Source organism: Haliotis rufescens, unplaced genomic scaffold (genome assembly GCF_023055435.1).
Source record: "Haliotis rufescens isolate VD_foot unplaced genomic scaffold, xgHalRufe1.0.p SCAF_7, whole genome shotgun sequence".
NCBI lineage: Eukaryota > Metazoa > Mollusca > Gastropoda > Lepetellida > Haliotidae > Haliotis > Haliotis rufescens.
The window spans coordinates 21085519-21153261 of record NW_025964361.1 but is presented as its reverse complement, the minus strand read 5'-3'; the positions used below and the strand labels follow the sequence as shown (position 1 = coordinate 21153261).

The 67743-nt window shown below is 41.1% G+C and overlaps 3 protein-coding genes and 2 long non-coding RNA genes across 7 annotated transcripts in view; 4 read left to right on the top strand and 1 right to left on the bottom strand.

Moving 5' to 3' along the window:
* Positions 1-17389: 17389 nt before the first annotated feature.
* LOC124139829 (sushi, von Willebrand factor type A, EGF and pentraxin domain-containing protein 1-like) lies at positions 17390-40781 on the bottom strand. Of its 3 annotated transcripts, XM_048387884.1 has the most exons (17): positions 40749-40776; positions 37776-37851; positions 37556-37671; positions 35601-35793; positions 34636-34764; positions 29627-29753; positions 28869-28993; positions 27724-27894; positions 25116-25289; positions 24308-24478; positions 23692-23925; positions 23075-23269; positions 21133-21427; positions 20693-20779; positions 19852-20066; positions 19607-19759; positions 17390-19118 (listed from the first exon to the last, which is right to left on the bottom strand). In XM_048387884.1, the coding sequence occupies exons 3-17, from the start codon at positions 37628-37630 to the stop codon at positions 18841-18843; spliced, it is 2622 nt and encodes an 873-aa protein (XP_048243841.1). In that variant the 5' UTR covers positions 37631-37671; positions 37776-37851; positions 40749-40776; the 3' UTR covers positions 17390-18840. The 3 variants fall into 3 exon arrangements, with proteins under 3 accessions (XP_048243841.1, XP_048243839.1, XP_048243840.1); XM_048387882.1 differs by lacking the exon at positions 37776-37851 and having other exon boundaries at positions 40749-40781; XM_048387883.1 differs by lacking the exons at positions 37776-37851; positions 40749-40776 and having other exon boundaries at positions 37556-37766.
* A 4431-nt stretch (positions 40782-45212) lies between these two features.
* On the top strand, positions 45213-53603 carry LOC124139827 (cathepsin Z-like). Its single transcript, XM_046507196.2, has 7 exons — positions 45213-45395; positions 46128-46243; positions 46974-47198; positions 50946-51096; positions 51554-51629; positions 52246-52335; positions 53301-53603. Exons 1-7 carry the CDS (start codon positions 45277-45279, stop codon positions 53427-53429), a joined length of 906 nt encoding a protein of 301 aa, XP_046363152.1. The 5' UTR covers positions 45213-45276; the 3' UTR covers positions 53430-53603.
* Positions 53604-54310: 707 nt separating this feature from the next.
* Positions 54311-56534, top strand: LOC125376060. Its single transcript, XR_007218936.1, has 4 exons — positions 54311-54609; positions 55601-55723; positions 56086-56259; positions 56472-56534. It is a non-coding gene; the product is annotated as an uncharacterized LOC125376060 (long non-coding RNA).
* Positions 56535-56817: 283 nt separating this feature from the next.
* LOC125376251 lies at positions 56818-59238 on the top strand. Its single transcript, XR_007219113.1, has 3 exons — positions 56818-56902; positions 57733-57924; positions 58334-59238. It is a non-coding gene; the product is annotated as an uncharacterized LOC125376251 (long non-coding RNA).
* Positions 59239-61660: 2422 nt separating this feature from the next.
* LOC125376032 (cell wall protein IFF6-like) overlaps positions 61661-67743 on the top strand; it is a 12721-nt gene continuing 6638 nt past the window's right edge. Inside the window, exons 1-5 of the mRNA XM_048387290.1 lie at positions 61661-63004; positions 63942-64084; positions 64278-64440; positions 64544-64602; positions 65668-65821. Coding sequence (XP_048243247.1) covers positions 62887-63004; positions 63942-64084; positions 64278-64440; positions 64544-64602; positions 65668-65821 — 637 coding nt within the window. The 5' untranslated portion in view covers positions 61661-62886. The remainder of the gene's footprint in view (positions 63005-63941; positions 64085-64277; positions 64441-64543; positions 64603-65667; positions 65822-67743) is intronic.

The following is a 67743-nucleotide window of genomic DNA, read 5'->3' as shown; positions in this document are numbered from 1 at the left end:
CCTGTTTGACACTATGGGTTCCAGGACCACTAACACTCTAAGCTGTAAAAGTTTGGTCCTAACCGCCCCAACATCTACAAGTTTGTAAGCTTGTAGACATCATTAAGAAGTAATTAACAGTCCCATGCTGAGACCTTTCTCAAAATTCAGGCCGGTGCCAGGCTGCCAACAAAGAGAAGAAAATATCGCAACCCGACACAAGTGTGCTCAGTCAAACAATGAACTGACGACCGGCAGAAAACAACTCCAGTTGAGTATGCCGATGCTGTATCTAAGCCGTGTTGGCCTGAAAATTTAAACATGCTAATTAAATCCATAATCGTATAATTATTTTTAATAGAAACCGTATCTTAATTTGTTCTGGCACTGTATCATATCGTGTATTTCATCTGTATATGTGTAATGTGTATATGTATAAATGACTACACTTATACCGCATATTCTGCAACAGACTATAATTAATCACCTTATTATTGTCTCTCCATTTACCATGGCTGACTGCACTAATACCCTTTTAACAGTGGACACCGATATCAGTATACATGTAGGCTTTTTGTTCAAAAAGGAATATGCAGGAAATTATATGTAACAATTAACTGTGTACTAATTACATGTTTGAATGTTATCAGTTTTTAAGTTTTTGTGGAAATCATTCGATCAAGTAAAAATGACTGCGTGACAAGACGAATCAACTATTTATACCCGATAAAAGAAACTGCCTTATTTTAGGAACAGTGCTATAACAGGACATTTGAAATTTCTAACAAGCAGATACATTAGAGACAGTGACTAGACTACAGGAACGTAATCCGTATCAATCAAAGGTGTAAAAAAACTGAAAATCATATCTGTCGGAGACCTACCAAATCACCAAGTTTTATCATTACTATATTTATTACAATGCAAATACTTTAGTGATACTTTTTTCAGAGGAGAGGGCATATACACAAGTATATTGCATCCGTGTGTGAATGCAGGTTGTACTTGGCATCTCAGTTCTCAGTTTCATACCGGTTGTATAACTGAATTTGTATATGGAACCATGCGTACAGCATGACAATTACTTGCTATTCGTCAGTTTACAACACACATAACACGGTCAAACAATTGTGGGCACTGCTTTTGCAAGTTATTTAGTACAATAATGTTTTATTAAAATCTGTTTCAATTTGTTTTCACCATTTTCCCTATTGACAGTCGTTGTTACGTGCGTCACTAGGTAATTAGTACGGCATTGACCTTGTTGATTGTTACTATACTTTGAGGATTTCTGTGGCCAGTGGCGGACGTAATTCAAACACCGCATCAAATATATTTGTGTACCGATTACATAACTCTTATTGACAGGGTGGGGTGGTAGTTCACCGGACGACACTGTGTATATTGGGCGGCTCCTTTGATATCTTCTCCAAACATACGTTTATTGAATGACCCCATTAAACGACGATACACATCTCGATGAATATATCAAGGCACTAATTCATCTTCCATAAACATTTTTTTGTCTTTGTGCTTAAAGTATACACATATCAACGAACATTTGTAAAACATGTATCCACAAAAAAATAAACATTTCCAGGCTAGGTATTTGCCCACAGCAACACCTGCATAACTGTTTATTCACGCGTGGTGTGGTAGATCGTAATTGACCGAGAGCAGGTATTGTAGAATCACCTGTAAATAAGGCCGACATTGTAATTAGATACAACGTACTAATGAGAATTATCACAAGAAGGCTGTTGTTTTTTCTGAACTTCTGAACTGTTACCATTTTCATACCAAAAGTGACAATGCAGTTAAAAGTTGCTTTAGTGTCACAATATTCACTCACGTTTTCCCCAATCGCATTGAAACATAATTCCTACTGGTCAGTTCGACATCGCTTGTAATTAAATAATTATTTCGAGATTTCGTTAGAATGTAAGATATTCAGCCAAACGTTATGCAATAAAAGACGAATAGTTTCTTTTCATAAAAATACGCGCACGCGTACCTGTATATTGCATACCTAGTGTTACGTAATTGCCCAGTGTGATGTATCAACGGGACATAAAATGGGAAATGAAATAGAAACTAACTAAAATTTAATGTTGTGGAAAATAACTCCAATGAATTGGAGTACACGCACATGAATTCGTATGATAAACTGTCAAAACGTTTTGAGAGGTAAGGCCGGGTTCATTACAGATCGCTACAATATGTAAAACAGGTGAAATTTGTAGAACTTCTATAAAGGAAACATCCAACCAAATGCCCTTTTAAATAGTAATGTAATGATATAATATAAAGTATATTTCACTTGATACAATATACTTTGCACACATTTAGTTGATGCTTTAAAGGGACTGACGAAAACATGGTCGAAATATTTTAATAACGCCGTAAAATAGTTGAAACATGTATCATGCTTGTAGACACACCTTTATGTATTTGCGAAACTGAAACTGTTGAGCAAAGGAAAATATTCCCGCCCATGGGCCAAACTTTCTCGTCCAGAGCGAAATATTTCAATAACGCCGTAAAATAGTTGAATTAAGTAAATATTTGTTAAATTATGTGACATGAAACTTCTAAGAACACCTTTATGTATATGCGACACTAAAACACAAGTTTTGAGCAAAGGGAAATATTCTCGCCCATGGGCTTGCCCCTGGGCAAAACCTTTTCTCGCCCATGGGCGAAATATTTCAATAACTCTATAAAATAGTTGAATTAAGTAAAATTGAGTTACATTTTGTGCCTTGAAAATGGTAAGAACACCTGCTTTAAATAAAGGAAAATATTCTCGCCCATGGGCAAAACCCTTTTCTCGCCCATGGGAGAAATATTTAAATATCGCTATAAAATCGTTGAATTAAGTTAAAATGAGTTAAATTTTGTGTCATGATACTTGAATAAATACATTTAATGTATTTGCGTTACAAAAACATGAGTGGGCGACATAGTCTAAATATTGAGGTTTTGAACAATTATTTTTTCATTTTTTCTTCCTTGGTATGTTCCCATGAAAACAGCATGTTTAATTTTATAAATACCTTTAACCGAGACTGGGCAAAGACCGAAGAGTTTCTGGACTTTTTGGTTTCCAGAATTAAAATGGGACGTGTTGGCTCCAATTATAGGCAGATGACATGAAAAAAGAGACATCCTAAATCTTTCAAGCCATTGATTCTCATCAAATGTTTTCAAAACATGATAGTTCCATCAACTCTGCTTTTTTCTCACATACAGATTAATCTTTCTCGTAGAAAAGATGAACATATTGCCAAACTTTGCCTTCTCCATCTCCGAGAAATCGTCCAAACTTCTCCATTGTCTTTGACAATATATGATATTGGCCAATGGAACAGACAGGATCATATTTGCTGGCGAGTTGGCGATCAGATTTAATGGGGTCTAATACACCATAGAATCTAACAGTTGACAACAACAACACAAAAAAGGAACAAAATTATCAAGAAATGAAATATAGATACACTTAGGTATACACATAGCAAGAAAGAAAACAGTCCAAATTAGCGGGCTCGTGATGTGATTTTAAAGCAAAGGTAATTAATCTCTCATGTTTGCTCAGTTTTCAGTTGAGATTGATAGGAAATTTAATTTATGATAAAATGACAACTATTTCTTTTCGATGCTTGGGTAAAACCAATTTTATAGTTGTGAAATCTGGGGTTTTGAAAACTGTAAACAAATTGAATCTGTTCACGTTATTATTTTACGTAAATAACTTCCCATTTAGCTTATTTGGCAAAGAACAAAAGTTATCAGGAATCCTATATCAAATGTTATATGAATTCTGTTCAAACAATAGCTGTCATGAAAGGGTCAAATGTTTAGAGCGTAAAAATATGATAAAGAATGAACCGTACAATTGGTTTCTTTTGTTTATGGAAAGGGTTCTGCAATTAAGCCTTATATCTTCACAGAAAATATACATGCCTGGCGAAAACATGTTGTTTTGACAAGAAACATATTTAATAATTTTTTACAACAAAATATATACTGAACCGCAAAAGAAATGTCACCCCAAGTAACATTGCATGAAAAGTTGTCATTTAAATATCTGGGTAATTTTGTCAAAGTTTCTGCAATTTAACATTCCCTTGTCCGGAAAAATGTAATTCGATGATAAAAAGGCAGATGACAATAAAACCGATCGCCAAACGCATCACGGCAACGGCCATGGTAACCCGATGCACGTGAGTTTCGTGCAAATTGAAATCCACATGCGTTCTCCCATTTCTTGCCCTATAAAAATCCACCCAAATCGGATAACATTCATTCGTTATTGAATTGCTACCACATGACAAGATTAACAAGAAATCAGCGACACCAAGCCCTTGGACGAATCCAAGCTGGGCAAACCGCCCGGCAAGTTGCCAATGCATTTCAAGTCCACGTAAGGACCATATACAGGCTCCAGCAACGGTACCAGAATACCAACGCTACAGATGACCGACCACGTAGTGGAAGACCAAGGATCACAACCCGACGTCAGGATTGTCATATTGTGCGACAGCATCTTCAAGATCGCTTTGTTACTGCTGCGGAAACTGCTCGACAGACCATGGGGACACACCAGCGACACATTAGTGCGGACGCCGTGCGTCGACGATTGACGAGCAGACACCTCCACTGTCACAGGCCACACCGAGGACCCATTCTGACACCACGTCATCGCCGGGACCGTCTTCAGTGGGCAACACAGCACCAGTACTGGCGCCTACAGCGGTGGAGAAGAGTCCTCTTCTCAGACGAGAGCCGTTACTGTATCTCAACAGCAGATGGCAGAGAGAGAGAGAGTCTGGCGACGCCGTGGAGAACGTTATTCGGATGCTTGTGTTGTTGAGAGAGACTCATGGGGTGGTACGAGCATCATGGTGTTGGGTGGAATTGGTTTTGCACAGAGGGCCGGCCCTGTGTTCTTCCAGAACATCGGTCCAGGGAGAGGCAATGGTGTCACAGCAACTCGGTACATTGATCAAATCTTGAGACCACACGCCATACCTCATTTGGCACGTCGCCGCAACCACGAGTTTCAGCATGATAACGCCCGTGCCCACACTGCTCACACTGCGAGAGCATCAGACCCATACAGTGGCCTGCCCTCAGTCCCGATTTAAATCCCATTGAGCACCAGGATACGAGATTCAAAGACGGCTAAAGGACGTCCGACCAAGGCCGACAACTGCAGCTGAACTGCGTCAGGCGTTCCTCAGAGTGTGGGCTCAAATGCCTTTGGCCTTCATCAACAGCCTGATCCATTCCATGTATCGACGTTTGCACGGCAGTCATCAATGCACATGGCGGACACACGAGATACTGTCTTGTGATGGCATTTTCTCAGAGTCTAGTGTGTGTTTCACGTTAAGAACACTTGACACTTTAATTTCAACCTTGATGATCAGTTTTGCCAAGTTTCATCTTTTAATGTGTCTCAAAGTATGTTTACAGTGTTTGGACAAATAAGATTTCTCAACTATCTATCCATGGTGACCTTTCTTTTGCGGTTCAGTATATATTTTTATTTAGAACCACTCGACTGAAACTTTATCCTAATGACAATGGCGACAAAAAGATGTAAGTTTGTAAATATTTTAACTCGATTAACACGCTTCGCAAGACGAGGATTGGTTACGCCATTCTTTCTATGTGCTAAATCGCTCATTAAGTGTGGATGATACACGCCCAGTTTTCAAAGAAGAAGTTCCAAGTTACTGACAATATGTTTCATTTATGCTTATATATAAGACCAGCCTTACTCTTCGCGTGCCACGACCAAGTGTCTCTCTGACTTTAACTCCTTTCCGGAGGATAAATTCTTCACTCTATAATAAGACGCGTTTCAGCTGTTGGATGTTGATTTTGTAATTATCTAACATTGCAAACCATATTCTCCGTTTCAGAGAATGGCATTTGGATTACCTAAAACTCACAATGTTTCAACAACCCCGCTCAATCAGGAGACAAACACTCGACAAGGAAATGGCAACAATAAACAGACCAAACGGGAAAAGAAAAATGTAGATGGAAGAACTGATACAAGTAAGCTTGAAAAACTGGACATGTCAACAGCCAAAAGAAAACAAAGAAACCAGCAACTCATAAATATTAAAAATCGAAAACGGTTGTCGGAAGCGAAAAGGCAGCAGTTGGCTAAAAGGGGGGTGCAGAGGAACGTAATGCACGTGAAAGCGAAACGACCAGTGGGACGTCCCACCCAAGGGCTGACGGAAAATCACGCAAAGCCGCAATACATGACTAGAGGTAACATTATAAGGGGGTTTTGACTTACGACTTGCAAAACTAATCATTTTAATTACTACTCTGCGAAGTACCTTCACCCGCAAACAATGTGCCGAAACATTGTGAGTGTGTGCAGTGAGGCGTTTTACTCATGTCGTAACTGCTTTCGGGCGTCCAGAGCGACCCTAATACAGTTACTAAATGTATTGCCGTCTCTGTTCCTCGTGGTCAGTTACGCCATGACATTGCCACTCGCCTTGTCCGCCGCATCTCGGCTCCGTCAAGGAGTGATTGGTCTAACGACACTTACTCCAAGTTGTCTCTATCAGCATTCACACACGCATAATAAAGAAACGCAACACCAGTTTTATACTCTGTCACATAGTTTTACTTACTCTCAGCTCATCTATCAATACAGGACAGGATCAGACCGGCCAGACTCGTCACTAAATGGGGAAAACTTAGAACGATCGAGATTCGAGTCGATCGATTGCAAACCGCGCCCTCCTCTCCTTATGTTGAAGGTATAATTTTATAGTGTTCGGGCCTGGCCTGTCCTTGTCATGTGTCACAATACCTCATCTTGATTCGTTAAAAGTTAGATCTGACCATGAACTCATGTGTGTCGTAATCGGAAAAATACAGAAGCCTACGTGCCAGATTGCTCATCTCTCTATTGATTTTGTGACACGCATCCGGAAGCTCCAAATGAAATATACCTTGAAACTCTATTTGTTTCATTAACTAATAGACGATAGCCAGGAACCAATCCAATGATAATTATGAAATGTCCAGAATACACTTGTGATAAATGTGAAATGTCTTTTATCTATTTATTCTTTTCAAACTAAAAGTTCCGTCACAAACTATATCTAATGCAATATCTAATGTAATATAACGGTTACCATTTTCTAATGTTTTTTAGATGCATTTTTAACCTTTTAACACTCTGTAGTACAGTATTTCAGCAACTCTTATAATATCATGTCGTGTGCGCTTGATGTGGGTTGAGTCCGAAGTGTTGCAGGTCTCAGATCTTAACCAAAGTGGTGGAAACCTCTGAAAACTGTAATTGTGAAAACAAACGAGAGAAACTATCATCAGGGGTATTCTAGGATTCAAACCAATCAAAGTTTTCTGGTACGCCCATGGTACGCCAGTCTGCACAACGAATTGCGACAGGACCCCGTGCTACCCGCTGTTTACTAAGCTTTGACAACCTTATATCAGGGCCCCCGTACTCTCCGCTGTTATATTTAGCTTGACAACCTTACATCAAGGTCCCCGTACACCCCGTGGTATATTTAGCTTGACAACCTTATATCAAGGCCGCCGTACTCCCCGCTGTTATATTTAGCTTGACAACCTGAAATCAAGGCCCCCGTACTCCCCGCTGTTTATTTAGCTTGACAACTTTATTTCAGGGTCCCCGTACTCCCCGCTGTAAATTTAGCTTAACAACATTATATCAGGGACCCCGTACTCCCCGCTTTTTGTTTAGCTTGGGAACCTTATATCAGGGCCCTCGTACTCCCCGCTGTTTATTTAGCTTGACAACCTTATATCAGGGCCCCGTACTCCCCGCTGTTTTTTTAGCTTGACAACCTTATATCAGGGCCTCCGTACTCCCCGCTGTTTATTTAGCTTGACAACCTTATATCAGGGCCACCGTACTCCCCGCTGTTCATTTAGCTTGACAACCTTATATCAGGGCCCCCGTACTCCCCGCTGTTTATTTAGCTTGACAACCTTATATCAGGGTCCCCGTACTCCCCGCTGTAAGTTTAGCTTAACAACCTTATATCAGGGCCCCCGTACTCCCCGCTTTTTGTTTAGCTTGGCAACCTTATATCAGGGCCCCCGTACTCCCCGTTGTTTATTTAGCTTGACAACCTTATATCAGGGTCCCCGTACTCCCCGCTGTTTATTTAGCTTAACAACCATATATCAGGGCCCCCGTACTCCCCACTGTTTATTTAACTTGGCAACCTAAAATCAGGGCCCCTTACTCCCCGCTGTTTATTTAGCTTGGCAACCTTATACCAGGGCCCCCGTACTCCCCGCTGTTTATTTAGCTTGGCAACCTTATATCAGGGCCCCCGTACTCCCCGCTGTTTATTTAGCTTGACAACCTTATATAAGGGCCCCCGTACTCCCCGCTGTTTATTTAGCTTGACAACCTTATATCAGGGCCCCCGTACTCCCTGCTGTTTATTTAGCTTGACAACCTTATATCAAGGCCCCCGTACACCCCGTGGTATATTTAGCTTGACAACCTTATATCAAGGCCGCCGTTCTCCCCGCTGTTATATTTAGCTTGACAACCTGACATCAAGGCCCCCGTACTCCCCGCTGTTTATTTAGCTTGACAACCTTATATCAGGGCCCCCGTACTCCCCGCTGTTTATTTAGCTTGACAACCTTATATCAGGGCCCCCGTACTGCCACTGGTATATTTAGCTTGACAACCTTATATCAGGGCCCCTGTACTGCCACTGGTATATTTAGCTTGACAACCTTATATCAGGGTAACCTAAGATGAAATACGTTGCCCTGAAACAAAGAATGAAAACAAGCCGGAGCCGCACACATTTATTATTGGACATTTCAGATTTCCTGGTCTCGTGAAACTCGATTTCGACTTTTAAAGTCACGAAAACGTGACCAAGTTAAATGCTTCAAACTACACATATTATCAACTGTTGATATTTATTAAGCTGCTTAGCGTGTCTGCTGTGACTGAACATAGCATGTTTCTTCTCTTTAAAGAATTGAAAAATCATTCATCTACATGACTGTGTATTTCAGTTACCACAATACACACGAAGTCACGTGTTACCAGAAAGAAATACTGATTGCATCTTTCCCTTCCACATATAGAACGGTGTCTTGGCAACGAAGGGCATCGGGCCGGATATAAATTCGACGCACCACTACGTCTGTGTTTACTATATGAGCCTTCCCACAAGTCATGGTTCCAGTGCAGAAGATTCTGTAAATCCACAGGGGGTGACCTCGCCCATTTGGAACAACTATTAATTTCAAAGTGGCTGTCGAAAAATGGTATTCAAGCAAGCAGAACCCACATTGTTATTAATCTTGTTTAGAAAACTGTAATGTAAAAAGTTGTATCGGTTTTTTTTGTCATGAGTGTTGTCATTTCACTTTCCTTGTGACAAAGGGGCGGTGTGGTAGCCTAGTGGGTAGAGCGTTTGCTTGTAACGCCGAAGGACCGGGTATATACTGTATTACCTTCAAGGGTACAATGTGTGAAGCCAATTTCTGCTGTCCCCCGCCGTCATATTGCTGGAATAGTAATATTGCTAACAGCGGCGTAAACAGAACTCACTCACTTTGTGACAAATATAATAGATCTAATTCTTTTGATGTTTCACATCATAAAACCAAGACAGCCTTGTTCTAGTGATCACGTTTCTATCAGGCCTCGATATGGGGAATTAACTATTGAGAGTTTGCCTTGAAACAAGAGAGAAAAGTGTTTCTTGGATCTATTCAAGTGAATGTGCCCCAGACTAATAATCCAAGAAGTTATATATCCCACAGTTCTCTGTTTAACGTTAACCATTTCTCTGATGTTGTGGGTTTGACACAATGGTATCTGCCCAGTGCCGATAGGGTTTACAACGCGCAGTTGGGGGTAAGGAACGAGTCTCAGTAGGGTCAAATGAGTGTGTTAAACATCATGTCTGTTGCCAAGGGAATAGGGTAAACATTTAAATCTTGTCCATGGTATTCTGGACAGGTGAAGAGGCTGGTAAGATGGTAATTTCAGTAAATTGCCGAACAAAATTGATTTTAATCACACTTTGGAAGACCGTTAAACATGCGCTTTTTGGGAAGGGAATATTTACCGATGCTTGACCAAAAGAGGAAAGGTCGTTTCGACATACACATGTACTTATCGATGCTTGACCAAGAGAAGAAAGGGCGTGTCGTCATACACATGTACTTATCGATGCTTGACCAAGAGAAGAAAGGTCGTGTCGTCATACACATGTACTTATCGATGCTTGACCAAGAGAAGAAAGGTCGTGTCGTCATACACATGTACTTATCGATGCTTGACCAAGAGAAGAAAGGTCGTGTCGTCATACACATGTACTTATCGATGCTTGACCAAGAGAAGAATGGTCGTGTCGACATAGCTGCACCATGCGTTATCTAGTAATACGCAATTTAATGTTCGCATGTATGCGCTTGCTAACTAGTGTCGTAGTAAACGAGCTATACTCTGCCTAGCTACCTGCAGATATAATGATTTTACTTTGTTAAAGATAGTTTGTGAAACATATAAAAAGGTATGAAGAAATATATGCAGTGTAACATCAGTCGCTGGTGAGAGGACATTAATGAATGTTACAAGATTAAGGTATTCATTTCGTTATCAATTTGTTGTTTCTTTTCTTCAGTGCCTGCTGTGAGTCTCTTTCGGTCTCTTTCAGCAAATGGAATATGGATTGGCGTCAATTCCAACATGCGCTCATGTTCGTTTGTTGGCGAGGGTGGACTGCATATGGTTTTTACAAATCCGTGTGGAGAGCCTAAGAAATGTCTCTGTCAGAAAAGATGAAAAAGAAAACAACAGCTATTTCCTCAAGGAAATTGCTTCAGATCATACGTTTCATCATATCAGTGAAACAAAATAAACACATCCTTGCACCTAAGCATAAGAAACACAATTAATGGTTAGTGTGCATTGTGAATGACAAACCGTTCAAAAATGCCAATTACGGCTCTCGAAAGTGTTCTTTTGAAGGGGAATTCGAGTTATTAGCTGATTTTAAGTGACAATGTAAATGTTTTCGGGAGAGATTCCCCTTCTGTTTGTGGATGCAGTTGTTCTCGAAAGGTGGCGTGTTACCAGATTTAATTTACAATTGTATCCAGTGCCATAGACAAATAAACGAATTTATCGAAACTATGTGTGCTTTCTTGTTAAAGATATATTGTCACCCCTTGCATTACAAAACAATTACATGTACGGTATCACACATGCATACGTAGAATATTAGTGGAAACTATACACATGGACATCGGTTAAGGCCCTCCATAATGTTGTCAACGCGCATGTTGATGGGGAATTAGCTCTTGGGGAAATAAAGGAGAAAATCGACATCACTGTCCCGGAACGCTTTATGCACAACATGTAAACAATAAGCAACAATTGCACAATGAGCGGAATACCTGCTCTGACAACACAAACACAGCGATTAGCGGCCCTAACAGCTCCAGCTCACCTCAGGACGTTTCCTACGAGCGGCACATCCTGCTCGAGGTCGTCGCTACCCCATGCTTGGAATACCAAGCTTGACTAACACCGTAGTAAGAGTGTAATGGTAGCACATATATAGTAATTAACAACAATGGAAATACAATGACGTTGCTCTGGACATGGGACTTCTGGGGGTGACGAACCGACACAACTCAGGGGGTGAACAATTAAGGCAATAAATGTCATACTATAAATAACAGTAATTAACGGGAAGTGATAAAGTAGCCCAGGTTGGCTGTCAGTCAATATACAATGAAATGTTGGTGAGGATTAACAACGGGGATTAGCGCCTAAAACGTAATGACAATTAAGTTATGGAGACATGGCTACAGGGTAATTTGCCCCTGGAGTCAAATGTACTTCAGACAATGGTAGTCATAAATCAGTCGCTATGACAATGTTTTTAATGATTAATGAAACAAGTGCGGAAATGAAATTAAAATAAAATGAGCCCGGATAAACCAAGTTGATCTTAAAAATGACACCCTGACAATACGAAACCACCTTACTGTAAGCTGAGGTGACAGTTTATTCACGATATTTGTTGCACAACCATCGGGGATGTTTTCACCCCGAAACAATATCCTTTTAAAGTATTGTGCGGCAGAGTTAACGGGACGATTCTCAAGTGACTTTTGACTCCCGAGATGACCCCCGTTGGTCAAAGGTTGAGTATCGGATGACGTCGCATCCCTCTAGCCTCCATCCAACCGACGATGCAGTGCAGCCTCCAATTCAAGAAGATTCTGCACTAGAGGTTCCAGTGCCTGCCTACGACGACCAAGAATGTCCAACATGTGCTCCAGCAGATTCAGATCTGGACTCATGATGGAAATGAGGCAGGAACCTGCCTTTATTTTCCGACCAGGTTCTCAGATTTAAACCCCATAGTGCTAAACACCATGCCAAAAAGGAACCTCTGAGGTTGATCTGCCAGTAGGAGGCATTTGATGACTCTCCTGGACGCCATTTCTTCTGCGCTCAGGCGGTTCCTCAATGTTCTTGTGCACAGCCGTCGATTGGGTAGCCATTCGCGCTTCAAGACGGGGCTATCATCGTACTAATCCAAACAGTGATCGGTCGTCATGCTGTGACGTCAAATGACCCTGGAAGGACTTTGGTTTCAGCAGTTGTCTCATCCATCAGCTGATTACTGTGTATATAATAGTGACCAAGTTGACGTCTGATCGCTTTTACTGTCAACTCTGTGGAATGTAAGCCGATTATTTGCCATCTTTGCTTCATCTTTACAAAACTTTGAAAAAACCTGCTTTGCTTAAAATTACATTACGTGCATTCCATCCAAAACTGCAATTTAAAGTACTGTAACATATTTAAAACTAAAAGCCAGATATTTGAGAGTGATATTGATCAATTCGGTTTTTTACCAATGTCATACACAGTGATTTCGATAAACATTGCAAATTTGACTCAAATGTTTTAATACAAGAATACTTTATGATAGCCATTATAAACAAGCTAGTTTAAATAAACCTATATATCAGGCATGACCAGGGCAAGAAAATGATAAATTAAGAAATGAACACAAACAACACTTCTAACGGGGGCACGACAGAAACCTATGGTTGTCGGATTGAATCCCGGTTCGCCCCGATTATGTTGCTAGTTTTGTCACCACTATATTCGTGCTCGTGGATTTCAAGAAAGTGGTAAATGTCTGAGACCCGCATTACTTCGGACTTTCCTCCCACATTAAGCTGACACGACGTGGATAACTGGAATAATGTACAAAACGGAGCTAAACCAAGCAAACTCACTCACTTCAAGCGGTGATTAGACACTTGTAGAGAATAACGTACGATATACGGGGTATAGAGGATTATATTCCACGTCGGCCACGGTTTACCGCAATCATCAGATGGAGACAGTGCCTATGTGCCAGTTCTGTCCTGAATACGCTGTGGAAAGACATTGTTTATCTAATTCAGTATGTAAGGGAGGTAATCTCTTAGTATTAAAAAACATGGTGTAAGATGTAAAACAGGGAATGAATAAATTTGTTGATTAAACATTTTGGGAAAATTATTTTACTGTAAATTTTATTTGAGGAAAAACGTGATTGTCGCAGTGTTGATGCTTCGCATCCAAGTTTTCTTGTTACTTGCTGTTACTATTAAAGGAGTGTGTCCAAATTGATCAGCTGAGGGGACGGTGATATCGGTTGTTCAACCTTCAGGAACATACAGCATGTACAACATTAAATTGCATGATGGTTCCAAAAGAGATTACCTCGCTATCGAATGCAACACATTCTGGAGACTGCTTACGTCGATGTTACCCACACCAAATCTTTTGGACAATGAATAAAGTATTTTATCTCAATGACCTCTTCAAAGATGACTGGTTTCGTATTGTGACTTTAAAGGGTTGAAATACCTGTTACGCCAACTTACTTTGACGTATTCGAAATTGCGGATTTCATTGCAAGAAATGAGAACGTAAACAGTAGTGTAACATGAAAGCCATCACAAGACTCCTGCATGAGCAGAATGATATCAGACAAGTAGAAGATGGTCCGGCCCTTAAACTTTGTAAACAGTTATGAAAATTCGTGATGAATGTAGAAAAGGCTGATGGGTCGGATTACGAGCTAATACGTTTGAATTGTATGATTGGCAGCACAGACAGGCTCCTCAAAATACGTTCTACGTGAAATCTATTATGTCCGATTCGGAGTTAACACATGTCAGGGTGGTTTGAAAAGAAGATATGGAAACTTCACCTGAGCGTGCTAAATATCTTAGTACATGTACATCGTGGATTCCAGGTTTGAACCTATGTTTGTTGTAAGAGGCGACCACATGTATCGGGTGGACAGGCTCGGTGACTTGGTCCATTGCGTGTCATCGTACCCTACGGCGTCGATCGTTGCTCACAATATCGATCAATGAATTATCTGGTTCACATTCGATTATTTACAGGTCACCATGATATAGTTAGAATATTGCTGTGTGCAGCATCAACAACAAAGAAAGAAACAAGCGTAAGTTTGTAGGTGAGATCGATACAGAAACGTATCACAAACCACTGAGTCCACTTTGAACACTTTGGTGGCACCACACAAAGCGTGGTGGATTTCACATCATTACTTCACTTAGAAATATGCACTGGGGCGATGTGATAGTAAATGAAGATGCATATGGCATGAGAGTACTCACAGTTCCCAGAGCGTCAAACCAAAAACACTGGTGTTCGGACTGTCACACCACAGGCTTGGGTTTACAGGTGACGGTCGCTGCCCCGTTCATACGTGCAAGCGCTATGTTGACCTTACACTTCACAGTTTAGTGGCCATGACGTACCATTTCGCTTGGCAACAAATTCCAAAAGGGACAACGTGTTGGTGTCAATAAGCTTGTGCCATAAAGAACTCGAAATCAAATAACGGTTGACGAATCATTACGCCCGAAAGTACCAGATTCAAACTTCCTGAGAAAAATGTTCCACCTACTCAGATCCTGCAAATCCGTGACCACCGAATTATGCAGAGTGTCAATAAATATTTACAAATTTCGAGTGATTTTTGCACTTCCCAAGCACTGCACTGTGTTCCGACTCTCCGACCGTTTCTGCTGCAAAAACAAAATTTAATTCACTATGACTGCTTGCCCGTCTTGCATCTTTGCCGGTACAATCAACAATTCAGTCCTCAGTCCTAAACCAGACACGTGACAAGTCTCCAGACACGTTATTCCAGTGATGGAAAGTTCGAAAATAAACTCTAATCGGGGAATCCCCTCTGTCCGCGGTCATATTAGCTTAGATAACATGTCTAAGATACCTTTCGGCTATTGTGTATTATGCGAATTGTTTTTTTGTTTAATTTGAAAAGTTTTAAATTAAATTATTGGGTTTTTTTTAAATAAAACCATGCGGAAATATTCTGTGAGTGCTACCTTATAGCTGGTACAGTTCATTTACTGGATATAGTGTCTCTAACTTCAGATATTTTCGATTGAAAAGGATAAAATCAACAGAGAGGAACAATGGGATATTTTTTTGCTCGAGAATCAAAGGTCTCTGAAATTTTATTAAGTATTTAGCACAGTGTAATGTATGATTGATTTTACATGATTTCTTATCTTGTGCTTTATTGTTTTAATTATTTATCAAATACATTTTTCACGATGTCTTTGCATCAATATTTTATCGGTTTATGGTAAATCAATATGCTACAACTGCATTCAGACATGTGTACCCCCGAATGGCATGATTACATAACCAGTTTGAATAGTATAACTGCATGTTAATAATCACTTGTCAGTTTCCTCAGTTGGTAATGTTCGTAAAGTAATAGCACTCTAAAGGCAGGATTAAACCAGACTTCAAGGATTACCCTGTGAACTCTTGGTTTTTGCGACACAAGCTGATAGAATCAACGTATCTGAAGCGCTGCATCTCCTGTTATTATACCATTATACATATTTTCAAGTGGAACTGATTATGTTCATTTAAACGATTTGTGAAGGGCAGCCCCCATGTCACATGTCCAAGTCTTACCTATATTGACATGTTTTACTGAAGGTGTCCTACAACCATGAGTGAAACCTATTTTAGGTTTAAACTGGAAACTAAATGAAGATTGCTTGTTTTCAGCTGACCCTGTTGCCGGTCAAATGCTCATGAGGCACATAGAGATTGGGGTGACAAGCGACAGGCGACACGTCACCTCAACGAGATACGTAGACGACCAGTTGAAGGTATACAACTCGCTCACATTTCATCAATATGTATAACTGTAAACTACGTAAAGTCATTCTGAACAGTGACAAATCTGGTGTTTTCAAGTTACTTGAAATCATTTGTTAGCATTCATTTTTGTGTCAGCGGAGAATACTACGATAGTGATAACAGTACCTATGAACGCTTGTAACGTAAGCTGACAAAGTCCAACAGGTCAACGGACGGGGTGAGAGGTCTCGTCAACACATACACTTAGTAATGGTAGACATGACACAGATGTATGTAGGGTAGAGTTTTCCTTGAAACCCTTGTTTCGGGTGAAAACCTTTGCATGTGTTTGTGACTGGCAGGGCAGGATACGCTCACCTTTTCCCGAACACCTGGTACATGTGAATCATCACTATTTAATAGTGATTCATAAACACGTGCTTATGAAATGGTCGGAATCGTACAATGTACTGTACTTTTGGCAGAGATGCTTTGTGAATATTGAAAGGGATTTGCCGCTTTTATTGATTTAATATACGAGTTTACTCTTTCCGACATGTAATATGTGTGTTGGTGATGAGAGGTGAAGGTGAGGTGGGGTTAAAATACGCGTTCAAGTTCAATGCGGTTTTAATGCAACGTGCATTTAATATGGATACCCAACTCAGACACATTTGACTGCCTCCCAGCCCGTCAGTCCTTTTGTCCGAACGACAGACGGGATTACAAGTACCTTCTTTTAACATCTTTTGGACCCATGAAGATCCGGGTAGAGAATAGGTCTTCAGCAACCCATACTTGTCGTAAGTGACGACTAACGGGATTGGGTGGTCAGGCTCGCTGACTTGGTTGATGCATGTCAACGTATCCCATTTGCGTAGATTTATGCTCATGATGTCAATCACTTTATTGTCTGGATCGAACCACCGTCCTTCGATCTCAGGGCAGGTGCTCTATCCACTGCACTATCGAGGCGGTTCAATGCGTTGTGCTGGGAACTGATTTGCGCCGGATTCCACGTTGTTTTTTTACATTGTTTAATTACATGTTGTTTTAGAAGAAACATAGTCGTCGATTTTAAAACTCTAGACTCCAGTAGCATGTGCATGGTCATGCATATACGTTTTCCTTTACAGCCAAACAAACATATTTCTGTTGGATGTATACTTTTTATTGATATACAAACCATTATGCTTTGATAGAACTAAACATTCTGTATAGAGGTCATGCAGGTGTACATGTAAATTGATATCATAAAAATGTGACAAATGGAGACAGTCCTAGCTTCTATTGGCAGTGCGGCAACGTGTAAAGTTAAGGTCACTTGTAACTGGAATAACAGTGTGATGGTTGCAGGCCTTTTTATTGAATATATAAAACTGAATGTGTTGATAGTCAGGCATCATAATAATAATGTCCAGCTTATTTCGTACTGTCATGACGGAATGTGATGGACGTTCCCATATAAGGCTAGTTATAATACATGTCGATGTTATTGACTGTCCAGCCATATCAACAACCCTCTACATCAAAGGGGCACAACTCCAGGACACTTTATATCCAGCCGCGGTGCTCAAATTTGCTTCTTCTATATCTCGTCCAAGTTTCACACTAAATTCAATTACTACTACTACTACTACTACTTCTACTACTACTACTACTACTACCTCTACTACTACTACTACTACTTCTACTACTACTACTACTACTACTACTACTACTACTACTACTACTTCTACTACTACTACTACTTCTACTACTACTACTTCTACTACTACTACTACTACTACTACTACTACTATTGAAAAATGCTAAGCAAGGTGTGTTGTCTATTTTGGTGACTACCAGTTGTCCAAATATACAGACATGTACTTGGTATGTCACAGTATTAACTACACTGCCGGGCAAAAGAAAGCATACATTGATTTGACCAAAACATTGCAAACCTTATCAAAACATTCACCGAAACGCTGCAAACTAAGGTCCTAAAGATAAATATGATACCCGTATCAAATACGTCACCATCGAATAACCAGTATTTGTTTGCTTCACTTTAGCCACCATTAAACATAGTAGTATACTTTCTTTTGCACGGCAGTTTATGTCCCAAAGTCATCTTTTTCTACCGTTACCGTCAACTTTTGAGCAAACGGTGGAGTAATTGGGGCTTTAAAACTAGTTTCTATTTATATTTCGTTACCTATCTTTTCATATTTGTGCAAATACTACTAAAACTAAAATACAACTACCACTACTACCCATTCCACTCCCACCACTATTACAAATACATGTCCGAAGTATGTTGATAAGCTCATTCGGGTACTTGTGCATACTTAGTATACGTTTCGAATATTTGTTTTACGCTGAAATACGTCATCGTCATCATCAAAACCTGTTTATAGAAGATGAAATTACTCATCTAGCCCAATGTTTAAATCGTTGATTAAACTAACTTTTGTCCAACACTGGCAAAGAACGTATTGCAAGTTCAACGTATATGTAAAATGTTTATCATCAAGGCACAAGCTACAAATATAGAACACTAAAACCGGGAAGCAAAATGAAGAGTAAAACATGCTTGGGTTGGCTGATTACTGAAAGCAATCTTACACCAGTACCACATTGGCACCTTCTCCGAAGGACAAACAATCCTCAGCCTGGCAGGTCAGAAGGAATTCAGATACTTGTTGGTCAGGAGTCAAAGCTGTTTCATTCCTTGACACTTCTGAGTCACATTCTGGTTGTTTCTCCGCAGTCGGGTGCTCATACTCATCCGCGCACTTCTGACAGGTAGTGGCTCCCCGCTGATACTGGTACCACCCTGCTGGACAGGGAAAGCAGGGCTCTGTTCCCGTCATGGAGAAGAAACCCTTGCTGCAGAGAGCTGGATCACAATACAACGACGGATAAAAATATTCACCCTACACTGATCTGCATGAGCCATAATGTTTTCTTGTTAAGTTGTGCCCGAGAAATTAATGAGTTGGGATATAATGCTTTCTGAATAACTGTAGTATCCATTCCCTTTAAAAGGCATTTGTTCAGATTTTGGCCATTTCCTACATTGTAACGAGTCAAAGTGAGGGTAACGACCCATCTCACTACTGATGTCATTTGTAACATACACACATTATTGAATTAGACGGTGATGGGGACAAGGGGAGAGACGCTACGCGCAATATTGTGCCGTTAATACCACTTATAAATTATTTTTTATTTTTACAAATTTACAATCTACAATCTCTCTCTCTCTCTCTCTCTCTCTCTCTCTCTCTCTCTCTCTCTCTCTCTCTCTCTCTCTCTCTCGCTCTCTCTCTCTCTCCCTCTCTCTCTCTCTCTCTCTGTACAATGATGTGAGGAGGTTACCCTTACCGATACAGGTGTCCGCCCCCGGAAATAGTGTGATGTGCAGTTTTGGACAGAGTTTACACGAGGTGGCCGCCATCTTCTCCTGGTAATGGTGCATGGGACACGGAGTGCAAACAACGTCATTCTTTTCAGCATAACTTCCCTTGGCGCAAGGTACTGTTGAAGATAATCACATATGACATAAAAGTATTAATTAAACCTTATATATTACTTTCAAGCATACACCGCTAGTAACTATTTGACCTTACCACAGAGTCCAGCCTGTTTGCTGAGCAAGACCTCTCCTGGTGGGCAGGACATGGTCAGTTCGCCACTGACCGCCTCAAACATTCCAGTGGACATAGTGGGGTCTACATCATCAACAGCACCGGAACCGTCGTTGCCGTTGAAGTCGGCATCAGACAATAACGTGGGAGACGCCGCCTTAGACTTCAGAGTTGTAGGCATTGATGGTGAATCCATACTAAAACAAGGTGTCAATTTATAGCAGCAAATAAAATTTAAGAAAAGAAGGGAAATTGCCAAAAGGATTTGTATCATCAACCATGTCATTCATGAATTTAGTTTTAGGTAATCCAAACATTATTTAACGTGGGGCGCGAACTCGGTATTAAAATAAACAGGTATGACACAATGACATAAGGAAGTGCTAAAACTAGTTGTGGAATCCCGCATTATATGTCATGTTCATGAAGATGTGCCTTAAAGAGACCATCTGCTCCACACTGTGAAGGCCATTTCTTCTGCGTGTCTAGATGTGGTAATTAGTAAGCACAGTAACCGTCACTTGTTAGACTGATATTCACAATACATTGTGTTGGCAAACGGAGTGGTGTTTGAACGGCTTGGACTCAAATCTGCTGAGTCTGCCACTCTGCCTGAACTTCGTCCCTATTTAAATAAAGAAATAGCCATACTAACAAAACGTGAAACAAAACACACAAAAACAACACATTTTCGTTGGTGCGATCAGGTTATATTTCTAAACAATGGCAACGTATATTATTTCTTAATTCCGTATGGCAGAATGGTAGAACTATTGCACTAGCCCATTTTACAAAAACTTTTGGCACTTTCATGGGAACTCACCTTGGCATTAGATTCGCATCCAAAAACGAAAGAGACATCGCAGCAAATCTCTCTAACAGCATTTTCGCAGCCGTCAGGGATGTAGTTCTTCAAAATGTGAGGAAATTAATTTAATTTTACTTTTCATAAATATCAAATTACCATCAATAAATCCAACACTTACATATATACTGTTTGATGTTGTCGGATCATAGTTGTGTTTATGGACAAGATATGTTTATGGGCCTCACGTGTTTATGGACAGCAAGTGTTTTCGAACATAATTCCTTAAAGTCGTCTTGTAAATATTTAGCATTACACTTTAAGATAGCTATCGTTTGAAACTGAACATGATTTCATCAGTGAGTGTGTGGTTCAGCTTCACTGTGGCTGATGTCTTGGCAAGGGTTGTCATCCTCTAACGAGTGAATTACAAATACAAGTTACTGTGATATTCAAACCTGTTTGTGTTCTTCAAATGAAAGATAACTCGGATTTCGAGACGTCTCCTGTAAGACGCATCTCGTCGTCTCCGTTTGAAATCCCAATTGTCAAGAAATTCCTGCTCGCTGTCATTGTCAACCTCTCCACATGATACCTGCACATCTTGGATGGAACATTCTGCATGGTAGCATGGTAGCCCTTGAAGGTTGTTCAGAAACTGTTCTTTGATACCCAGTAGAGTTTCTTCATTGACGCACTCACCAAAATAGTAGAACTCAGTTGGCATTGCATACTCATCTGGCAATTCCGGCACTAAAACCGAAACGAAGCTGTTAAGTTTGTGTTTTAATTATGTATTAATCTTGCTATGGGGATGATTGTTATCCAATTGATGAGAATATGTACGAGGACGCGGATAATTGTTTACAAATAAACTGAATCCACAGGTATACCCCAATTCCACGAGGCGACGCTCTTCTGCGCTCTGAGGGACCGCCATGGGTCTCCTCATTTTTCGGCTATCTAGGAGCCTTTACGATCTGATTACGATCAGACAGCGCTCCTGTTGCGATCCAATAGCGATCTATGCGATCCGATAGCGACTTGAAGACCCTTGCTCGTAACCAAACAACTCAAAATGTGTCGATCTTGCACGACCCGTTCCCGCTTCTTTTGCAATTCAAGGCGATCACGATGCGATCCAATGGCGCTCTATTTGTGCTCCGATGGCGATCATTGCGATCTAATGCGATCTCATCCGATCCGAGAGCGATCTAGGCGACCTATGGAGATCCATTAACACTCAATTAGCACTCTATGGGATCCTATTGCGACCCTATCGCCGAATTTTCGGTCCGATCCTATAAAAACCCTTAGCGTTCTGAGGCGCTCATCAGTTCTACGCTTGGTAGCAGAGGGGTAGGTCCTAGTCTTTCGTGGCGAACGGCGACGCTCTAAGGTGACACGACAGCGCTCTGATTAAGTAGCGCTCGGATGGCGATCAAGTATCGATCTGACGTCATTCTGGGCAGAGCGCCACGGATCTTTGTGCAGGGAAGTCGACAGGCGGCGACCTTGACGATCATGGAGATCAGTTAGAGATCAGATAGCGATCCATTAACGCTTTTGGAGATCTTAGCGCTCTATATGGCGATCTATGGCGATTTGAAGGAGCGCCACAGAGCGCCGCTTAGTGGAATGGGGGTATTAAATTCACAAAGACATTAGAATATATGGCATACCCGAACAGTCCGGTACAGCGTTGCTAGGAGACCAAGTGGCGCTTTTGGTACCACAAACATACGTTCCTGCGATTTCTATTCCCAAACCAACATGAAACCCTTCATTGCAGTGTACTTGGCACAGTGTTCCTCCAAGTTGTTTATCACACACCAGAGCGCCATTCAAGGGGGGGGGGGGGGGGGAGCTCGGGACAGGTCCTCCCTACAACAAAGTCCGTACATCTAGAGACATGCTTCAGTGTGTTTCGTTACAGAGGTTACTTAAGTCAGATCTGACTCTATATGCAATGTACATCAGTCACAATGTGTCTCGTTACAGGTGTTCTTTAAGTCAGATCTGACTCTACATGCAATGTACATCAGTCACAGTGTGTATCGTTACAGAGGTTACTTAAGTCAGATCTGGCTCTACATGCAATGTACATCAGTCACAATGTGTCTCGTTACAGAGGTTACTTAAGTCAGATCTGACTCTATATGCAATGTACATCAGTCACAATGTGTCTCGTTACAGAGGTTACTTAAGTCAGATCTGACTCTATATGCAATGTACATCAGTCACAATGTGTCTCGTTACAGAGGTTACTTAAGTCAGATCTGACTCTACATGCAATGTACATCAGTCACAGTGTGTCTCGTAACATATGTCCCTCCACACTGAGTCGACTGAGCAATCTCCTACATCAGGCACGGTGTATACCAAACCAGAAAACCTTACTGTAGCATGAGGGGGCGTCTCCATCCAGGGGTTCCCAGAAGGATGTATTGTCTGAGCGAACACATGTGATGTATTTGCTTCCCTGGACAAAGGTACCAGACTGACAAGACAGGCGACACACGGACTGAACTGTCAACCCATTGCAGGTAAACTTCATATCCGTGTCATTAACCAAAGGCTTGGGACATTCCATTTCTGATAAATAAACGAAACGCAAATATTGGTGTCACCATGAACAAGAACACACATACCATGCTTCAACTTACAGACGGATTAGAACCATTTTACCAAACCTCTGAGTCATAATTGGTGGAAATTATTGTGCCAACGTTCAGAATACGTCATGAGATTTCACGACACTGAGAGACAAATAAACCATAAGCTCGCTGGGTTTTTCACCGGGTAAACTTAAATCCCTAAACCCACAATTCATTGCAAATCCGATGACACAAGGTGTAGAAATTACAAAGTTGCAAAAATAGTCTCACATGACCATTATTTTCCCTGATAGTCAAGGAGTTATCTTAACCTTTTTTTCTAACATGTTTTGCAAAAACCTTTGAATTCATTAATATTGCTGATGCCAATAAAGAGTTCTTGACAAAAGCTTTACGTACTCTGCACGTTGAACAGGAAGGCACATGTGTCACTGTTCCCAGACGCGTCTTCGGCCTCATACTGAATCAGATGACTTCCATAGTCAAACGTGGAACCCGGGATCTGACCGTAGACCTGCTTGACAGTGACGTCACCTGTGGTATCTGTGGCGATGGGTGTCTGCCAGTAGTAGTTGGTGTCCAAAGTGTGTACGGTCTTGTTGGGGCAGCCGGTGAAGGTAGGATCAGTTCTGTCTGAAACAGGCGGTGCAGCGGGAGGAATTGGCATCCTCGTACATGTGTAAATGTTTAGATCAGAGGGACTCTACCAACAACCACTTCCGGTTGCCCAGAAGAGCATAGAAACCTCATCGGTATACAGAAGACAAGGCTGAAGATGATATGGCTGCAACGCTTCATGAAAGTTTTGCTCTCTAGTCATCCATTAGAAAAAAAACCTTGTTACTTGTGCAAAACTGAAAATAATTAGGATGTTTAATTTGTTTAGGTTGGGTTCTTCTTGAGCATAATTAAACACAAGTACGCTTATATTTTACAAAGAAAAAGAGACTCGCTATGATGGACACGGTACACCTACTTTAGTACTTTGAGTATGTATTAGAACATTAACACCAACCTTCACATTGCCATGAGGCGAATAACCATCCTCCCTCAGTACATGTGGCTGAGGAATCCGTTTCATAGCCCATCTTACACACCGGGTGACACTCGCTCTGATATACATTGCCATTAGTGCAGACTTTCGACTTCGCGTTGCGTGGGAGCATCATTTCGTCACAGGTAATGACTTGAACATAATAAAACAATCAACAGGGGGCTTTTAATTTATAATTCACAAGTCCAAGACGATATCACCATGCTTCAACCTAAACAGTAACTGGGAGAGAAGTGTCTGAATGTGTTCTTATTTATAAACATATCAATGTGAAAAAAACTATTTCCGACAAGAGGGGCGGTCGGGTAGCCTAGTGGTTAAAGCGTTTGCTCGTCACGCCGAAGACCCGGGTTCGATTCCCGACATGGGTACAATGAGTGAAGCCCATTTCTGGTGTCCCCCGCCGTGATATTGCTGGAATATTGCTAAAAGCGGCGTGAAACCATACTCACTCACTCACTCACTCCTACAAGATCACTAACGTCTCTCACTACTTCCTCGCACACCCCTCTCATTCACTCTCTTATACACGCTTTCTATTACTCTCACATGTGCGCTCTCAGTCTTTTTGTCTCGTTAACATTGACCTCGCTCTCATGTACTCACTATTTCATTCCCTCACATGCTCTACCGCCACCCCGCCGCACCCGCTCGTCTCCCTCCCCGCCTCTTTTTTCTCTTTTCTCACTCCCTCTCTCTCTCTCTTGTTCAATCTCATGCTCCTCTATCTCACAAAATCACCCTCTTTAACTGAATAGTTTAATCTTACTTTTACATGTGGGCAGTAGCGAACTGAACGTTCCGTCCCCTTCACATCGGGAACTGCTATATCCCTGAAGTTGATACCCATCCTCGCAGCTGAACGAGCACTTTGAGCCGTAGTAACTTCCGGAGCAGTACACGTAGCCATGATGAATGTTGTATGGTCGAGAACATCGTACCCCTGGCAATACCGATACAGAGAAGATAACCAATATTGTATGGTTGAGAACATTGTACCCCTGACAATACCGATACAGAGAAGATAACCAATGTTGTATGGTTGAGAACATTGTACCCCTGACAATACCGATACAGAGAAGATAACCAATGTTGTATGGTCGAGAACATTGTACCCCTGACAATACCGATACAGAGAAGATAACCAATATTGTATGGTCGAGAACATTGTACCCCTGGCAATACCGATACAGAGAAGATAACCAATGTTGTATGGTCAAGAACATTGTACCCCTGACAATACCGATACAGAGAAGATAACCAACGTTGTATGGTCGAGAACATTGTACCCCTGACAATACCGATACAGAGAAGATAACCAATATTGTATGGTCGAGAACATTGTACCCCTGGCAATACCGATACAGAGAAGATAACCAATGTTGTATGGTCAAGAACATTGTACCCCTGGCAATACCGATACAGAGAAGATAACCAATGTTGTATGGTCGAGTCGAGAACATTGTACCCCTGGCAATACCGATACAGAGAAGATAACCAATGTTGTATGGTCGAGAACATTGTACCCCTGGCAATACCGATACAGAGAAGATAACCAATGTTGTATGGTCAAGAACATTGTACCCCTGGCAATACCGATACAGAGAAGATAACCAATGCTGTAAGGTCGAGAACATTGTACCCCTGACAATACCGATACAGAGAAGATAACCAACGTTGTATGGTCGAGAACATTGTACCCCTGGCAATACCGATACAGAGAAGATAACCAATATTGTATGGTCAAGAACACCGTACCCCTGACAATAACGATACAGAGAAGATAACCAATGTTGTATGGTCAAGAACATTGTACCCCTGACAATACCGATACAGAGAAGATAACCAATCTTGTATGGTCAAGAACACCGTACCCCTGGCAATACCGATATAGAGAAGATAACCAATGCTGTATGGTCAAGAACATTGTACCCCTGACAATACCGCTACAGAGAAGATAACCAATATTGTATGGTCAAGAACACCGTACCCCTGACAATAACGATACAGAGAAGAAAACCAATGTTGTATGGTCAAGAACATTGTACCCCTGGCAATACCGATACAGAGAAGATAACCAATGTTGTATGGTCAAGAACATTGTACCCCTGGCAATACCAATACAGAGAAGATAACCAATGTTGTATGGTCGAGTCGAGAACATTGTACCCCTGGCAATACCGATACAGAGAAGATAACCAATCTTGTATGGTCAAGAACACCGTACCCCTGGCAATACCGATATAGAGAAGATAACCAATGTTGTATGGTCAAGAACATTGTACCCCTGGCAATACCGATACAGAGAAGATAACCAATGTTGTATGGTCAAGAACATTGTACCCCTGGCAATACCAATACAGAGAAGGGAATCAATCCTTGAGATGTTTGGAGAAACAGACACGGGCAAGCCTTTGACCATCAGTGACTCCAGTGATATCTCGACGACATCGGGGCCATCTAAAATATTTCCAGTTATCCATAATTCAATTCTGGCGATGTGTGGGTATTAAATCATAGTGCTGAAAAGGAAACTGCCGGTACCATAAAGTAACATCGTCTTAAATTTATCTTCACACAGTTGTGACGTCGACAAACTGTCTTTCTATATCCCAGAAGAGGTGTAACCGGTCGTCTTTTACATAAGAGACGAGGGTAACAAACATGTGGGTTCATCACGCTGAAGACCAAGGTTCGATTCTCTACACCAGTGTGTGATATATGTAAAGCATATTCTAGGTATCCCGCGCCTTGATATTGCTGGAATATTGCTAAATGAAGCGTAACATCCTACTTATGAAACAAGACTACCGAAAACTGTGACGACTGTTTTCTTTAATCGAATATTTACACAACGAAAAAGGTTACAAAGCACTGACGTTGACATGTTTGATTATAAACTGAGGAGCAAAATAAACTATGCCTCTGTTTTATTTTCAATTTAGAATATCTTAAGTTAACGATATTCTATCAAACAAATGTCTTGGCGTTTAGTCAGCACTCAAAGAATACTATTACATAGTTTATTTTTTAAAACATAATTTGATTTAAAACTCTTTTTAAAACATGTTGATGGTTATCTTAGGATATTATCTTTTAAGATCAATAAATTTGGTGTGTTTTTTCGACGCAAATTTACAACTTTACAGGGGCCATGTGGTTGCAAACTCATTTCTTACCCCAGTCTTCATTGAACAAATTCATTTTTACAAAATTAATCACCCATCCACAGATTACTTTTAAAAAATGTTGCAGGAATGAATCATGGTTAAATAGACATATTCAAATTTAACAACAGTTCTCCAATTACATTAAAAAAAACTCGGTATACTTTCTTTTGCCCCTCAGTTTAGTCACACTGTACACTGGATACGTACTGTCACAGGTTGGTGGCGAGGGGCTGTACGTTCCATAATATCCACATTCGGAGACGCGTGACCCTTGGCGTGTGTAGCCTCTGTCGCACGAGAAGCTGCAGCTGGCACCGTAGTGGTTCCCAGTGCAGTCGGCCGTGCCATGGTAGATGTACAACTCCTCGCATTCCCTCACTGTCGAACACATGCATCCCATACGTGTTTGTATAATTACAAACTTGAATTTATGAATGATCGTATATAATAAACGGAACTTAATGCTATCGTTGCGTGATCTTGGGTGTGACGGGTAATAGTAGTGTTAATATATAGCCATACTTGGGTCAACTGTGCGATAATGAAACGAAATACGATATTTCTCTTCTCGATATAAATTCGGCGAATTTGTAAATTCTCATCTAACCCTTTAAGTCTAAGTCATCAAGTTTATGCTGAATTAGATTCTGTTTAATAAATATTTGACTTAGGACGTCAGGTGACTGAAAGGTTTGAGTAACGTTAACTTAACATATCGTAAGGTAAATATCGTGGCATGTTTCGTCGTATTTCGCAAAATCAAAATAAAAAAACAGTGTGACATGTATCGTATCATGAGATATGTATCGTGACAAGTATCGGATCGTCGCGTGTCGTGAGGTAAATAGAGTCACATGTACCGTACCGTTGTGTATCGTGATGTAAATACCGACACATGTACTGTTTAATCGTGCATCGTGAGGTCAATAGCGTCACATTATCGTATCGTCCTATCGAAAAGGCAAACTTTGTAAATTAGACTGTGTTGAAACCGAGTACCACTTCCTGCATATTTGTCCATCGTATGTCAAGCTACGACAACTATATCGCAAAGCAAAGTTCTATTGTCATCCTAACGTTCATAAATTTAATATGCTCCTGTCATCACCAGATACATATATTATTGCAAATCTAGCGAAATATCTATATTATGCAAATGAAGTAAGAAATGCGAAGCTGAAAGCTTAAAACCTGTCTGTACTCAACTGTTGTGCACAAACGCCTGTGGCCTATATGTATTGGAAATAAAATGAAATGAAAATGAAAAAAATACCGTGTCATGTTTCCAATCATCAGTGCATTGTAACATCATAAGTGTTGTTAAACAATGTCATGGCGGTATCTTCAGTTACCTTTCACTCTGAACCGGATCGTGCATGTGTCAGACAATCCAAAACTATCTGTCACCTTGTATACAACTCTGTGGGGGCCTTTCCCAAAGTAGCTGCCGGGACCCTTCGGTGTCAGACGCGTTAAGCTGAATATTAACAATGTGCAATCATCACCATGGTACATTCGTACTTCAATCAAAAGCCGCACTAACCCAGTTGTACACTAGTCGTAGACGCATGATGCCAACCAAGGATCATACTTGGGCGAACCCATTATCAGAGTATCCTGGCACGACTTTGAACTCAGCATCAAATTTGACTGAAAATACAATGATATTATCTATAGGTGGTTTTCATGCTTTGTTTGTTTGTTTGTTGTTTAACACCGCACTCAGCAATATTCCTGTTATATGACGGCGGTCTGAAAAATAATCGAGTCTGAACAAGACAATCCAGTGATTGACATCATGACCATCGCCTGACCACCCGATCCCGTTAGTCGCCTCTTACGACAAGCATAGTCGCCTTTTATGGCAAGCATGGGTTGCTGAAGACCATTTCTACCCCGGATCTTCACGGGTCGGTTTCCATGCTAGAGAATTGAATGAAATATTAAATGTTTAAAATTGTCGGTAATATCGAGTAAATAGAGTTGGAATGAAATGGTGCTTAATTAGATTGATAAATTAATAGTGATCGGATCAATCAATGCTTTTTCTTGAGTTACTAATTTTGGATCTGTATGTTAACTATTAAAATTATATAGAATATCCATGTACTCGCTGGTATCGCCTGCATTGTCTCTTATTCTGAATTTGCCCCACACGACTCTGACAGACGTGGAGCCTCGTGGAGCCACGTACTCGCTGTCCACATGTGGGCAATACAGCGTCGGAGCTATGTTTCCTGAATTAAAAAATGATGAAAACGATGAGCAAAATCATATTTGTAAATTTTCATTTATCAATAAAAAAAGTCAAACAAATGACAAGCATATAGTCTGCAAATATACAAAAGATATTTGTGCTTGAGAGAGAGAGAGAGAGATGAATGTGTCCTTCGTGTAACACAAGTATACAGCACGTATATTTTCGTGTTATAAACATTACATGATCCGGGGGTTTGTCATTCCAATCCTACACATGTTTCACACTTGCCACATAGAGGATATGACATCTCGGATGTACAGCTTTTATACGTTTGTCAACAAGCTGTTCCTCTTTCCGTAACACGGTATTGTATGCAGGTCCATATCAACTACTTGACTACAGTTACAAGGAAGCATGTAAAGGGAAGTCATTTTTTCTTAATTTTGCTTGGAGCACCGAGGACTCTAACCAGCCATTAAAATTAGACACAACAGCCTTAATGATCTAACCTAAATTTCCATTCTATGACCTATCAGTGCTAATTGCCCCCGGCCTCCCGTTTGCACGTTGCCCATTGCCTATTACCAATCAGTGATAATTTAGTCCTGGCTTCCAGTTGTCCATCGCTATCACCTATCAGCGCCAATTAATTGTGAAGTGTTGGCTTCTATTTGTCCATTGGTAATATATATCAGCGCCAAGTAACTGTTGGCTTCCCTTGTTAAGTTTCAACCTTTGTTATCTTATAACTTTTGTTATTCTTACAGATACATTTATGTATGTTCTCTGTCTCATAGAATGTATTCCACCTGGTGGAAGGAGTAAGTATATACTCCGAATCGTTGTGTTCCTCATAATAAAGAAGTTGACCCGTTTAACAACGATAACTTTGGGACATTATTTCACAGACCAATTGATAAAAACCGAGTAACAGAGTAAACATTTTATAAGGATATTGCAGGGGCCTTAATGATTCTTTCAAAAGGACAGGAGTTTTCGATGACCTCAGACGTGAACACAGCCTCCATATATTGCTGATAGGATAACATTGTTCATTTCCGGATGGCGTTGAGTAAGGGAGGAAAAGCATTGCTAACCGTGTTTTACCCATATCCTGACCTCTGACATTTTTCACGAATTCGTTATATTTGACAGGCAGATATTTAAGGTTATGCATGGGTCAATGTCACATTGATTTCTTTTTTTTTATCAGCAAAGTATTGTGTTCCCGACATGAAAGAATGTGTATTTCATGATTGTTTTGGTGTTAGTTTCCATGGGGATGCGCAGTAACTGTTCGGTACAGTTGACCATTGTAATGTCAGTCAAAATGCACCCGGAAACAATACTGTTCGAAAATCGCCTTACTTATCCATGTGAACAAGAAATAACAACGTTGTCTCATGTTGTAATTGGCACATGTACTAAACGTTCATGTGTATTGTAACGTGCCGTTACTGTCACAATGTAATTCACAAGTAGTTGTGTACTGATTTCACTATAATAACAACGTCCTCACAAAAGGCTTCAGATTTCTCGTGATGTTTAGCGTGCAATCATTGCAGCTACTGCTATAACAACTTTACCACATCCTTCATCACATCTCAGACAGATAAAGGTTTCTTAGGCCATGTTTAAGAGACACGCTATCTTTCCGATCATGACAGGTACAAAACACTTGCAATAACAAAAAGTCGATGCTAACACCGACCCACGTAACCCTACCCCGGTTTCTAATAGAGACGCATCTCACCCTTCCCCAGTTTCTAATAGAGACGCATCTAACCCTACCCCAGTTTCTAATAGAGACGCATCTCACCCTTCCCCAGTTTCTAATCGAGACCCACCTAACCCTACCCCAGTTTCTAATAGAGACGCATCTTACCCTTCCCCAGTTTCTAATAGACACCAATCTAACCCTACCCCAGTTTCTAATGGAGACGCATCTCACCCTTCCCCAGTTTCTAATAGAGGCGCACCTAACCCTACCCCAGTTTCTAATAGAGACGCATCTAGCCCTTCCCCAGTTTCTAATAGAGACCCACCTAACCCTACCCCAGTTTCTAATAGAGACGCATCCTTCCCTTCCCCAGTTTCTAATAGACACCAATCAAACCCTACCCCAGTTTCTAATAGAGACGCATCTAACCCTTCCCCAGTTTCTAATAGAGACCCATCTAACCCTTCCCCAGTTTCTAATAGAGACGCACCTAACCCTACCCCAGTTTCTACTCAAGACCATCCTAACTCTTCCCCAGTTTCTAATCAAGACCAGCCTAACCCTACCCCAGTTCCTACTCAAGACCATCCTCCCCCTTCCCCAGTTTCTAATCAAGACCATCCTAATCCTACCCCAGTTTCTAATCAAGACCATCCTAATGCTTCCCCAGTTTCTAATCAAGACCATCCTAACCCTACTCCAGTCTCTAATCAAGACCAGCCTAATCCTACCCCAGTGTCTACTCAAGACCATCCTAATCCTACCCCAGTTTCTAATCAAGGCCATCCTAACCCTACCCCAGTTTCTAATCAAGACCAGCCTAACCCTACCCCAGTTTCCAATCAAGACCAGCCTAACCCTTCCACAGTTTATAATCAAGACCATCCTAATCCTACCCCAGTTTCTAATCAAGACCATCCCAACCCTACCCCAATTTACTAATCAAGACCAGCCTAACCCTACTCCAATCCCTAATCAAGACCATCTTAACCCTACTCTAATCTCTAATCAAGACCATCCTAACCCTACCCCAGTTTCTAATCAAGACCATCCTAATTCTACCCCAGTTTCTAATCAAGACCAGCCTAATCCTACCCCAGTGTCTACTCAAGACCATCCTAACCCTACCCCAATTCTAATCAAGACCATCCCAGCCCTACCCCAGTCTCTAATCAAGACCAACCTAATCGTACCCCAGTTTCCAATCAAGACCAGCCTAACCCTACCACAGTTTATAATCAAGACCATCCTAACCATACCCCAGTTTCTAATCAAGACCATCCCAACCCTTCCCCAGTTTCTAATCAAGACCAGCCTAACCCTACTCCAATCCCTAATCAAGACCATCTTAACCCTACTCCAATCTCTAATCAAGACCATCCTAACCCTACCCCAGTTTCTAATCAAGACCATCCTAATTCTACCCCCGTTTCTAATCAAGACCATCCTAATCCTACCCCAGTTTCTAATCAAGACCAGCCTAACCCTATCCCAATTCTAATCAAGACCATCCCAACCCTACTCCAGTCTCTAATCAAGACCTTCCTAATCCTACTCCAGTTTCTAATCAATGTCATCCTAATCCTACCCCAGTTTCTAATCAAGACCACCCTTACCCTACCCAAGGACCGCCTCCGTGGTCTAATGGTAGAGCGTCCGCTCGGAGAGCGGAAGGTCCGGGGTTCGATCCCCAGCCGCGTCATACCAAAATACGTTAAAAGATGGTACTTGTTGTTACCCTGTCTGGCGCTCGGCATTAAGGGGCTAATACAAGGACTGGTCGGCTCGGAGTCAGTATACTGTGTCTGAGTGGGGTATTCATGTTAAACTGCGTCATGGTATCTCATAGTGCTAGCACTATAAATCGGCATCAGTCCGGAATAGTACAATCAGCCACATACACGTGCATGCACGTCGCTATATAAGTGCAATAATCTTGGATGCGACGTTAAACCCCATTTCACCTCACCTCACCCCTACCCCAGTTTCTAATCAAGACCATCCTAACCCTACCCAAGTTTCTAATCAAGACCAGCCTAATCCTACCACAGTTTCTAATCAAGACCATCCCAACCCTACCCCAGTTTCTAATCAAGACCAGCCTAACCCTTCCACAGTTTCTAATCAAGACCATCCTAATCATACCCCAGTTTCTAATCAAGACCATCCCAACCCTTCCCCAGTTTCTAATCAAGACCAGCCTAACCCTACTCAAATCTCTAATCAAGACCATCCTAACCCTACCCCAGTTTCTAATCAAGACCATCCTAATTCTACCCCCGTTTCTAATCAAGACCAGCCTAATCATACCCTAGTTTCTAATCAAGACCATCCCAACCCTTCCCCAGTTTCTAATCAAGACCAGCCTAACCCTACTCAAATCTCTAATCAAGACCATCCTAACCCTACCCCAGATTCTAATCAAGACCATCCTAATTCTACCCCCGTTTCTAATCAAGACCATCCCAACCCTACTCCAGTCTCTAATCAAGACCATCCTAATCCTACCACAGTTTCTAATCAAGGTCATCCTAATCCTACCACAGTTTCTAATCAAGACCATCCCAACCCTTCCCCAGTTTCTAATCAAGACCAGCCTAACCCTACTCAAATCTCTAATCAAGACCATCCTAACCCTACCCCAGTTTCTAATCAAGACCATCCTAATTCTACCCCCGTTTCTAATCAAGACCAGCCTAATCATACCCCAGTTTCTAATCAAGACCATCCCAACCCTTCCCCAGTTTCTAATCAAGACCAGCCTAACCCTACTCAAATCTCTAATCAAGACCATCCTAACCCTACCCCAGTTTCTAATCAAGACCATCCTAATTCTACCCCCGTTTCTAATCAAGACCATCCCAACCCTTCCCCAGTCTCTAATCAAGACCATCCTAATCCTACCACAGTTTCTAATCAAGGTCATCCTAATCCTACCACAGTTTCTAATCAAGACCATCCCAAACCTACCCAAGTTTCTAATCAAGACCATCCCAATCCAACCCCAGTTTCTAATCAAGACCACCCTTACCCTACCCCAGTTTCTAATCAAGACCATCCTAACCCTACCCAAGTTTCTAATCAAGACCAGCCTAACCCTACCCCAGTTTCTAATAGCGACCCACCTAACCCTAACCCAGTTTCTAATGAAGACCAACCGAAATCAACCGCAGCTTCTAACGTCTAGAAAAAGACTCACCTAGTTTTTTAAAGGCACGCTCAGTTTCCCGCCATCCTCGATGTACATCCTTTGCGAACTTGTTAAGGCCATTTTCTATATCCCGACCAACAGATCCCCAAAAGCGCTTTGAACGTTTTAGTAGACGCCCTACAAGCAAAGATGAACATGCGCTAGATATACAATGATTCAGAAATGACACAGTGACTACATGCAAATACATGTCATTCTTGTAAAAACCACTACACGAGGGTTAAGATTGCACCATCCTACATGAATGTGTGTTTGTTTGTTGTTTAACCCCGCACTCAGCAATATTCCAGCTATACATGATGGCGGTCTGTTAATTATCGAGTCTGAACCAGACAGTCCGGTGATTGACATCATGAACATCGATCCTTGCAATTGGAATACGATGGCATACATCAGCCAAGTCGGTGAAGCGGACAGCCCGATCCCGTAAGTCCCCTCTTACGACAAGCATAGTCTCTTTTCACGGCAAGCATGGGTTGCTGAAGACCTGTTCTAACCCGGATCTTCACAGGTCCTTCTTGAATGAATTCGGATCACATGAAATTCCATCAGTTTGATTTTTTTCACATCGGCAAATCAACCATGCAAGTGTCGAAATACACGGAGCAGCCACCGACCTATCTTTGAAACTTCATGATTGAAGGAAAACGTGTACACGGTTATTGAATAATAAACTTCAATCATTTTGCAACCTCATTAAAATCAGACCTCAGTTCTCGCTACCGCTAAACAAAGATCTGAGGACTTCCCATTAGGGGTCACGTCAGAACCTTCTATTCGACCAATCAGAGCATCACTTACCAGATTATGAAAGTGACAGTCGGAATGCAGCTTGTCTAGTCAAAGATTTATATTTAATTACAACGATTGACTCACTCAAACCAACTGTTGTGAAAGAAACACAGTAATGTATGCTTTCATCTACATTATTCCAACATAAAACTCTGTGTTACCATGACTACAGTCAGCTGGAAGAAGCTCCCCATTATGACAGACGTAGCAGGACTTGGACTTGGAAGCACAGATGACTCCATGTGGAAGAAATCCAGACACGTCAACCGTGGTTGGTTGATCCGTTGACACGTGACATGACGTCAGCTTGTCTCCACGCAACACAGGCTGGCAACGAGTTGCTTTTGTTTTGTTCTGTAGTGAGGAATACTGTCATTCTCGGAAGTAAAAGGTAATTTCGAAATGTCGGAAAACTAGTATATGTTTATGTTATTGCTTTATGTTCACAGAAAAGTAAGTGTCATTTCAGATAATGGCGAGTTAACCAGCATTTAAAAGTTGTATTGAAAGTTATTGATCTAATGGACCAGAAACACACAGCTGTTTTGGGAATGTTCGAATGTTGGCACCATCTGGTACAAACTTGAAAACTGTCTATTTTATAAATGGCAAATCCAAACCAATATCCCTAAATACGTATTATGACTGTGATACCCGTTTACTAAATAAAACACAACACAATAACAGTTTAATACATTGTGATATTTGTGGACATAAAATACTTACATTTACTTTCCAACAAATCCACCAGGAGCTTACAGAATATGACCAACTTACACAATATATACCAAATGTCAACTCCAACATGGAACATCTTACAAAATACAGATCAAGTTGTCGTTTACTGTTTGTGCTAGTACTAAAGTCACCAATTACGATATGGACATCAGCACAGAATAATAGTTACATACACATACACATACAAATTACAAAATTATAATTAAAAACAGCGCAAAAATAGCAATTATTATCAGATGATGTATCGAATATTTCCATTTGTGATTTGTTGTGCATCTTTACATGCTTACCCTTTTTACGAACCGCTGGTGTCATTCGTAAAATTGTCATCACTATATTACCTTTGATGCTTTTTGGAATCTGTTTCTGCAGATAATCGAGTCTGATTATTTTCTCGCAATGGCCTTCTAAATTTAAGAATTAAACTGGCCCACACTCTATGAAGGTTCATATTCCAGTGAAGTCAAATCTTATATTTTTTATATCACTATTTATGCCTTGAGATTCGAGAGATGTCTAACACAATTTCATTTAGTACGTGTGACACCATGTTCATACTGAGGGCCATACAACAACCAGCTGTATCTGTTAAGGTCTGTTAAGTGAGTGAGTGAGTGAGTCAGTCATACATTTACATCAAATACGAGGACGTCAAAACAAGTCAAGACGTCAAGACAAACGTGAGAGATTTCCGAAGTTGTTGATGAACCTGTGGCGATTAAAGTGTTAGTCATCATTGATCAATTGGTCGATCTTTGAAAGGTGATTATAAAGATGTGTCAAGAGATACCAAAGGAAACCTATGGATTGCTGTAGACTGTCACTTGTCGAGTCCATAGTTTGGATGTACTTCGTTTTGTTCACAAGGATGGGTCGTGGCGAGGAACAGGCATTCAGTCAAACTCTCTGAAGTTCAAGATTGAAGGGTCTAAATGATCAGAAACAACACTTCGTTTCATTCGTGCTGGGGAGTTCCCAGGTGAAGTCCGTCAGTGGTTGCGTCATTTCAAGGATACAGTCTCGTGAAACAACGTATGAATCAGAATGTGTCGTGCATACACTTATTGACGTCAGTTTCGCGGTCATTTGACCGGCCTCATGTCCAATGAAAAAGTTGTATATCGTGTAAAACTTCACATTAAATACATATTTCTGTACATAAGTTGTTTACAATTATCAATTATAACAAAATAAACCAGAATCAAACATCATGTGTTAATGCTGTGTTTGTACAACGCCCCGAACCCCTTTCCACGAAACCATCCTACGATGTTGTCAGTCTATATTAAAGTGTATGTGTTCCCACAGTCTTAGCTCTAGAACCTCAACGTGAAATGGGTCCCTGGCATCATGCCCAAGCAAGCAAGTAATGTCTTACACGTTCTGATGCCAGTGAAGCAGACAGTGTCATCCACAACAGATAGGCGCTGACGTGGCCACAGAATATCTTCATGATGGACGTGTTTTGTCAGAAGTCAGATGTGGATTGAAGAACTGGTATGAATAAGAATCGGCAACAGTGAAAGTAAGACAAATATGTCTGAGAGCTGAACATGGTATAAGTGGCTGGTTCTACTGATAGAGCAGGGGACGCTTACCTTTTTCGCGCACACCTGGTTTTCAGTGATCCATCCTTAATTCAATGCTTTTCATCACTTTTCTGTGTTTCACGCCCTATTGAATACGAATTTGACATTCGAAAACGGCATTGCTATCAGGGTAGTTATTAGCAAGAAATAATTATGACAACATTTAGTTTTTAATTGTCTATAGGCAGTTGTTTATGGTTGTCAGGAGGGGCGGTCGGGTGGCCTAGTGGATAAAGCGTTCGCTCGTCACGCCGAAGACCCGGGTTCGATTCCCGACATCGGTACGTTGTGTGAAGCCCATTTCTGGTGACCCCCGCCGTGATATTGCTGGAATATTGCTAATGGCGGTGTAAAACCGTACTCACTCACTCACATATGGTAGTAAGGGAAATGAAGAGATATTTTGTTATTGAGGCCACGTGACCAATATCACTATTAAGGGAGACGACAAAGGTGAAGTCTATGTCATAATGAACAAATCATTCCACAAAAAAAGATACTTGAAACCTTAAAAACAAGTGGATATTACATGATACAGCATGGAACTGCGCGACAGTGAACGGGACAATTATGTGCAGTTATAAGGTAAAAACTGCATTCTTTAATGGAACTGAACAACTTCATAACGTATCACTACTCAAGCGGCCAAAATTTCGGAGGACAAACAAGTCACACTCTTAGACAGAATTAAAACTATTTATCGATGATAGCTTTAAGTCATTTAATGAAATTGAACAGGAGCTTGAAACATGTCCTCAGATATCCATAGAATACGCTGAGGGAAATAAACTGACGGCCAAAAGAAACATTACCAACGATATTTCTAGGATAAAATATGACAAACACAATTTGAAGCAGCAATAACAATCGTATTGTAGAAATTCATCATTTAGAACAGTAAAATGCGAATTTACTAATTCAACAACAAAGTCCTTGACCTCCAACAGGGACATTTCTCGACAATGTGTCATTCGTCCAGTATTCGATCAACAACATTGGTTACAACTTTAAGGTGACGACGGCCCAGACCGTTCAATGCGGGATATGACTTCCATGAGCGGCAATGCATGTAGACAAGCGTCCTCACATCGACTGCAGGTATCCGATTCCATTCCTCACGGAGGGCAACGATGAACGCTTGTATCGTGAAGGGAGGATGTTGACGTTTCCGAAGACGACGCCCCAGCTGGTCCCAGAGATGTTCTATGGGTGACAGATCTGGTGATCGAGCTGGCCACGGCAGGACAGTCACGTTGTTGGCGTTGAGGAAGTCTCTAGTAATACGGGCTTTATGGGATGTGGTGTTATCTTGTTGGAACACCGTACGTTGTTGACGCTGGGTGAAAGGAAGAACCACTGGCCGTAAGATATTGTCAATGTAGCGTTGTGCTGTCAGATTGCCTTCGATGCTGACAAGTTCCGCCTTCTCGTCCCCGCAAATGCCGCCCCAGACCATCACACTTCCGCCCCCGTAAGGTTCCACCTCCTGGACACAACAAGGAGCCACGTTCACCACGTCGTCGATAAAGCCCATCAGGTTTGAAGAGTTGGAACCTGCTCTCGTCACTTAACAGCACTCGCCGCCATTCCCTTTGTTGCCATCGCTGAGTTTGCCTGCACCACGTCAATCTGGCACGTCGATGTTGACGGGTCAAGGTCATGCCCTTGAAAGGGCAATAAGCCCGGAGACCATAATGTCATAGTCGTCTGGTCACTGTTTGTCTGCTGACCGGATGTCCTAAGCTGTTGGCAGCTGATGACGTCACAGTAAGATATCTGTTCCTCAGATGAAGTACCCGTAAAAAGCGGTCATCCTGCGGGGTCGTGACCTTTGGTCTGCCACTCGGTGGTCTGCCTGCGGTTCTGCCAGTCTGTCGGAGACGTGCGACCAGTCTGGTAATGGTCATCTTGGAGCAGTTCATGTTAATGGCAACCGCTCTCTATGTCGCTCCCATCTGCAGCATACCTATGGCTCTCTCCCTCTGGACAGCGGTCAGTCTTGGCATGTTCGTTGGTGTTAATCATCGCAACCAATGATAGGGAACAGATCCGTGCGTAATTTATACCCGGAAATTGCACGATAATTTGGGAAAGAATGTTTTAAAAAATTGCTGAAAAACAATATCTCCCAAAATCCGCAAAGCACGTGCAAACGACAGAGAACATGAAGGCTGTATTCGTGAGATATGTTCTTTACTGTTTTTGAACAGGTTGGCATCTTTGTTTCAAAGTGGCAAATCAGTTAATGTTGGTAGCGTTTCTTTTGGCCCTCAGTTTAGTTCAACCGGCCTCCTTTTTCATAACGTAACAGTCATAGCCAGAACGGACATAACTTTATGAGGGACCGACCTCTGGATAATCTGGGTGAGTCCTGGTATTTTATCGAATAAAATAAATTGTCCCAGAAAATGCTAGAAAAAAATAATTATGCTTGAGACTGTTAAAAAAGAGATATTGTCAGCCACCAAAAATACATTGCTGCAAGACGTTTAAAAAGTATATTTAGACTCAAAGTTTTAATGAAACAAATATCTGGTTTTGCAGCTGTAGCCGAAAAGATATCTAATCTCTACAAATCACAGCCAATCCACCCCTATTTGTACACGTACAGACAAATGCCGGATTTAAAGTGCTGGCCAGATACCATCCTGCAGTTGAACATGGATACCCCACTTAGACACAGTAAAACTGCGAGCCGACCAGTCCTTTATCTTATTAATGCGAGCATCAAGGCATGCGAACAACAAGTACCACGTTTTAACTTAGTTTGGTATCATGCGGCCAGGAGTTCGAATCACCGACCTCCTGCTTTCAGGGCAGACGCTCTGTCTACAATTTCAGAAAGCCTTTGCATAATAAGGAAAACATAATATTGTCGCCATGTGATATTCCCTTATCGTTTTCGATTGCGTAAATATAGTTACGAGAGTAGAACCCAGGCTATGATTAGCAGTTTAGATAATGAACAAACTGGAGACTTACCGTCACATCGTCTGCAGTAGATGGGGCGAGGACTCCGACTGTGCTGCACATGTCAGGCTCTTGTCAACTAGCCCTTGTAAATTAACTCTTGTAAACAAACTCTTGTAAACAAACTCTTGTAAACTAACTCTTGTAAACTAACTCTTAAACGCCCTGGCCGAGATCCACATATATTCCATTTCAATACATGGCACCAGGAAGCACTCGTGTGAGTGAGTGAGTGAGTGAGTGAGTGAGTGAGTGAGTGAGTGAGTGAGTGAGTGAGTGAGTGAGTGAGTGAGTGAGTGAGTGAGTGAGTGAGTGAGTGAGTGAGTGAGTGAGTGAGTGAGTGAGTGAGTGAGAAGATGAATGAGTGAATGAGTTTTAATCTGCAATCAGCATTATCCCAGCTTTATCAAGGCGACCTGGAAAGATTCGAATCTGGGCCAAGCGAACCAGAGATTTACAGCATGAGCAACGATCAACGTCATCGAGGAACATGGACACACAATCAGTAATATCCCACATTTTTATCACAGATGCTCAGGGAATAACGCTGGTTGAATGATGTTTAATTTCGTAAATCACGGCAGTGATACAGAGATGTAATTGGATACAGGAATTAGATACAATAGGAGAAAACATGGCAGTGGAACATTTCCATACATGATCTTATATAACTTGCCAGTTTTAATAGAATTGGCTTAGAAGTAATGGACATCAAATGAGAGAATTTTATGGCAGAAGGATACATACAGTAGTATTGAGGCAAAAACTTTCTGAGAGTTTTGGACATTCTAATAAAAAGTGCATTTCATCACATATCAATGTTTTACACAATGTACATTTTCTTTCCTCTCTTACAATATTATACCATCTTCCTGCTTCAATGGGTAATCTATGATTTGCTGTTCTAAAACGAGCAAGAGAGATGCGTAAGGTGATTGGTAGTTCTAGTAAATATGGTTCTAGGGATGGTAACTCTTTAAACATGTTATAATAGTAACCTTAAGATGAATTTTCCTTTGATTCTCGCCATCTTTGCAGAAAATTATCAATGAGAACATGTTTCACATTTTTTTTCAACCATGCGGCACTAATAAATGTAATTAAAGCCTATATTTTGAAGAATGCAGTTTACTTCTTTTAATAGTGGGAAATGGTAATCTGGATTTGCAATGGACATTTGAAACATAAGTTTATATACTATACTAGAAAGGCTAGTTTGTGATGATGTTAGCTTGCACCAATATGAAATCATTCTTATCTTGATGAAAATGCTGAGAGGATACCTCCCTAGTTCACCATATACCATGTAATCGGGTGTTGACTGTTTTAACTTGAGAATATATTTACAAAATTTAAGATGTACACGTTCAGTGACAACAGCATTTTCAAAAACCCACACCTCAGATACATATAACAGTACTGGCTGAACAAGTTGATGAAACAATTTCAATTGACAGTCAATAGGAATTTCTAATATTCTAATTTTACGAAATACAGCGTACATTGCTCTAGATGCCTGATCTGTCAGTCTTTTTAGGGCCTTACAAAATCTACCAGTGTTTGTAAATAAAATACCAAGGTAAACATATTCTTTAACAACATGAAGAATCGAGCCATTTAACATAAAATTGAAGACTCTATTTGTGGAGCGCTTGGCAAAAATAACAACTTTCGTTTTGTCAACATTGACTTTAAGTTTCCAGATAGTACAATATTCTTCAAATATAGTGAGACACTTTCTTAAATCCTCTGGGCTTTCGGCCATTAAAACAGTATCATCGGCATACAAAATGAGAAAAAGTTTTATGTACCGTTCAAGTGAATCTATTTAAAGGTTACTTACATTATGCAGTCCTTCAAAGTCATTTTCAGATAAAAATTGTTCAAGGTCATTAAGGTACAAAGCAAACAGGAAAGGTGACAAATTTTCACCTTGTCTTACACCAATTTGACATGGGAAGAAACCTGACACCTTGTTATTATGTGAAACACAAGATTTGATATTTTGATACATATTATATATGACATTAAAACATTTTCCTTAGATATTAGACTTTATCATTTTTGTCCACAGACCACACCTCCATACTGTATCGAAAGCTTTGCTAAAATCGACGAAAACACAATACAACTTCTTATTAAGATTTCTATAGATATCAATGAGAGCTTTAAGAATAAACATATTGTCAATTGTTGAGTAATTTTTTTTAGATTCTGCTTGCGCTTCGCTTATTAGATTAGGCTGAACTGAGTAAGCTTGTAAACGATTATTCAATAGTGTAGTGAACAATTTACCTGAACAGCTTAGGATAGAAATACCTCTGTAATTGTCTGGGTCAGCTTGGTTTCCTTTGTTTTTGTAGATTGGTTTTATTTTGCCAACAAGCCAAGCTTCAGGTAAAACTCCAGTGTCAAAAACGAGGTTAAAAAGCCGTACGTAAACCGGCATCATAACATGAATAGAGCTTTTAATGTACTCATTGTAAATACCATCCAACCCACAAACCTTATTGTTCTTCAGTGCACGGACCGCTGACTTAATTTCTTCTTCTGTAATCCTACAACCTAAGATATCATCATGATTATCAGAATTTATGTTATTGGCAAAAACTTCGTCATTATCATCAGAACTTTGATTAAGATCTTTAAAAAATTCAAAAAAATTGTCCATACTGATTTTTTATGCTGTTTTCTTTGGTTCAAATGATTTTAAAATTTCCCAAAAATTCTTAGGGTTACCATCCTTACATTCCCTCAGATGTTGGACACATTTGTTTTGATATGTCTTAAATGCGTTCTTTAGGGTTTTACTATAAGCTCTACTTGCTGAAATGTATATAGCTTTGCTATAACTGTCTTTAGTCCTTCCATATATACGTTTACGCTTGTGGTAAAATCTACGTCATGATTTACATTTTTCATCAAACCAGGGTTTATGTTTGTGCTTATGTACAGAGTGTCTAGAATTTTTTACAGTACCTAGAGTAGTTTCAGCCGCAGTAACCAGCGTCTGAGAGAGTTTATTTACAATTTGGTTAATGTCATTTGGCTCTATTTGGTCTTTACATGCATCTATTTCTGTACACTGATGGGTAATGGCAACCTTATCGATATTACATAAAAATGTTTCACTTTTATCAGGAACCCATCTTTTTACAGCTTTATCTACATGTACATCTTTGTCATCATCTATAACTGGAGACAGTTGTGCTGTACAATCTAACGTTAACGATAAGCCACAGTGTACAACGGACGAGATCGGGTCAAACTCCTGCACCTCAAAATCTATTAAAAATGGGAATGTTTCTGCTGATGCAATACAATAATCGACAACATTTCTGCTTGTCAGTCACCACATGATCTTCAACACTTTCAATGGTGACACACACGTGATTGCGGGAACCTATTCATCACCGGAATCTTCAAAGGGGTAGAGTGAGTAGTGTGTCAAGCATAGATGTGTGTCATGTCTGATAAGCTATTCTTACAATAGCGACTATACAGATGCATACAGATAATGTCACTTTGAACATAATCGGCCAGTTACATCCACTATTTCCTATATATATCATGATTTGTCTACACAACACAAGGTGGTATGAATGTACAAGGATATCAATTTAATTCCTATCCGTTCATCTATCCTTACAGACGAATTTTACCTCAGTATTGACGGTCATTTGGTGATCGACTACGTATTAAGGCATTGCTCGAGGCACTGGTTCAATGAAAGTACATTTTAGACGAATCCACCGTAGACATAGTAGCGTATCACAGCTACGGTAGGTACGTCATCCCTAGTTCCAGGGGGGTTGGGTGCTGCAGGGGTCCTCACTCCCTCCCTGTTATCTACACAAACTCAACATGTTAACGTATATCTATACGTTAGCATGTTAAGCATATCTCCAGATCGTATATATACGTTGTGTTATCTACACAAACTCAACATGTTAACGTATATCTATACGTTAGCATGTTAAGCATATCTCCAGACTGTATATATACATTAAATTATATATTTAACGTATATATATGGCCTGGTGATATATATAATTTTGTGTTATATTTGCAGCAAAAATAACACGTCTTCCTAAAACAAATTTGTTTCCATTCATCTAGCATGTTTCATGCTAAATGCACCCCCGTCACGAATTCTTTTTTCCAAAAAAAATCCCCCTTAAACTGAGTGTTGGAAAGGTCCAAGTACATCATGTTTGTTGTAAAAGCCGACTACATTCAGAATCGGGAATCAGTTTCTGTGATAAGGCTTTCTGCGTCACTAGTGGCCCTGGTCTAGACTCAAATATTTACAGGCCGCCGTGAAATATTTAAAATAATAGTACGGCGTAAAATAACATTCACTTATTAGCCCCTCATGACAGGATAACACGGCTATCAGCTGACCTAGATAAATATACACGCACATGTCCTATGACCATCCGGTGTTTATCAGATATATCAGATTGTAGCCACGTCACATGAAATATATCATGTGACAGGCAGTTGATATTCTCGTAACGCGACACAACGATCCGCAATCATGTTGCTCAAAGCCGTGTTTTTTTCATTGTTAGTTGCCGTTGCTTACGGCAGAGACAATAAGTATAATGGGAAGCCATACTGCTTCCAACCCGAGGGAGAGGGGAGGCCAGAGGTCAAGTGAGTACAACACCGACGAAAATCAACTATTAGACTACACTTCATATGTTCATATCACGCGACATATTGAGACTACACACCATGCGTTCAGTGGAAGATCTAGCACATTAGTTAGCTAAATAATATATATCTGGAATAGTTGGGAATGGTTTATGGGACAAGGTATTTTTCATAGTCCTATTTCCTCGAGATATTTCACCCATGAACCAAACACTGAATAATGTACATCATCTGAATGTATTTGCGGAATTTCAGAATGTTTTAAATTTTTTCACGCATATCCAGTGGCACAGATGTAGATATCAATGAAGTTCTGTGTTCATGAACCTCCTCCTTAGCCTTCCGTGTTTCCTTGGAGACCGTCCCCTGGTTCTCTACAGCATGTGATCAATTACAATATCTGGCCAAAATATGTTGTCTGGAACCTTCTGCAAGCTAATGTTTCTCACATATTTTTTTATTTTCGGGACTATCAACAATCTACGTTTTGCCCGCTGGTTTTACTTAGCACTATGAATATTCATTGTGTATGTCATTTTGTGTGCGTGCGTGCGTGCGTGCGTGCGTACGTGTGTGTGTGTGTGTGTGTGTGTGTGTGTGTGTGTGTGTGTGTGTGTGTTTGTCAACTGGTCAGTTTTAGTGTTTTCAGTCTTATTATTTAACGACATCATTCTAATTTCTTCGTAGCTCCACACATTCGTTGCGCGATATGATTAATGCACATCATTTCAGAACCTACCCAAGAGCCTTTGAGCAGCCTTTGACAGCAGTGCCGAAATCTTGGGATTGGCGTAATGTGAACGGAACTAACTACTGTGGTACCACTCGCAACCAACACATTCCGCAGTGTAAGTGTGGCCAATTGTAAACTGTTGCTAGGAACAATATCATTTCTTCCAGTGAATACTGGAAACCAAAATATTTGCCTCCGATTTTACATAATGGTTAGCTGGATATGGGCTGACCTGAAAATATTGTGTTTTGAAAAAATATAATTGTCCTATCAGAGAAAAGGAGTGCATGTTTAGAAGCTGTAACCAGAAAATATTTTCTTCCTTATGAATACTTAGCGGTTGTCACAGGTCAGTTGGTTTTATTCAGGAAATTCGTCGAGGTACCAAGAAATCTTTTTAGATTTTGCATTTTGAATAATATTATTTACACTTGTCAGTGAGGTTTCCATTCTGAATGATACATTAATTACAAGATAAATCATGTCATTCATCCCTACACTTCTATTCGAAGTCCTCCATCAAGTCGTAATAATGGCCTTTCGATTGGCATTTAAGTCACGTCTGTCGAGCGAGTGAGAGTTGTGCCCCTTTTATTTAAGTCATAGTAAGACTAGAATTTATGCGGGGGGTGTCGAACCCTAATCTGTGACGAACGAGGCACTAGGCTATCCCACCGACAAAGCCGATTGTCTTTATAATTCTATACGCACTGACTTCGTCTCTCTCGGAAACTCTAGTTTCATGTTTAGAATAATTAATTATTTGGGCGATTTAACCATCCGGGTCCAGCAGTAGCAGAAATCTACTGGCACGCGTGATTGTTCTAAATATTACTCTGTCACAGACTGTGGGTCCTGCTGGGCTATGGGTGCAACCAGCTCTATCGCAGACCGGATAAACATTAAGAGGGGAGGGGCGTGGCCGTCCGCATACCTGTCTGTCCAGCATATCATCGACTGCGGCAACGCCGGCAGCTGTCAAGGAGGAAGCGACTACAAAGTATACGAGTACGCTCACAGCCACGGTATCCCTGATGAGACCTGCAACAACTACCAAGCCAAAAACCAAGGTGAGAAGGTGTAGTATGAGATGGGACGGACGTATTGTACTTTACTTTTCGAAGTGTCCATACGATGCATTTGTTTGTGTGTTGTTTAACGCCGCACTCCGATATTCCAGCTGTATGACGACTGTCTGTTTACTAATCGAGGTTGGACCAGCCAATCCAGTGATTGACACCATGAGCATCGATCTACGCAACTAGGATACGATGGCTTACATCAACCAAGTCAGTGAGCCTGACCACCCGATTCCGCTAGTCGCCTCTTACGACAAGCATGCGTTGCTGAAGACTTATTCACGATCACATTCCATAGAACATTCTGGTTTCCCATGCGTCTTTTCATTATTACCCCGTGTCAGAGAAGTAATGAGAGTGGAGATGCATGTTCCCAGTCGGTTATATTTACATATTCTCAATCATGACATTAAAGCTTGCATATGTGTTTGTTTGTTGTGCCGCACTCAGCACTATTCCAGCTACATGTCGGCGGTCTGTAAATAATCGAGTCTGCACCAGGCAATCCAGTGATTGACATCATGAGCATCTACACAGTGAAAAACATCAACCAAGTCAGCGAGCCTGACCACCAGATCCTGCTTGTCGCCTCTTACGACAAAGCATACAAATAACGAAGAACAAACCTGCAATATGCTCATTCACCATGAAATGGAAAGGGAAGGTGAATTGGCTACGAGACCGAAATTAATACTAATACGAGTTAATAGTGGATTTTCAGCTCCATACGATAATCACGTGAAAAAAGACACCCTTTGGGACAAACCCATCATTGAATGACCTAGACCCGTTCATCACTTGACACATCGATACATAAGTAGACAAAGTCTACATTCCCGTTTACCAACTGGTGACTGACAATGAGTGAGTGAGTATGGTTTTACGCCGCTTTTAGCAGTATTCCAGCAACATCGCGACGGGGACACCAGAAATGGGCTTCACACATTGTACACATGTGTGGAATCGAACCCGGGTCTTCAACGCTTTAACCACTAGGCTATCCCATCGCCCCTACTGACTGGATTAGCAACAGATATCGCGGACAGATGCACAACAGTAAAAGGTTTGATACTTGCCCAAAACGTTGTTTAGGTGTTCATGTTTCGAGAACATAAGGACAGCTATAATATCACTCATAGTGGATCGACAGATTGAACTACTTAATGTTTATCAAAAACGAAATGAAATATCAATGGTTAACATGGATACCGCGTGATAATATCAACAATCCGGTAGATTTGTTGACGAAATAATTATTACTAAAAGTAACTGATCTCGAGGGGTGCATTGTGTGGTGTACTCTGTGTGTGAGCCGACATTCATTCATACAGACCCGCAACATATGTCCTGAGTTTATCTGAGTAAAACGCTTTCAGACATTTTGACAGCTAGCAGACGACGCAAACGAACAGAGTTACTTCCCTTTACCAAATTGAATGCATTCGGATAAACATCAGTTCATTTCAGCTCAACGATGCTTATGCGAGGTAAGCAAGTAACCTAAGGTGTGTTACGATTGATTTCTCGCCCACTCTTAACTCATCAGAAGCTGGAGTTTTAATTAAAGCGAGATAAAGTGGTATGTACTTGGTTTCACCTGAGTGGCATACAACTGCGGCAACTGAGATTCCCACAATAGAGGAAGACTGTTCTACACAGTGATATGTACAATAGAGGGAGAATGTTCTACACAGTGATATGTACTTGGTTTCACATGAGTGGCATACAACTGCGGCAACTGAGATTCCCACAATAGAGGGAGACTGTTCTACACAGTGATATGTACTTGGTTTCACATGAGTGGCATACAACTGCGGCAACTGATATTCACACAATAGAGGGAGAATGTTCTACACAGTGATATGAACTTGGTTTCACCTGAGTGGCATACAACTGCGGCAACTGAGATTCAAACAATAGAGGGAGGCTGTTCTACACAGTGATATGTACTTGGTTTCACGTGAGTGGCATACAACTGCGGCAACTGGGATTCCCACAATAGAGAGAGAGTCTGGACACTCAGTCAGACATTTTATTCAAGTCATTCACCCCTACTCTGATTTGATCATTTACAGTTTATTAAATTAACTGTTCCGCTCTTGTTTCTATTGTAAGATTTTTTAATGAATGTTTTTGTGAATATTTTATTTCGATTTCAGTTTCTTAATTATTTGGAAAAGGGAAATACGAGTACGAGTAATGTTACTTTATACCCATGCCCTCATCGGTGTGAAACGACGAAAGAGTACATTATATACATTGACCGATACGTCTATAACATTATGTACATTGACCGGTACGTCTATAACAGTATGTACATTGACCGGTACGTCTATAACAGTATGTACATTGACCGGTACGTCTATAACATTATGTACATTGACCGGTACGTCTATAACAGTATGTACATTGACCGATACGTCTATAACAGTATGTACATTGACCGGTACGTCTAAAACATTATGTACATTGACCGGTACGTCTATAACATTATGTACATTGACCGGTACGTCTATAACAGTATGTACATTGACCGGTACGTCTATAACATTATGTACATTGACCGGTACGTCTATAACAGTATGTACATTGACCGATACGTCTATAACAGTATGTACATTGACCGATACGTCTATAACAGTATGTACATTGACCGGTACGTCTATAACATTATGTACATTGACCGATACGTCTATAACAGTATGTACATTGACCGATACGTCTATACCAGTATGTACATTGACCGATACGTCTATAACAGTATGTACATTGACCGATACGTCTATAACAGTATGTACATTGACCGGTACGTCTATAACATTATGTACATTGACCGATACGTCTATAACAGTATGTACATTGACCGATACGTCTATAACAGTATGTACATTGACCGATACGTCTATAACAGTATGTACATTGACCGATACGTCTATAACAGTATGTACATTGACCGGTACGTCTATAACATTATGTACATTGACCGATACGTCTATAACAGTATGTACATTGACCGGTACGTCTAAAATAGTATGTACAATGACCGATACGTCTAAAACAGTATTACATTAACGGGTACGTCTAAAACAGTATGTACATTGACCGATACATCTAAAACAGTATGTACATTGACCGGTACGTCTAAAACAACATGTACATTGACCGGTACGTCTAAAAACAATATGTACATTGACCGGTACGTCTCAAACAACATGTACATTAACTGGTACGTCTAAAATAGTATGTTCATTGACCGGTACGTCTAAAACAATATGAACATTGACCGGTACGTCTAAAACAATATGTGCATTGACCAGTACGTCTCAAACAATATGACCATTGACCGGTACGTCTAAAATAGTATTTACATTAACCGGTACGTCTAAAACAGTATGTACAATGACAGATACGTCTAAAACAGTATGTACATTGAACGGTACGTCTAAACAATATGTACATGGACCGATACGTCTAAAACAGTGTGTACAATGACAGGTACATCTAAAACAGTATGTACATTGACCGATACGTCTAAAACAGTATGTACATTGACCGATACGTCTAAAAATGCACGTGTATAAGTCTAAATTGTTCTCTATACACAGCGACAATGTGAGTTTGACACACGGTCATAATTACAATGTATGGACCGACACTGGACATTGTCAACTGAATGTGATGCATGGTACTTCTTTGAGCTATTTAACCTAAAGCACAGTGTGTTGACTTTATCCAAAGATTGCGACCCCTTCAACTCATGTGGCACGTGCACAACGTTCGGCGAGTGCAAGCAGCTGAACAACTTCACCCTGTGGAAGGTGGGGGACTATGGCTACGTCAAGGGCAGGGAGGACATGATGGCAGAGATATACACCAACGGACCAATCAGGTCTTTTTTGCGGTCATTATTTCGTTCATCCAGTCGTTCTCTCGTGACATCTTTCTGCCTTTCCGCAATCCAGCTGTTCACATGTTTAATTAGTTATTTACTCAAATACATGTATATCATTTGAAACACAGGTAATGGTTTTCCGACCCATTACAAAATATGAAGACAACCTATAACTTTCTTGTTCTGACGTCAATGTGAGATTTTTGTATAACTGGTAATTTGATAACGGTGTAAGGATCTAGGTTAATCAGTATATTCACATATATATAACTCATTTATAACTACGTTAGTATCTTTGAACTTTGTTCTGACGTCATTTTGAGATATATTGTGTAAATGGTAATTTGATAACGATGTAAGCATCTAAGCTTATCAGTATATTCACATAAATATATATATAAAATATTTTAATTCATAATAATTACGTCAGTATCTTTGTACTTTGTTCTGCCAGTTGTGGTATAGAAGCAACTCCGGGCCTGGAGAAGTACCGTGGCGGGGTGTATGCAGAATATAAAGCTACACCATCGGTAAGTTGGAAGATGAGGCCTTTTGGCCCATCGTCTGGGGCGACACCGGAATAGGCTAACCTTGTTAGAATCGAACCCCGAAAGTACTTACTGGCATTGAAGACTTTACATGTGACATTGGTTTGTCTGATTCAGTCCATTATCCTATATACTAAAAGGTGATCTTGTCGACAGCGACAACAGACAATCACTCGCTCGACTGACCTCCCTGGGTCTGTTTCTTGCTGTATTTGATAACGTATGAGGGGATCACTTATGTCACCACTTGTACTGTCAGAAACAGACCGCCTCCGTGGTCTAGTGGATAGAGCGTCTGCCCGGAGAGCGGAAGGTTGAGGTTCGATACCCGGCCGCGTCATACCCAAAAAAGGTTAAAAGATGGAACTTGTTGTTACCTTGCCTGGCGTTCAACATTAAGGGGCTAAAACAAGGATTGGTCGTCTCGGAGTCATGTACGTCGCTATATAAGTGCAACAGTCTTGAACTCCACGTTAAACCCCATTTCACCTCACCTGTCAGAAACATGATGTCTATATGACTTTTTACAAACAGTATTATTATATTCTCATTGCCATTTTATTCAGTGATGTCATTCATCAGTCACCTTGTGTTCCAGATCAACCACGTCATCTCGGTTGTCGGGTGGGGAGTGAACGCGACTGGCACCGAGTACTGGATCGTCCGGAACTCCTGGGGACAGCCCTGGGTGGGTACTGGCACAATCGGCAACATTCGTCCCATTCCGCGACACATTACGGAAAGGGGCGAGTGGTGTCGAATGGGCACGAGCAGTATGACTCGACCTAATAGAGCAGTTTGATATACACCATAATCTGCAAACGGGATGTATCTAAATTACATTTTAAAAAACGATCAAACTGCACATTGATCATAGATGTTATTTAGTTTGTTACAGAAATTAATTATTGAAATTGACATTATTTGTTATGGGACAATCGCACAGCTGTTGCCTATCAATTTTGATTTTGTATTAATTCTTTTACAATGTTAAAGTGAAACATGTCAAAAACTTAACGCGGGACGCATAATACCCCATGTTCCCCAAGTGATCCTTCTACAACATAAAATGCATCCCGCCTTGAGTGACAAAATATAGATCTCTTGTTGCGTCGTCTATTTATTGGACAGTGTTAGGTGTCACTAGCTGTGACGTCATGGCGTCTCCCAGGATGTCAGGCCGTTCTTTATGTACATCGCTGCACAAATCGTGAACCTTTAACCATGTAATTAAATCAGCAATACAGATACTCGTTACAACGTGAATATTCACAGCGAATTACTACAAATGCTATCTGGATCCGCTATTCCTGATTCCTGATACTTAACTGAATGTGCCATTTACTTACTCGTATCTAGATACATATGCTCAATCTTCAAATGTGGAAATGGGTAGCTGCGGTGAGTACACGGTGGGCAGAATCAGTTTCGGACGCTGATGTGTGCGTCCATCGAGTCCTGTTTTCAAGAATCTAATTTGCGAACGTTTGGTATTTGGTTATTTTGGGCTGCAGTTAAATTTAAAATGATTGAATTCAATTGTGAAATTCCAAAATTCACTCTTCCCCTGAAACTTGATAATATGGCTATTTCACTTTGTTAGATAATTAGTTGAGTATGATGATGTCAAGGTAAAATGTAACATTGTTGCAGGGGGAGAGTGGCTGGTTTCAACTCGTGACCAGTGCCTTCAAGAGCGGTCAAGGAAACTCCTACAACTTGGCCATAGAGACCCGCTGTGCATATGCCGATCCCATTGTACCAGCCAACTATATGCCTTAATGACCTGGCTATGCCGGAGCATTAGATGACGCCTTTACTATCACATAATGTGCAATCAATAAGTCAATAGTACCTCAGTGCGGATATACTGCATATATGTTGTATTTACCATTCAGTCAACTTATTCTTTACATTTGCTACGATTTATTTATGAAATAAATTTCTTCTTCTGTTTACTGTTTTTCGTCTGGTCTGTTTGTTGTAATGTGGTCTGGTGACAAGCCCAAATCTAGACATAGCAATGGTCATTGTAGCTATTCGCATCCTTTGTATTTTTTTTTTATCTTACTGCTTATGTGTTCTGTACATTTGCAAACGCCCGCTCATCCTGCTTGCTATAGGGTTAGAAAAAAGAATACTTGATTTGTCACGAGCAAGTAGTCAACAATTCTCATATTCCTATAAGAGATATATCCAAATATGAATTTGAGTTACTTCCCAAATATTTGTCAAATGTCAAATGTTGTTTACTAACTTCAGTCCTACTGTAACATAAAAGATACCTTGACATATAGAGCAGCTTTGCAGCAGGAGTAGCTGATCCTTCGCAGGATATCGAGTTGTCCATAGTTCCAGACAAGCGGAGTGATGATATACGACCTTAGTGTCTACATTCGCATTATCAACAATACAGCTGCATGTGTATGTTGTCTTGATTATATATATCGAGATGAGTTCGGTTTCAGTGTACATGTTTGCAAGTTAACATTATACGAATAAGAGGATTACTTAATTATTCCCTGGGGAATTGAGACAGACACATATTTCAACACATTTCAACACACCGTGTAAGGTGATGCGACATATCGGATTAAACCAACGCATTATATTTACCTAATTACAGACACAGTTCATGGTACCGGACCTGCAGAGAAGGCGTTCATTGCGCAACACTAACATATAACCCACAACAGCATCCCTACCCGCTGTACAGTCTCACATTGAGGGCAGCATGTCTTCTATATATTACCTGTTGTTCCTTCTCTATATGCTAGGAGTAGAAGCATTCTTCCCCAACAGACTGGCGACAACACGTGGACTCACGACGACCTTACTGAGCAGGGTGTCCTCAGAGCTGTGGCAGCCTATTTTGAGGCCAATAACACCGTATTCTCTGAGAGAGCGTTATCACGCAGATCGAACCTGACTGCCAGTTACTTGTTTCGTCAATTCTATGGTGGTAAGTATGTGATTATCAGCCCTTACAAGTTGCGCGACCTTCTTGTGCCTAAGTTCATCATGTACAGAAACATGCACACGACACAGGTTACAGTACTCGTGTAAATACTGTGGGTAACTAGTTACCTTTGTGAGTAAAGGTTAAACACAAACAAAATATTTCTTCATACGAATGTAAGGTAAGTCTGAATATACCACTGTGACCTAATTATTGAAAGACATACATTTACCGACACAAGCAGTGCAGCTGATCAGCTGATCAAATTCTGTAAAAGTATTTAGGAAAACGTACGTCCGCAAACTCAGGTCCAATATTCCTTTATAAACGTGAACTATCAACGTGTTTCAAGCAGTATGTCACATAAACTGACAATGCGTTACCAAGCGATAATGATATGGTCATCCAAAGGTTGATTTCTCTTTTAATGTGTCATTTGTTTAATAACTCAATATAATATATGGATAGAATATGGATAGACCTGGGATGGATATACTATTGATGTAACATTCTAGGTTAACCCTTGTATCTGTAGGACAGACCCACCCATAGCAATGAATCTCTGGTAAGACATGGCTGTGGTTAAAAAATAAAACAGCGTATTCTGATCAGAGTAATCAAGGTGATGCTGCCAGTCCATATAATTATAGAGGTAATCACGCGATGCATCAAGTCCATATATATGTATGTATGTATGTATGTATGTATGTATGTATGTATGTATGTATGTATGTATGTATGTATGTATGTAGAGATCACCAGGTGGTGCATCAAATCCATATATACCTGTAGAGATCACCAGGTGATGCATCAAATCAATATATGCCTCTAGAGATCACCAGATGATGCATCAAGTCCATATATTTATAGAGGTCACCAGGTGATGCATCAAATCCATATATGCCTGTAGAGAACACCAGGTGATGCATCAAGTCCATATCTGTATTGAGGTCACCAGGTGATGCTTCAAGTTCATATACACATGTACTTGTAGAGGCCAGCTCGGCGCCGAGACTGCGAGCAGTGATCAGGACAATAGTACACGCCAATAACAGGGTGGACCTGGATCACCCCCATACAGCGGCCTGGCATTGTAGTGGAGAGGACATCAGAGCGGGTACAGTTGGTGGATATCGCGAATATAACTTATATCCCTCTTTTGGACACCAGGAACATTGGCCAAAAATAACTAAGAGAGCTTTAAGATTGCTATGAGGTTTTAACCAGATATTTTGTTTAATTATAAAAATCAGCCAAAATATACTAAAAGAAAACCTTGCAACGATGTAATATTTGTGGCAGACAATTTCTTTTTTGCTTTAACAGTATGAAGTATAAGTATTTTTTCAAGGATTTTCGGGGAGAAAAGTTTTTCGAATATCAAATGGATGGCCCCTAACGCATCAAGAATGTTTAATCTTGTTCTTGAAATTGAAAGGTATGCCTACTTTCATACTTGTTTTTGTTTTTATCTTTCAGCCCACAACCTGATGATTCAGCTTCGCGAGGATGTGATAAAAGTTCTACAGTTTGCTAATCCAAACTATGACTTGGCAAGAGAGTTGATTGGTCAATACTTGCATATACTACAAATGTTTTACAGTAACACGAACTGGGTTGAAATAAAAGGAGCAACGCCCTACTTTTCCCTTGGTGAGAAAACAGTTTAAAATAAGTTTAGATAATCAATTTTACTTAATTATAGTAAACATCTGCCTTGAAGATGACTTTTGTCCAATGTAGGCTATTTCAAAACCATACAACCAGTCACTTGATTGATCTTCATATATGGTGTTTAAACCAGCTGTTATTGAGCAATGCAACGATTAACTTACAGTCTAACAATAACATGTAAGTGTCACCAGGTATTAGAGGCAAAGTACTGTACGCCCAAGCGCCACCTGAAATGGATACTTGTCGCTCATGTGGGTAAGTTGACGTACGATTATGGGACGTGGCAAATCTTCATCAGCTTCGACTTTACGCATCAGATATAAGTTTCAATGAATGCCTCGTGATTTACGCAATGACAGAATATAATTAGGTCATATGATTTTACTGTTCGGGCTCAAAAAGCAATATGAAACTTTACTCACGCACTATTTTATTCTTTTCGCAATCAAAATAAATCGACACGAGATTAAAATGATAAAGATACGTGTCAATAAAACATCCTCTTGTTTGTTTTTAAGTCCTAATGTTGGTACATCGTGTGAATCCAATATCATACTGACCACTGATGACGTTGTGCTGACCAGTGGATACAGAAGTGGACAGGACAAGCTGAAGCCGTTCAGTACGGACAGTCAAATAATTACTTCTCCTTATTTCGTTTTATATCACCCATACCTGTAGTAGTAGACGATTGAATGAGTACCAGGTGGGGTGGGGTGGGGTGCGGGAAGAGGGTTGGGTCGGGGTGTGGGGTGTGGGGGGTACATTGTGTGAGCAGCATGTCGCTCTACCCAGCTGGCATGATCGTTGTTCATGCTGTTGATTACTTGTTTGTTTGGTTCAAACCCTGGAAGCAGTTGCCACCTTTTCTTTATCCCGGAAGTGACGTCTTAATCGCAATTATCTCCCTTATCAGTACGGCGTAATGTAGCTTAGAAGGTCTCTCGCTCGTGAGTGTGATCTGATGGAGTGGCTATTTGTCGTGTCGTGTAAATCAAATCCTGGTCCAGGGTATTTATAAAAAAATGAACATTTCATACACTGGATTATCGCGGATGTCAACCGTTATATTACTTTCAAAATGAATTAAATTGAGAGTTACTATCTTCAAATCTTGTTTTTTGAGGTTATCTCTATTAAGAGGCTATGACATAGAAACACATTAAAGTTTAACATCATATTGACGTGCGTGGAATGATTGCCATGTTTTGTTTCAATGTACATTTAAGTGATACATGGATTGTTGTTGGTAGTAATAGTAGTAGCGGTAGTAGTAGTAGTAGTAGTAGCAGTAGTAATAGTGGTAGTAGTAGTAGTAGTAGTAGTAGTAGTAGAAGTAGTAGTAGTAGTAGTAGTAGTAGTAGTAGTAGTAGTAGTAGTAGAAGTAGTAGTAGTAGTAGTAGTAGTAGTAGTTACTTAGTCTGTGTGAAATATGTCGTCTCTGTTCCCCAGGAGATTCCTCCACAACACATCTAGGTAAATGCAGCCATGGTGGTCCATATGACGTGAGCGGCCTGACCTCGGCTGCCCTTGGGGGGATAAACAAAGACTCCGCCCTGCCGTCACTATCCCCCCACCACAAGCTACACCAGGCAGCGTCGGAGGCAGCCATAGAACATACGGCGTACTTCTTTCACGACATTGGTACCGTGACTTATTCTATAATTCATCAATAGAAACAAAACATGTATATGTTTTCATAGATGCTTGAATGGCTGAGGACCTTGGTCAAATTATTAAGAAAGTTAATTTGATATATGCCACTAATAATTATCCCTTAACTATTCGTTCACCAAAAAGTACTATTTCTTTCTTTTTTTCAACAGATAAAAATTTCAGATTCTCCTGAATTTAAGCTTTTTTTCTGATGATGATAATGATAGCCATGAACATTTCCTCCACTGTAAATTAACAAATTAAATGTTGGTTGTCAATTAATTACTAGCTAAATTTACATTTTACAAAACGTGTATGAACTATTTTACAAACAATTTCTTTTATGAGATGCACACACGTATTTATGTTATGTATTTATATTTCCTTTCTGTTTTAGAACATGGTATCCGTGCTGCCATAGAAGATTCCAAGTACCAGCAACTGTTACAACTGAAGCTGAGAGACCCTTTCCTCGTTGTTATAGACACCTTCCTCAATGCGTAACGAACTATCGCACATACAATCCTGGGTTGGTACCAACTTGGTATCTTCGTCTGCAGAACTAGGCAACGCGTCCAACTTTCTCATAGCCACTTTCAGATGTATGTATTAAAATCTCTAACGTCCTAATACAGCATTTGATAATGCTTGGCGTGGGTGTACAGCGTATCGTTGTCTGTTGTCACGAGTGTACATTTGTCGTTCCTTGTTGACACAGGTATACGGTGTGTCAGTCTGTTGGGTGGGAGTACGGTGTGCCACAGTCTGTTTATATGGATGTTCGATGAGTTACAGCCTGTTGTGTTGATGTTCGGTGTGTCACAGTCAGTTGTATGGGTGTACAGTGTGTAACAGTCTGTTGTGTGAGTATACGGTGTGTTACAGTCTGTTGTGTGGGTGTACGGTGTGTTACAGTCTGTGGTGTGGGTGTACGGTGTGTTACAGTCTGTTGATATGGGTGTACGGTGTGTCACAGCCTGTTGTGTGGGTGAACGGTGTGTCACAGCCTGTTGTGTGGGTGTACGGTGTGTCACAGTCTGTGGTGTGGGTGTACGGTGTGTTACAGTCTGTTGTGTGGGTGTACGGTGTGTTACAGTCTGTTCATATGGTTGTACGGTGTGTTACAGTCTGTTGATATGGATGTACGGTGTGTCACAGCCTGTTATGTGGGTGTACTGTGTGATACAGTCTGTGGTGTTGGTGTACGGTTGGTTACAGTCTGTTGTGTTGGTGTACGTTGTGTTACAGTCAGTTGTGTTGGTGAACGGTGTGTCACAGTCAGTTGTGTTGGTGTACGTTGTGTTACAGTCAGTTGTGTGAGTGTACGGTGTGTTACAGTCTGTTGTGTGAGTATACGGTGTGTCACAGTCTGTTATGTGGGAGTACGATGTGTCACAGTCTGTTGATATGGGTGTAGGGTGTGTCACAGCCTGTTGTGTGGGTGTACGGTGTGTCACAGCCTGTTGTGTGGGTGTACGGTGTGTAACAGCCTGTTGTGTGGGTGTACGGTGTGTCACAGTCAGTTGTTTGGGTGTACGGTGTGTCACAGTCAGTTGCGTGCGTGTACTGTTTGATACAGTCTGTGGTGTGGGTGTACGGTGTGTTACAGTCTGTTGTGTGGGTGTACGGTGTGTCACAGTCTGTTGTGTGGGTGTTCTGTGTGATACAGTCAGTTGTGTGGGTGTACGGTGTGTCAGAGTCAGTTGTGTGAGTGTACGGTGTGTTACAGCCTGTTGTGTGGGTGTACGGTGTGTCACAGCCTGTCGTGTGGGTGTACGGTGTGTCAGAGTCAGTTGTGTGAGTGTAGGATGTGTTACAGCCTGTTGTGTGGGTGTACGGTGTGTCACAGCCTGTTGTTTGGGTGTACGGTGTGTCACAGTCAGTTATGTGGGTGTACTGTGTGATACAGTCAGTTGTGTGGGTGTACGGTTTGTTACAGTCAGTTATGTGAGTCTTTGGTGTGTTACAGTCAGTTGTGTGAGTGTACGGTGTGATACAGTAAGTTGTGTGAGTGTAGGGTGTGTCACAGTCTGTTGTGTGGGTGTACGGTATGTCACAGTCAGTTGTGTGGGTGTACGGTGTGTCACAGTCAGTTGTGTTGGTGTACGGTGTGTCACAGTCTGTTGTGTGGGTGTACGGTGTGTCACAGTCAGTTGTGTGGGTGTACGGTGTGTCACAGCCAGTTGTGTGGGTGTACGGTGTGTTACAGTCAGTTGTGTTGGTGAACGGTGTGTCACAGTCAGTTGTTTGTGTGTATGGTGTGTAACAGTCAGTTGTGTGGGTGTACGGTGTGTTACAGTCTGTTGTGTGAGTGTACGGTGTGTCACAGTCAGTTGTTTGGGTGTACGGTGTGTCACAGTCTGTTGATATGGATGTACGGTGTGTCACAGCCAGTTGTGTGGGTGTACGGTGTGTCACAGTTTGTTGTGTGGGTGTACGGTGTGTCACAGTCAGTTGTGTGCGTGTACTGTTTGATACAGTCTGTGGTGTGAGTGCACGGTGTGTCACAGTCAGTTGTGTGCGTGTACGGTGTGTCACAGTCTGTTGTGTGTATGTGCTGTGTGTCACAGTCTGTTGTGGGAGTGTACGATGTGTCACAGTCTGTTGTGTGAGTGTACGATGTGTCACAGTCAGTTGTGTGAGTGTACGGTGTGTTACAGTCAGTTGTGTGCGTGTACGGTGTGTCACAGTCTGTTGTGTGGATGTGCTGTGTGTTACAGTCTGTTGTGTGGGTGAACGGTGTGTTATAGTCAGTTGTGTGGGTGTACGGTGTGTCACAGTCAGTTGTTTGGGTGTACAGTGTGTTACAGTCAGTTGTTTGGGTGTACGGTGTGTCACAGTCTGTTGTGTTGATGTGCTGTGTGTTACAGTCAGTTGTGTGAGTGTACGGTGTGTTATAGTCAGTTGTGTGGGTGTACGGTGTGTCACAGTCAGTTTTTTGGGTGTACGGTGTGTCACAGTCAGTTGTGTGGGTGTACGGTGTGTTACAGTCTGTTGTGTTGATGTGCTGTGTGTTACAGTCAGTTGTGTGAGTGTACGGTGTGTCACAGTCTGTTGTGTTGATGTGCTGTGTGTTACAGTCAGTTGTGTGAGTGTACGGTGTGTCACAGTCAGTTGTGTTGATGTGCTGTGTGTTACAGTCAGTTGTTTGGGTGTACGGTGTGTCACAGTCTGTTGTGTTGATGTACGGTGTGTTACAGTCAGTTGTGTGAGTGTACGGTGTGTCACAGTCAGTTGTTTGGGTGTACGGTGTGTCACAGTCAGTTGTGTGGGTGTACGGTGTGTTACAGTCTGTTGTGTGAGTGTACGGTGTGTTACAGTCTGTTCACATGGGTGTACGGTGTGTTACAGTCTGTTGTGTGAGTGTACGGTGTGTTACAGTCAGTTGTGTGGGTGTACGGTGTGTCACAGTCAGTTGTTTGGGTGTACGGTGTGTCACAGTCAGTTGTGTTGATGTGCTGTGTGTTACAGTCAGTTGTGTGAGTGTACGGTGTGTCACAGTCAGTTGTTTGGGTGTACGGTGTGTCACAGTCAGTTGTGTGGGTGTACGGTGTGTTACAGTCTGTTGTGTGAGTGTACGGTGTGTTACAGTCTGTTCACATGGGTGTACGGTGTGTTACAGTCTGTTTTGTGGGTGTACGGTGTGTTACAGTCTGTTGTGTTGGTGTACGGTGTGTTACAGTCAGTTATGTGGGTGTACGGTGTGTCACAGTCCGGTTTGTTGGTGTACGGTGTGTTACAGTCTGTTGTGTTGGTGTACGGTGCGTTACAGTCTGTTGTGTGAGTGTACGGTGTGTCTCAGTCAGTTGTTTGGGTGCACGGTGTGTCACAGTAAATTGTGTTGGTGTACGATGTGTTACAGTCAGTTTTGTGGGTGTACGGTGTGTCACAGTCTGTTGTGCGGATGTGCTGTGTGTTACAGTCAGTTGTGTGGATGTACTGTGTGTCACAGACAGTTGTGTGGGTGTACTGTGTGATACAGTCAGTTGTTTGGGTGTACGGTGTGTTACAGTCTGTTGTGTGAGTGTACGATGTGTCACAGTCAGTTGTTTGAGTGTACGGTGTGTTACAGTTAGTTGTGTGGGTGTACGGTGTGACACAGTCAGTCGTTTCGGTGTACGGTGTGTCACAGTCTGTTGTGTGAGTGTACGGTGTGTCACAGTCATTTGTCTGGGCGTACGGTGTGTCACAGTCTGTTGTGTGGTTGAACGGTGTTGCACATTCTGTTGTGTGAGTGTTCGGTGTGTTACAGTAAGTTGTGTGAGTGTAGGTTGTGTTACAGTCTGTTGTATGAGTGTGTGGTGTGTCACAGTCAGTTGTGTGAGTGTACGGTATGTTACAGTCTGTTGTGTGGGTGTACGGTGTGTTACAGTCTGTTGTGTGGGTGTACGATGTGTCACAGTCTGTTCATATGGTCGTACGATGTGTTACAGTCTGTTGTGTGGGTGTACGGTGTGTTACAGTCTGTTGTGTTGGTGTACGGTGTGTTACAGTCTGCTATGTGAGTTTACGTTGGGTCACCGTCTGTTTTGTGGGTGTACGGTAAGTCACCGTCTGTTGTTTGGGTGTACCGTGTGTTACAATCTGTTGTGTGGGTGTACGGTGTGTCACAGTCTGTTCATATGTGTGTATGGTGTGTTACTTTCTGCTGTGTGGGTGTACGGTGTGTCACAGTCTGTTGTTTGGGTGTACCGTGTGTTACAGTCTGTTGTCTGGGTGTACGGTGTGTTACAGTCTGTTGTACGGGTGTACGGTGTGTTACAGTCTGTTGTGTGGGTGTACGGTGTGTTACAGTCTGTTCATATGGTTGTACGGTGTGTTACAGTCTGTTGTGTGGGTGTACGGTGTGTCACAGTCTGTTGATATGGGTGTACAGTGTTAAAGCATGTACAAAGCTGAGCCATCATGGTAACTGTGTAAAACAGCTTGTTTTGTGAAGCAAACTATGGCATGTCGCAACTGCGCCAAACGGACACTGCCAGGAGGGCGGCCCAGATTGTCCGCGGCATGAGGGCCACCTACAGTGATACCTGCCGTCAGCGAATCTACACCAGAGCACTGATCAAAGGTATACATATGTGTTCATATGCAAAACGTTGTGCTCTGTATGGGAACAGTATGCGCAGCTGCAAATGGCCATTACAACAGTGAATATTCAATCTTTATACACATTACTTTTAATGCATAAAATATAAAAACCACAACTGTCGATTGACGTCAACAATCTTTAGCTGTCACATCGCTTCTAGTGTGCCGTTATTCAGACCTTACGTCACAGGGAGATTCGAATGACGTCAACAATGCCGTCCAGATGGCTTAACAATACACTGGTGTGGTATGCCAGGGTGGTGTAACGATGTGTTGCGATATTGTTGTGGTATCGTGGAGAACGATAACACAAGTGTGGTTTGCCAGGGTGGTGTAACGATGTGTTGCGATATTGCGGATAACTGTAACACTGTATTCAGTTTATGTTCCTCGCTTCAGATGACACTTATGTTCTGTTTATGTGCATGTAAGTGCGTCTATACGAATTTCCATGTATCTCTTTTATGTAGGGGAAGTGATAAGTGATGTGGCATCGTTTAATTTCATTAAAATCATATTTTTGTTCTCGCTTCCGTTTAGCGGTTGTGAGAACTATGATCTGATTTTAGTGAAATTGAAACTTTTACGATAGTAGTAAGTGTCGTTCGGGTTTATATATATATATATCCAAAATATGTCAGACTTGCTCACTATATATGTAATCTAGTCCCCAAAACCTATCATAAGTGACATCACTATTTGAAACTGCATGTATCTAGTGGCAGGCTAAAGACATAGCTCGGTTCGTGGCGATAGTGTAGATTCCATACCGCTAGGGGATCAATCAGAATGCAGAATTCTGAACTGTGAAAGTTGAAGAAGATATTAAATACCTTTCATGGTGTCCTTACATTGCGCAGTTAAATGTAGCTAAGATTGGTTATGTTGAGCGAAATGTTGATGTGTATCGTCATCAGGTACCTCCCGCTTGACCAGGTTCAGGAGGGCGACGTCCGGCCGGGTGATGTTCCCCCGTCTGGCTAGGTCAACTGGCGGCGGGTTTTATGAAATTCGTCGGGACACCACAACCTACTACCCTCCAGCCCTGAAGCTATTGGAGGTACAATTGTAGATGCCAATAAATAGTATTAAGTGAATAAATCAGGTGTCATTATATTGAAAAGAGAATTCCATTTCAATGGAATAGTCAATGTGTATTCGCCGCTCTCGGCAGGCACACAGGTGAACAGATGCGGTGACGTTGGTATGGGTTCATGAGATGCCTCACTAATGGAATCTTGTGTTGTATTCAGGAGTCGACTGCAGTATCAAGAGCTATCATACATCGTAACGAACAGCTGATAACGTCCTCCACGGTCAGGTTTAAGGTTGACGACACCATCGCAGCACTGACAGTTAAAGTCACATCAAACAGATATTGGTCGGAGCCAACTGTTACACTGACATCTCCCCAAGGTAACGCTCGCTTTCGGTCTCGCTCTCAAATTTTCTCATTGCTTCCATCACTTGCCCCAGCACTCCGGTTGGTGTTCGCTACTAGGTTGCTATATCATTACAGGTTCCCCAAGCGGAGACTCGAGCTACCTCCAGAGTGGGATAAAGCTGGTGCAGGTCCAGGTATGTTTCTTCTGCCATTATTATCAGTGTCTGCTGTTGGTGATGTAATTACGTTAATCCGAAGGGTTTCGGGGATTAAACGCCGCGACGGACAACTTACGATTTGTTACGGTTAGTTAACGATTTGTTTACGGATTATTACGAGTGTTTACGTGTTGTTTACGATTTCATTCGGGTCGTGTTACGATGGCTTTACGGATTGTTTCGAGTTATTACTAGCACTTTGCGTGTAGTTACGAGTACTTTACGAATAGATACGTATACTTTACGTATTCTTACGTATTGTTTACGATTTGGGGAAAGGTATAAAAGCTGCAAAATCGAACACTTCCTTTTCAGTTGTTATTAAGGTCATAGAAGTCACATCTCTGCATATCTACTCTACAATATCTACAAGCATGGCTCCAAAGAAGAAGGTTGTCAACTAGAAGTCTCCTGCCCTTCGAAACGGACTCGTAAATACTCGTAACTAACTCGTAACTATTTGTAACAACACGTACACAGGTCGTAACTAACACGTAAAAGCTTCGATGAATAGTAACATTCCGTAATATACCCCTAACAATCGTAAAAAGCTCGTTAAAAGCCCGTAAGTTGCTCGTAGTTATCCGTACCAAATCGTGGACATTTGCCGTAAATACATCGTAATAACTCGTAATAATCCGTAATAAATCGTAAATAGCTCGTAATAACTCGTAACAACTCTTAAATCGGTATTAAAATTGGCCAAATCGTAAGGATCCGTTAATTTGTGCGATCCGTAAGTAGTGGTAAGAAATATGTGAAGGGGGCATAACTGTATTTCCACTTCAAAATATTGGGTAGTTTTTGTTTTAGTTGACTACATATTCATAAGAATGTTAACTATTGCTTATTTAAATCTGAAACTTTAGAATAGACTGTTGCTGAAATATCACACCCATGCTCATACTTAACTTAATAATATCATTACTTGGACATCAAGAATTGGGATTTCAGGCTCCCTTTGTTTTCTGCAAGACAGAGAAATGCTACCATTACGTACTGAAACACTTAGCTGATTTGAATGCCCCTGTATATCCACAGAACCCAGCGGCAGGAACCTGGGTTATGGATGTCTCCGCAGGGCATGTTTCAGTTGAAGTGAGCGGCGAGAGCTCCATTGGTGTATCTGCGCAGTTTGCAATGAAGGACCCCTCAACACATTTTGTATATCCCTTCGACAGGCGTCCTCTTGCAGGTACATACTCACACATATATTTCTGGGGTATACGCTATACACGTGCGTGCGGATGGTTGTGAGGCGTCAGAAGAAAGGTCTCCGCATGTAAAATCCTCGTTGGGATTCCGAGGCAGAATAGGTCACTTGTGAAAATGTCCTAAGAACCGACGTCCGATCGGATGGTTACAACTTTTATGTCATCGTTCCCGTGATTTTTTTTCAGGTGGACAATTGACTTGCCTTTGCGCGTGTGTGTGTGTGTGTGTGTGTTATGGTTGTCACCGGTGGGGCAGAATAAGCTCACGTTTTCGCTAACACCTGGTATCATCACTATGTTGTAGTGATTCATAAACACATACTCATGATATAGTCGGTATCTGCCTTTGGCAGACATGTCTTATGAATATAGAAAGGCGTTTCAGGTTGGTCGCTTTTATTATTATATCGCTGCGCGTCAGTGCTGTGTGGAAGGAATGCCTAACGTGATGCAGGTCATAGATGGTTTTTTTCACTTTGGTAAAACTAAGGAGCATGGGTACGGTGCTGGCAAACTAAAGACTCCAGATCCAAAAAAAAGGTCTTAATATACAGCGCGCGGACGCCAGCCTGGTCAATCTCTCCTGGACCGCCGGGGAATACGGGAAAACACGAATAGTAAACTAACTACTATATCTATACTGAAAATGTAAGTATCAAAATGAAGCGTTGAACATAAGCTATCCAACAGTATCATTAAAGATATACAACAGTCTATGTACAATTATTGATGAGGCAAAAATGATAATAAATACATTTGAAATATCTGAATGTACATATAAATTACCGTAATGTTTGAAACTCAGTTACAATAACATTTTCAATACATGATCAAGGTGGCAACCATATAAGATATAACATACATCAAGTCAATACATGGTTTGAGAGTGCCATTAGCTCACAAGAGAATTAAATAGTCGGGCCACTAATTCTCTAACACAGAATGTTCTCACACTGTACAATGCCGACCGCCGGACTTTACCAAGCGGTCTCGGAAAGAGCCGAAGAGCAGAGTGATCACTAGATCGTGTCATGGGTAAATACGACAGTGGGTGACAACTTTATATATAAAGCATATCTACTTAACACATAAAGGTATCAGAAAGAAGGGTGGACAATTTAACTGAATATTTGTTGACTTCAAAAATGCATTTGACATAGTGGATCGAAATAATCTTATAGATGGTAAGAAAAGTACACTTCTAAGAAATACATATGGAAAACGAAAAGCAGCTGTAAGATGTAATAAAAATGGCATGACTGATGTTTTCAATACAAATGCAGGTGTAAGACAGGGAGGTATACTACCACCACTTCTTTTCATATCGTACATTGATGAACTTGCGAATGATATCGTGAACACTGATTGTAGTGATAGTTTTGTTGACGAAGCTGTACAGTCATTATCGATTTTACTATTTGCTGATGATGTTCCATTATTTCCAAATATTTCTTTTATGAAATTTACAGAAAAAGATAGATAGTGTATATCAATAGTGTGCTAAGTCAAGGGGAATCTCTAAATACTATCACAACAAAGTTCTTTTTCAGAAAGGTGGATAGATATTTAAACATGAAAATTGGTTCTTCGGCCCAGAAGCACTTGACGTAGTATCATACCATAAATATATTGGTTACACTTATTTACAAAAGCATGTGAAGTGTTTTCAAGACAAGCAGATGAAGCGATGTATTCAGCTCAGCAGTTTATTAGTAAATGTAGAAATATACCTTTTGAATCACTGTTTAAGTTTAATATTGATCTACGGCTCGGAACTTCGGTTAACCTTATATCGCCACAGTATCGAGAAAATCCATACGAATTTCTACGTATTTATTTTGTCGTAGTCTACCCGTCACCAAATAAGTCTGTTTAAGCAGAAGCATGAAAACTATCAATGCAG

Bases quoted from the DNA above. Each gene is read 5' to 3' on its own strand.
- LOC124139829 (XM_048387882.1), bottom strand. From the start codon at position 37,630: ATGAAGATATTCTGTGGCCACGTCAGCGCCTATCTGTTGTGGATGACA. The intron at 25,290-27,723 runs GTACGTATCCAG...CGGTATTGCCAG, and splicing joins CTCGCCACCAACCTGTGACA to GGGTACGATGTTCTCGACCA. The intron at 19,119-19,606 runs GTAAGGGTAACC...ATTGTGATCCAG, and splicing joins GGGGGCGGACACCTGTATCG to CTCTCTGCAGCAAGGGTTTC.
- LOC124139827 (XM_046507196.2), top strand. From the start codon at position 45,277: ATGTTGCTCAAAGCCGTGTTTTTTTCATTGTTAGTTGCCGTTGCTTAC. The intron at 47,199-50,945 runs GTGAGAAGGTGT...CTTTATCCAAAG, and splicing joins CTACCAAGCCAAAAACCAAG to ATTGCGACCCCTTCAACTCA. The intron at 51,097-51,553 runs GTCTTTTTTGCG...TTGTTCTGCCAG, and splicing joins TACACCAACGGACCAATCAG to TTGTGGTATAGAAGCAACTC.